The 72089-nt window shown below is 40.7% G+C and overlaps 1 protein-coding gene and 1 long non-coding RNA gene across 7 annotated transcripts; one reads left to right on the forward strand and one right to left on the reverse strand.

Annotated features, from left to right (window-relative positions):
• Positions 1-3828: 3828 nt before the first annotated feature.
• On the reverse strand, positions 3829-6576 carry LOC142826711 (uncharacterized). Its single transcript, XR_012900917.2, has 4 exons — positions 6447-6576; positions 6168-6245; positions 4573-4786; positions 3829-4375 (listed from the first exon to the last, which is right to left on the reverse strand). It is a non-coding gene; the product is annotated as an uncharacterized LOC142826711 (long non-coding RNA).
• Positions 6577-25867: 19291 nt separating this feature from the next.
• PEX2 (peroxisomal biogenesis factor 2) lies at positions 25868-41023 on the forward strand. 6 transcript variants are annotated; one of them, XM_075920491.2, is made up of 3 exons: positions 25868-25982; positions 34910-35111; positions 39935-41023. In XM_075920491.2, the coding sequence occupies exon 3, from the start codon at positions 39952-39954 to the stop codon at positions 40867-40869; it is 918 nt and encodes a 305-aa protein (XP_075776606.1). In that variant the 5' UTR covers positions 25868-25982; positions 34910-35111; positions 39935-39951; the 3' UTR covers positions 40870-41023. The 6 variants fall into 6 exon arrangements, with proteins under 6 accessions (XP_075776606.1, XP_075776605.1, XP_075776604.1 ...); XM_075920490.2 differs by lacking the exon at positions 25868-25982 and adding an exon at positions 29783-29931; XM_075920489.2 differs by lacking the exon at positions 25868-25982 and adding an exon at positions 29940-30092.
• The last annotated feature ends 31066 nt before the right edge of the window (positions 41024-72089 follow it).

Below are 72089 nucleotides of genomic sequence, written 5' to 3' on the forward strand. Positions count from 1 at the left end.
CAGTTGCAGACTAACACAGCTTCCCCTGTGAAACTATAGTGTATTTGTAACTCAGTTTCCTTCAGGATATAGATTCTGGACACTAACCAAGACAAATTTTAACTCCTGTACATTTCAAAGCCTGTTTGCAAAGCAACCATCTTTTCCACAGACATAATTCTTTCTTAATCTAATTTCTGCCAAAAATCTTAGGAACAGTGAATAAAATTAATACATTTGTTCACTAATTTAATCATAATTCATGGTGTCACCATATCATGTAATTTATATAACCCAGTCCAACTCTATGCTATTTCCTCCTTTAGTTTGCTGTCACTATCATGCATTCAAACTCTAGATTGAAAACTCTTTAGGACAGGATCCTTGTTCCTTCTGTAAGATTCCCATATACCATTGCTAAAATAAATAATGCCTGGATTTTTGTAGTTGACATATAATTATGTTATGTCATTTGTTCAAGAGCATTCCAGATTTGGCCCACAGTCTGCCTGTTGACTACCCCTATATATATCCTCAATACAACAGAAAATAAACTGAAGAATATCAAAGCTACTGAAGCTTTGAAGTTTACTGTGGACTGGCTAAATTCTTACTGAAGATAAGCAGTTGGCAACAAACTTTGAACCCCATTTTCCTCTGGTTTGCATTTGTGTATTCATTTACACCTCATAAAAAGCTATCATTCTGATATGGTGGAGTTTTAGATTCACGTAGAAAAGATATAAAGGACTATAACTAATTAGGCACTTAACGGCTGCTATAATGGAAATGGAAGATAGGTTTAATATTTGTACAGTTAAGTCATCCTCTACAGCAAAAGGGTTGCAAGAAAATCCAACTCATGTAAAGGCATAATTTGGTACTTGGCTTTTGCAGGATTAGTTCTCATGGGAACATCCCTCTTTTTTTCCCAAGTGAAGAACTATGCCTACAGTACAGAAGATAATGTCATTTTCTAAGTACTATCATTATCAACAAATTTTGTATAATAAAGAGAACAGTAAAAAGTTCTAGGTTCTCTACATTACCAAATTAGCCAGCTAGTTAAAAAAGAAACTTCCCTCCAAAAACTTGACAAATAATTGAATTCAAATTTTACTAATTATTTATGGAGGAAAAAAGGATTGAAAAATAAGGAATTAGATCAGTTGCTGAAGTCAGATCAAAACCAGGCTTTAGTCCCTCGTGCTCTAAATTTTATTTTGAGAGCCTGTTTTGCAGTCAGAAATGAAAAAGTAATGTTAGCACATATTATATTACTTCTATATAATAAACCTGCATAACCGCAAGTAGAATTAGTTATGTTTTGTTTGTTTCAATACAAATTCAGTGAGAACACACAGTGTAAGTGAAGAATGTTTTATTTTAGCCAATTTCAAATTGAAACAACTAAATGTATAAATGTAAAGCTACACACACAATGTAAAAAACAATAAATTCTCAACCATAATGTTGCATTTATTTAAACAAACATGTCAGAAAATACATGTACATAGCTTCCAAGAAATATGAAATCTTATTAATTACAGCATTCAAAGTAACGCAGTGCGATAATTTGAATAGAAAACCTGAGGAAAAAAACATACTAACTCCATTTAAGTTAATGTGCACCAATTCAGCTATGAAATACTTTTTCTTAGAGATTCATTAAGACAAAAATGGTTGTGTCAAAACTAAAACACACAAACTGATTTCTTTGGTTGCTTCACAGCAAATTCTCAGCAGCAACTTCAGTGAACTGTCATTCTCATAAATTTCACTCTGGTGCTTCCCATTTGCAGAAGGGTCAGAGGGTATGTCTACACTACAGCGCTAATTCGAACTAACTTAGTTCGAATTAGTTAATTCGAACTAAGCTAATTTGAACTAGCGCATCTAGAACTAAAAACTAGTTCGAATTAGCATTTTGCTAATTCGAACTAGCGCGTCCACACTGATTGGACGCAGGGGCGCATTTAAGGGCGGCTGGAACCGGTTCCGGCAGGGCATCAGGTCAGTAGTTGCTTTGTGTGTCTACTGTCTGAGGCTATCTGAGGCTCGTGCTTAAAGGGACCCCCCTGGACAGCCGGTTCTCAGTTTTTCCGCTTGCTTGCCTACCTCGCCGAGGGACAGCAAAGCGTTTTTCTCTGCACCCGTCTGTGTCGGTGCTTCCCTTCGGGGACACCGCCGCAGGTGGCAACATGGAGCCAGCGCTCGCCCTGCACTTTCTGGTGCAGTTTATGGACTTGCTGCTGCAAGCCTGCCAGCAATGGCTGGAGGCTGCCTGGTTCCACCTGGTGCACATCAGCCCCCTGCCTCTCCGCCTGGCCACCCTGGGGGCCATGGAGCAGCTGTGGCGGCACCCGGGCGCCGGTGTGCCCCACCGCATCTGGCGTCTGGACACCAGCAGCGACTGGTGGGACCGCATCGTCCTGGAGCGCTGGTGAGACCAACAGTGGACCCAGAACTTCAGGATGAAGAGGGACACCTTCCTGGAGCTCTGCGAGTGGCTCGCCCCTGCTCTGCGCAGAAGGGACACTCACATGAGGCCCGCCATCCCCCTCCAGAAGCGTGTGGCCATCGACCTCTAGAAGCTCTCCACACCGGACAGCTACCGATCCGTCGGGAACCAGTTCGGCATGGGGAGATCCACCGTCAGAGTGGTGCTCATGCAGGTTCGGCACTTGCCAGCCACTGGGCCGGGAGCAAGGGGGGCTGCAAGGAGGGAATGAGCCGCCCCAGGGAAAACGGGGGGTCGGGGAGGGGGGAAGGAGGCAAAAGTGCCCTGCACCGGAGGGGCCGGTCTCTCCCGGACGTACTACACGCCACCCAGGGGGGTTGCTCCTGGGAGTGGGGCGCGGGGCACTGCCAGGGCACGAGCACTCCCAGCCACCTGGGCGCCCCACTGATTCGCGCTTTGCTGTGTCTCTCCGCAGGTGGTCAAGGCCATCAACCGGGTGCTGCTCCGCAGGGTGGTCCGCCTCGCCGACCCGGACACTGTCATCCGGGGGTTCAGCGCCCTTGGCTTCCCCAACTGCGGGGGGGCCATCGACGGGACGCACATCCCCATCTGTGCCCCGGAACACCAGGCCTCCCAGTACGTGAACCGCAAGGGGTACTTCTCCATCCTCCTGCAGGCCGTGTGTGACCACTGGGGACAGTTCACAGACATTAATGTGGGCTGGTCCGGTAAGGCACACGACGCCAGGGTGTACCGGAACTCCTCCGTGTGCCAGAGGCTGCACACTGGGACCTTCTTCCCCGACCGCCACAACAGGGTCGAGGACATGGACATGCCCGTGTGCCTGATGGGGGATGCGGCCTACCCCCTACAGCCCTGGTTCATGAAGCCCTACATGGGGCACCTCAACCCCTCCCGCCAGGCCTTCAATGCAAGGCTGACCAGGGCCCACATCATCATTGAGGGGGCTTTCGGGTGGCTGAAAGCCCGATTTAGGTGCCTCCTCACCCGCCTCAACCTCGCCGAGCACAACATCCCTCCCGTGGTGGTAGCATGTTCTGTGCTGCACAATTTGTGCGAGAGGAAGGGGGAGGCTTTCCTGCCAGCCTGGATGGCTGAGGCTGACCGCATGGCTGGCCAGTACACTCAGCCCCGCACCGCTGCCATCCGGGAAGCCCAGCGGGTGGCCGTCCGGATCCGGGAAGCACTGCGGGAGAGCTTCCTGGTGGAGGAGGAGGACTGAACTCTCCCTGCATGCCCCACTGGGGCCTTCTTCTACCCTCTCCCCCTTCCCCTTTCCCCTCCCTACCCTCTCTTCCTAATGTCAAATAAAGACACCTGTTTTGGCAAAAAAACCCCTCTCTTTATTTTACATAACTGGAGTGGGGGGAGGGTGGAGTGAAGGTGGGAGAGCGGAGGGGGAAACCTGGGAGGAGGGAGCTGGAAGGGGGTGGAAGGGGAGGAAGGGAAGGGAAAGCTCAGGCTTGGGGGTCCGGCTGGCTCTCCCGTCTCACAACACTGCGGGTGCGGGGACCTCGGGGGGGAACGGGTGTGGAGGGTGGGGTAGGAGGGACGGGGGTGCGGAGGAAGTGGGAGAGGGAGCAGGGGCAGCAGAGGGAGCAGGGGCAGCAGGGGTGGGAGGAGGAGCAAGAGCTGCGGCAGCCGCAGGAGCCGGAGCAGGAGGAGGTAGGAACCAGTCCACCAGGGTCTGGAGGTGGCCTCTGAGGCCACAGCCCTGCTCCTCCAGCACATCCACACTTTGCTGGCGCAGCCGAAGGTCCTCCCGGACCCAGTGCTCCTGGTTGCGGAGCAGCTGCTCCATGAACCGGAGGTGCCGCCACTGGTAGTCCTCCTGGTTTCTGGCACGCCGGCTGGCCCAGGCGCGGGTGGCTGTTGCAGGCAGGGTGGTGCGCCCTGCAGTCCCAGGTGCTGCGGCTGTGGTGAAACAAGAGCAGCGGTCAGTTCTCCCTGGGAACAAGGTGGGTGAAACCCAGCCCCCCTCTGCAAGGCCAAGGCCCCTGCACGACACCCTGCTGCTGTTCCATGGTGGGCAAGGCCCAGGCGCACGGTCCCTGGGCTCCCTCTCCCCCCCACTCCCCCCGTACACATAAGGGAAGCATGATGGTACTCACAGGTGGAGGCCTCCCCGGCCTCGGATGACACAGGAGATGTTGTCTGTGGGATTCCTAGGGGGTCCTGGGTCCTGGGCAGGCTCCTGGCAGGCTCCTGGCTCACGGCATCCTCCGGCTCCTCCTCCTCGGTGTCCAGGACCGGTCCCTCTGCCCCGGGGTCGATGACCACCCGGGGGGCATGGATGACGTGAGCCCCCAGGATGCGGTCCAGGGCCTGAAAGTGGGGGCAGGCCTCCGGGTCAGCCCCTGGCAGGCAGGCCCGGGAGTAGGACTGCCGCAGGTCCTTTATTTTACAGCGGACCTGCTCCCGGGTCCGCTGGTGGCCTCTGGCGGCCAGGCTGTCAGCCATGCGGCCGTAGACAGCTGCGTTCCTGTGGCTAGTGCAGAGATCATGGACATTGGAGGCTTCCCCCCAAACCTCGATGAGATCCACGAACTCCGCACTAGACCAAGCGGGCGCCCGCCTCTTGCGGCCCCGGGCAGGCTCCTGGGAGCCTCCAGACTCGTCCCGGGAAGAGGGGGAGGGCTGGGTGGCATCGGGTGGCTGGCTCATGGCGTGGCAAGGGCAGGGTCTGCTGGCTGGGTGCTGGCAGCCTTGCAACTGGCACAAACTGTGTAGCCAGCCCGTGGCCCTTTAAGGGCTCCGGGGCCGGGAGGGGGGCAGACAAGTTTCCCTAGTGTTGGCCAGAGTGGCCACCACGGCAAGCTGGGAAGGGTTAGCCTCCCACTAGTTCGAATTAAGTGGCTACACAGCCCTTAATTCGAACTAGCTAATTCGAACTAGGCGTTAGTCCTCGTAGAATGAGGTTTACCTAGTTCGAATTAAGCGCTCCGCTAGTTCGAATTAAGTTCGAACTAACGGAGCGCTAGTGTAGCGCCTATCAAAGTTAATTCGAACTAACGTCTGTTAGTTCGAATTAACTTTGTAGTGTAGACATACCCAGAGAAATTAAACAGAGGTCTCATCATTTCTGCTTAGCTGCTGCTGGCTTCACACTTACTTGCCAGTAGCAAGCTGGAGAATAACTGTCAAACTTGGTCAAATGTTCATATTCACAGTACTGTGTAATCTCAAATTTATGAACCCCCAAAGTTATAAACTCATTGATCAACCACACATCTCATCTATAACCAGAAGTATGCAATCAGGCAGCATTAGAGACCAAAAAAAGGTGGTTGGGGGGGGGGGGAGGATACAGTCAAGTACTGTGTTAAATGTAAACTAAGAAAAACATGAAGGAAACAATTTAAAAAAAGATGTGACAAGTTAAGGAAACTTTCTGCACTACTTTAAATAAGATAGTTAATAGCAGCATTTGGCTTTGGCATAATAACATTTCAAAGCTGTATTAAGTCAATATTCAGCTGTAAACTTTTGAAAGAACAGTCATAAAATTTTCTTCGGAGCTGCAGCCATTGCAGAATTATGAACCATCTCCATTTGTGAATTGCTCATGATTCTCAAATTCTACTGTAAATACATTTTATTACTTGTCCAAAATAGGAACACTTTGGTCAGTAGGCTGGGGTTAAAAATATCTAAAGACCATAGATTAAATTCAACCATAGAGTAAACTAGTACCGTTACTATTTACTTCAGTAAGAAGCATGGCTCTTTATCCAGGACTGAATGTGATCCAGTAGAGTCCATGACAGGAGGATAATTTTTCTTACTGAAAATAAAGAATAGATAAATTCTAGCAGTTCCTGACCTATCCATTTATAATCTCATTTAATCTCTGGGAACTCTCAACATAAATATCTTATACTATTTTATGTTTCTCCTCATCTTTTGACCTTGCCACTAGCTATTAACAAAAAATTGACTCTAGTATCCCTAAATCAGACCCATTCTATAATCTTCTGAAACTCACACAGCTTTCTCAGTCCATGATCTTTCTCTCCAGTATCCATATTTGCTAATCCAGTCCCTCACAATCCAACTGTGAACACCTACATCCCCATCTTTTGTTTGCCAAGCCGTCAATGTTCAACATTACAAACTCATACATCCTCCCTGAATACCCAGATGGCTTTGTAAATTGTTTCTGTGACTTCACAGTTGAAAATGTCTGGAGTGTGGCAAGTGATATCCAGGGTGTGTAAATAAAATATATGTCAAGTCAACTTTATGTCAATAAATCCACCTCCATGGTATAAAAGCCTATTTCTTTTGGAAATTATAACAGAAGGTAATGGGTAGCCATCAGTGTCTCTTTCATTAAGCTGTACATGCTGCCAAGCATTTGGTTAAAAATGTTTTTAAAAACCCATGGTTGTTGTTCTTTAAAGATGCATTGCACATGTTCATTCCACTCTGTGTGTGTGTGTGTGTGTGTGTGTGTGTGTGTGTGTGTGTGTGTGTGTGTGTGTGTGTGTGTGTGTGCGTGCGCACGCGCGCGCGTGCAGGCAGGTGCCCTGAGCCCAGCTGCCAATTATTTTTTCCCTCAGTGGTACTGGTCAAGGCAGCTCAAGTGTCTTCTGGTGCGGCACACTCATAGCACTGGTATAAATCTTCCAGCCAACCTCACACCTCCTTCCAGAAACTCCAACGTCAAGGGTAGGAGAGTAGGTCATGAGAATGGACACGTGCCACACACTGTGAAGAACAACAGTTATGGAAGGTTTGTAACCTTTTTTCTTCTCTGAGTGATTACATATGTTAAGTCAGCAGGAGGGCCTGAATCTGCGATCTTAGGGGCTAAAACCATGTGCCTCTAGAGCATAAACTAAAACCCAGCTGGCTCTCAGCTAAGCCTGTAGAGCAGGCTTCACTCTCCCTTGTCAGTGGTTTCAGTGCTTCTGGTTACATACTCTTCTCACCTGAAGAAGCACATCCCAAGCTTCTAAGACCTCCCACCAGTTCAACCTGGATGAGCCTCCACATATAAAGCTGATTGACCCTGCTCATCAACAGGAGGAATTGAACCTGGAACCTTAGTAGCTAAAGCCATGTGCTGCTACTGTAATCCAGACAAGACTGCATTTGCTGCTAGGAGTCTGCATGCTCATCTGTGCAGTTAGATTGACAAAGCATCAATATAGATGCTGTGTTTGATACATCACCTACAGGAAGTATCTCACAATGCCCTCTGTGACCATTCTGCTCACTGTTTTTGAACTATACTGGCATGAGTCCCCTCCCCTTTCAAAGCCCAAAGAAATTTTGAAACTGCATCATGAAAACAGCTGTGTTTCCTATCTTTTAACCCATTACCAATCCATGAGAGGACCTTCTCTCTTATCCCATGACAGCTTATTTTGCTTAAGAGCAGTTGGTGAGTGACCTTGTCAAAGGCGTTCTGGAAAATTAAGTACAATATATCCACTGGATCCCACTTGTCCACATGCTTGTTGACCTCCTCAAAGAATTCTGATTGATTGGTCAGGTATGATTTCCCTTTACAGAAATCATGTTGACTTTTCACCAAGAAATTATGTTCAGCCATGTTCTTTACTATAGTTTCAATCAATTTGTCTGATACTGAACTTCTATAGTTTTAACCAATTTGCCAGGAACTGAAGTTTCAGGAGAAGTACAATAAAAAGTACATCATCGGTGTTCAAACTGAGATCCATTGAGCTTTGATATGACCAATTTCAGGTTCCAGAGAGGAATGGACTCTCTTACTTGAGGGTATCACCTTTCTAGGCCCTTCAGGAACTAGACAGACATGCTATGTAGAAACAAGGATGGGTTATCCACCCAGAAGTAGAAGGCTGATATTGTTGCAAAAGAAGAGAGAGCCAATAGCTAAGCCATGCTGCTTCAGGTGTGATATTGAGAATTTATTGAAAGGAGGACAGTGTGGGTAAGACCCTGAATTTGGATGTCCAGACAGAACAACACTTCCAGTTTGAAAGGTAAGAAACCCTGGAGGAGGCTGATAAACCTGCTTCAAGCAAGACCTCTCTTTGGGATTTTGCTGTGGAGCTTCCAGGTTATTAGTTAAGGGAGCTCTGGTTCATGTGGGGCAGCTAACCGTGGTAGAGATCAGGCCTGAGTGTAGTAGAAGTAGAATTGGGGTCACTACCACGAGGCGTACAGATAGTTTGGACTAGGCTTCCTATTCCGAACTGTCTAGTTCATGCTACGTGTAGCCGTGGGCACAGAGTCCGCATTAGTGGACATTTAAAAATGGCGGTGCCCGGCAACATGCAAATGAAGCCTGGGAAATTCAAATCCCGGGCTTCATTTGCAAGTTCATATGACTACATTAACCACCCTAGTTTGAACGAGGGTGGTAGTGTAGACATACCCTATGAGTCAGCAATGTGATGCTGTTGCAAAAAAAGCAAACATGATTCTGGGATGCATTAACAGGTGTGTTGTGAGCAAGACACGAGAAGTCATTCGTCCGCTCTACTCTGTGCTGGTTAGGCCTCAGCTGGAGTATTGTGTCCAGTTCTGGGCACTGCATTTCAAGAAATATGTGGAGAAATTGGAGAGGGTCTAGAGAAGAGCAACAAGAATGATTAAAGGTCTAGAGAACATGACCTATGAAGGAAGGCTGGAAGAACTGGGTTTGTTTAGTTTAGAAAAGAGAAGATTGAGGGGGGACATGATAGCAGTTTTCAGGTATCTAAAAGGGTGTCATAAGGAGGAGGGAGAAAACTTGTTCATCTTGTCCTCTGAGGATAGAACAAGAAGCAATGGGCTTAAACTGCAGCAAGGGAGGTATAGGTTGGACATTAGGAAAAAGTTCCTAACTGTCAGGGTAGTCAAACACTGGAATAAATTACCCAGGGAGGTTGTGGAATCTCCATCTGTGGAGATATTTAAGAGTAGTTTAGATAAATATCTATCAGGGATGGTCTAGACAGTATTTGGTCCTACCATGAGGGCAGGGGATTAGACTCAATGACCTCTTTAGGTCCCTTCCAGTCCTAGTATTCTATGATTCCAATAAACTATTGTTTGCACCAGAGAAAGGGTAGGTTTCTCCCCATTTATAAGAACGCCTGTGGCCTTGAATGGAGATTGGATGAGTTGAGCACTGGATGCCTTTAGATAAGAGTAGACCTGAATCCCTAACTTTCTCAGGAAGGCTGCCACTACCACCTTACAATGTAAGGGCTAGATAGGGTAAAACTAATCATTAAAGACAACTTTCAGAGGAAGGAAATTATTTAGGGAGGTTTGTGGTGAAAAACATATATCTGGGCAGCCCTAATAGACAACATATCACTCAGTAAAAATGGAAAAGGTATGTGATTGCAAAAGATTGCAGGGTTTTATGGATTTGTTTGAGCTTTGAGTGGTGTGTTATTTTTGGTTTTTTATTTGGTTGATCGGTTTGATGGAATTTTGTGGATCAGTTTTTCAATTAAACTTAAAAAAAAATGTGAAACAAATACAAAACCGTTTGATCTTGCGCATTATATGAGAAGAATCAGTATGTCTTTGCTGTCACATGTGTTGAGGTTCGTTGAAACTAAGACTTAAACTACGTGTTGTCTGTGTATCAGTGGCATTGGAGCCTGTAGAACTTAACAAATTGTCCAAAAAGTCTCATACAAATGTTGAAAAGAGACAAAGACAGGATTCTTGTGCAATTCTAATAGTGAAAATTCTTGGGAGGAGGAGGAGTTGCTCATGATAACTCTGACATCTGTATATGAAAAAATATAATGTTTTCCATAAACTGCTACTTTAGTAGTTCAGGGATTGAATGCAAGTCTATGTCACTCATGATTTGATAATGTAATAAATTGCAGCTATACCCAATTTCAGGACTGAAATTTTCCCACTCTACATTGCCACAAAGAAGACATCCATTTAACAGTACTCTCCGTGCCTTTTCCTCCTCTGAAGCATCATTTAAAGTCTTTAGGATGTGGACTCTGTCTAAAATGACGAACATCTCAGAACTTCAACTACAAAAAAGTGAGCAGAGGAAGGCAGGAGAAATGTGGAATTTCCATTGTTATTCTGTCACAACCATAATGTTCTTTTGAAGCATGTTTTCTATTAAGTTAATTCCTTTTAAAACAGTACTATATTAAAGAAGTATATTGGAAAAAGGAATAAAGCAAATCATTTATTATTTTCATTTCCACTTCTGTTTTCTCCATTTCAACAAATAGAAAGTGGTTCACAAGAATGTCAGTAGTAAAAACAAACACCAAACAACATTCTTTTTACATGATTATTTCTTTTTCTTAAATACTAGTTTCAATCCAAGTTGAATTTTTAATGGTCAAGATATAAACTTGTTAATGACAGTGCTGAAATGTGGGCATGACTACAGAAAATCCTGTCCACAGTAGAAAGGAACAAGTGGCAATATGGTAACACAACCAGTTAGTTAAATATAAGAAACACATCAAAAGCAAGGGAAAAGACAGTAAATATATGGACAGTGAACAGGAAACAATCTTAAATACTACAGCCAAGTTGATATGAGATTCCTGTGTGATACAACAGAGGCATGAATGTTTTGTAAAAGCATCTGATGACTCCAAGTTGCTGCTATGAAGGGGTGAAATTGTCCTGAGACTGGTATTCATTGCTGCCACAATTCTTGTAAAATGGGTTTTAATTTAACCCTAAAGTGACAGCCCTGAGAAACACAAAAGACAACTAGAGTATTTGAAAATATTTTTCAGTACTCTGACAGACTTAATATGTTAGTACCAAAAGGGAAAAAATGTAGGGCCTTTACAAAGATTTATTATATTCAAAGTAGAAACCAAAGACATTCTGTAAAATCCACTTTGTGAAGTATGACCTCATCAATGCTAGAAAGAAAAACCGGAAAGTCCATTAAAAACATGATTCACTGAGCCAACCTCTAAGTATACATACCATCTGACTTAATGAAGGGCAAATCACTAACTATTTCTACTAGATAGGTTTTTGTTAGGGCAATTGTGATATTGCAATGGGCCACACAATATAAAAAGGGTCATTGTGCTCTAGCAAAGACAGAGTCGAGGAGAATATTTGAATTCATTTTCTCCTTTAATACATAACACCTTTAGATCCATAATCTAAACAAAACCCCTCATTAATGTTGAGTTTCTAAAGTTATTCACACAGCCCTTCAGTACTGATGTGAAAAGTCATCTTAAGCACTTACAAAGGTGTCTCAACTTTGATCCACAAATCATATTTAAGAATACTTCAACACAAATAAATCTTATTTTGTAATCAGAAAGGTAGCGTTTGTAACCACCCTACATACCAGCTACATAGCCAGACCGAGAAATTCACATAAAATATCAAGTTTATCTAGTACATACATTATATACGTAAGATTTCCCCAGTGTCAGACTAGGGGTGTGTCTAGACTACAGGGTTGTTTTTTTTTTAAGTGGCTTTTTGAAAAAACTTTACTGCATCTAGACTACCACTGCATTCTGTCGACAGTAAATTGAAAGAACGCGGCGGTTTTATTGATGGTGGTAAACCTCATTCTATGAGGAATAATACCTTTTTTCGAAAGTCATCTTTTGAAAAAAGGTGGTATTGCATGAAAACAGGGCTTTTTCAAAAGAGAGCATCTAGACTCTTTCAAAAAAGCAAGGTGCTTTTTCAAAAAATCTTGTTGTCTAGATGTTCTTTTTTGAAAGAGGCTTGTAGTCTAGACGTACCCTAGGTGTCTAAGAAGGGCATTCCATACTCACCACCTCATGTGCACAACAACAGAACTCCTTTCCTTCAGCCTGGAGGAGGAATTTGGCTCTACTCCTCTCTCTTACTAAAGTTTGCAAGAGCCTGAAAGTCCTCTACTTCATTCCTTTGGCAGTATGCACCTGAGCTTATGCATCTGACCTAGTGAGATCATTGGCAGTTTATTTAGCAGCTCCACATATTATTTCTCTCTCAGACGCCAGAGTTTTAAAATCTAAAATGTCAGACAAGGCATTTAAAAATAAGCTAGTGTTCTTTGGCTTTTGTGATGCTATTAGAAACAATTAAGAAGAAAAATGGTAATAAAAATGATTTTACAAAGTTTGTCAAACAAAATCTACTCCTATACATTTTGACATTTAAAAAGAAGGCATTAGATGGTTATGGAAAAATGTTAGACACTGTCCATAAATATTTTAAAAGGAGCATTTTAGCTTCTCAGTGTTCTTAAATTTGCTGCACATACTGCCTCACAAATTTCCAAAATATGAAATTTTTCCCTGACAGTGGGGTAACTTGGCTATGTTCACTTTATTTTTTATGCATAAAAAAGTGGGGCTTTAAGTCCTTTGTAACAAAAACTGGGTGCAGATTTAAAAATGGAATTACTAGCAACACATAATAAGCAATAAATTCAGACCTATTTTAAGAACAATGATTTATTGACATAACTTTGATAAGCTGCTAAATACAAAAAATCATGTGTCAGAAAATGAATTAAACCTCCAAGTCCATGTCTACACCAGTTCCCTCTAAGATTTTTGAGTGGAGTGAGTTTTGTCTTGTGAAGGTGCATGACTCTGCACTCACCCACCTAGTATCACGTTGGGCTGCACAAGGCATTTCATGGACTCCATGCGGTGCTGCCACTTTGAAACGCTGCAGGGAGCATGGGACCAGTGGAGGGCGGCTTAAATCCCCTGCTGGCCCCATGCTCCCCACAGTGCTTTCGCTTTTACTGATTTAAAAATTGCCAGTGATGGAGAATCTGACATGATCCTTAGTAAATTGTTACATTGCTTACTTAACCTCATTGATAAAAATTAACACCTTATTAGTCTACATTTGTCGAGCTTCAAATTCCATTGAATCATCATCCATTACAGCTTCTCTGCTAGAACAGACTGCAGAGCACATTCTTAAATATTTGTTTCCTAAGAAGGTTTTATGGACTGTAATCAAGTCATCCCTTAAACTGCTCTTTGTTAAGCTAATCAGATGAAGCTCCCTGATTCTATCACTCTAAAGCAGGGGTGGACAATAATTTTTGACGGGGGGCCACTCCAAGATTTTAGTAAGTGGTCAAGGGCCACACTTTTCTATGAAGGATGTGATTGAGCTGGGGTTGGGGAACTGCATAAAATGTCATCCCTACCTCCCCACCAGGGCTGTGCAGTGCCTAGAAGGACCTGCTAGCCATTTGAGCAGCCTTGGGTTGCAGCAGCCAGAGAGCCTGCCTGAGGGTCTCAACAGGGCAGGCCATGGGCTGGATCAAAAGGGTTGAGGGGGGTCACATCCAGCCTATGGGCCATTTATTTCCGATCCCTGCTATAAGGTATTTTTTAATTCTTTATATATTTTCCTAGCTTTTCTTTGAACCCTCTCCAATTTACCAGCATCCTTCCTGCATTGGCACTCCAGGCCAAGACACACAATTCCACACTACAGTGGTTGATTTTTTCTAGCAATTGCTCCTCCTAACAGCTGAGATTCAGGTAAGCCAAGTGCCACGTGAGATTCAGGTAAGCCAAGTGCCATATCTGGTCAAGGCTGCAGATATCAGACAAACTCACAGCTGGTAGCCAGACCAACACACTTCTGTGTTAGAATAATTCAAAGTAGATGTTAAACATATAAGAATATGTTTAGTGTTTGCATTTTGCAAAAATCTGATAGTATATGCATGCACTGTTTTCATGTATCTGTACCCTGTTATAATGAAATAGCAAACATTAGCACTGTATTTACTCCTGTAACTAAGTAAGCCATCAAATGAGAAAGGAACCTTGTGTAACACAAATTAAGAATAGGAAAGTGCTAATTCCTGTGCATGGAAAGCAAATGATCATTGTGTTTGAGTGCAAAGATCAACGTCTCTAAGTGCATTCCTCACTCTCCACCATGAAAGAAAGGACCCACGTGGGAGCAGTCCTGTCAGATTGATTTCTGTGAGAAGCTATACATATGGAAACAAGGAAAAATCCTTCACCTCTGGCCTGTTTTAATTCTAACAGGGCAGAATAACTGAATGAGAAGGTGGAAATAGAAAGTTATTCTGGGTAGCTCTCAAAGAGTTTTGGGAAACTGGCAAATTACTACATCTTTGCTACATTTTGAAATTACAGATTGTGACTCACCTGTATGTATATTTTTACCTGCTTTAACCTTCAATAACTCTTCTTCCTTTTTTCTTAGCTAATAAAACTTTAGTTAGTTTACTATACTAATGGCTGCCAGCATTGTCTTTGGTGTAAGATCTAGGATCTAAATCAACCTGAGTGAGTGACTGGTCTCATGGGACTGATTTTTTTTTTAAATTTTTGGTGTAACTGACCATTGATCACATAGACCAGCTTGCATAGTTGGCAAGATAGACTGGAATATCTAAGGGGACTAGTTGTGACTCCCTTATAAAATTACTGTGTATATTGCTTTGGAAGTTCACAATTAGTAAATTGGTAAATTATAGTTTACCAGGTTGGTAAACTATAATTGTTGAACATACCACCAATGGGGGCCACCTTCAGCCATAAGCCATTCCATTCAGCATTGAAGTACACATAGGAAGTAACAACAGAGAAACTCTCTCTCTCACACCTGTGTTCTCCGTGTTTCCCCAGTTCCTGCTGTTCCCACAGTAATGAAAAGTAAAGGGTAGATTTTACAGGAGACACATGGTAGAGCATAAAAGAAAGGTATTCTGAAGACAATAGAGATGTATTATGTACAAGGCCAAAGTTATGCTTTTAAGCAGCCACTATGCTGCAGGTACAACTCAGAGTTCTTAGGGGAAGAGCTGGATTCGGTTTGATGGCAAGCAGGCATGGTAAGGGACAGGCATGAGCCTGCAGATGGGCGGGGGTCTGGGCGGGGCAGCAAACCGTAGGCTCATGCAATACCTTTGTGTTCTGCAACCCTCCTCCCCTAACCCCCATCGCCCTGCACCCCTATTTGCCAGGAGAATGCAAATTTCCCTTCCTGCAGGAGTGGGCAAGTGAGCAGGAGAGGCAAGGGAGTCCAGGCATGGTGACAGGACAGGATAGGGACTCAAGTCATGCTTCAGTAGGGATGAGTAAATGGAGGTTTACTGCAGAGACATCAGCTAGTGGATTCCCCTGTTTTATCTGAAAACAGTCTTCTCTGAATCACACAGAGTGATAGGGAGCAGATGCTGACTGAATTTGACCAGAAACCCGAACCTTATGCTGCAATGCATTGTGCTGCAATGACACCAAATCACTTAGGCTGTGTCTAGACTGGCAAGTTTTCCAGAAAATCATCTGCTTTTCCGGAAAAACTTGCCAGCTGTCTACACTGGGCGCTTGAATTTCCGGAAAAGCACTGACGATCTCATGTAAGATTGTCAGTGCTTTTCCGGAAATACTATGCTGCTCCTGTTCGGGCAAAAGTCTTTTTCCGAAAGACTTTTGCGCAAAAGGGCCAGTGTAGACAGCACAGTACTGTTTTCCGCAAAAAAGCCCCAATCACGAAAATGGCTATTGGGGCTTTCTTGCGGAAAACCGCGTCGAGATTGGCCACGGACGCTTTTCCACAAAAAGTGCTTTTGCGGAAAAGCATCCTGCCAATCTAGACGCGCTTTTCCAAAAATGCTTTTAACGGAAAACTTTTCCGTTAAAAGCATTTTCGGAAAATCATGCCAGTGTAGACGTAGCCTTACTGCTGGCTTGGCATGGAAAGGTATCCTACCATAGAGGGTTAAAGAATTCTTCTATGAGAGCTTAATGGAGATGTGAAGGGAGGATTCCTACTCCATTGCCAGTCACTTAATAAGATGTTCCTGGGACCCCCTCTTGTGTAGGCACAGTGGCTGCCACAAATCACATCCAATTGCTTTTATCCATTTTTAGCAAGATTAAAAAATGTGAACTCACCAGAAGTGCTCTCCCTGGGATCAGGAAACTATAAAAAGTTCTTGGCTCTCAGTGACATTGGTTTCCCTACTTACCTGCTAACCATTCTCCTAATCTTCCTCATCTACACTGTCCTCCATGCTGCTACCAGAGGCTGCCTGAGGACTGTCTTGGGAGGAATCCATGGACTGGCTAGGGAAACTGGCTGGGTACCCCCCCCCCCCCATGTAACTGCTCATAGAAGCGGCATCTTTGAGGCAATACTCCTGACCATCTATTTACCTCCTTTGTATTTTGGACTTCCTCAGCTCCATTATTTTCCTTTGGCACTGCTGCATGTCCCTCATGTATCCTTTCTCCTCCATGCCCTTTGCAATCTTGGCATAGATATCAGTGTTTCATTTTCCGGTTTGTAGTTCTGCGAGAACAGATTCCTCTCCCCGTACCGCAGTGAGGCCCAGGATATCCTGTATGCTCCATGCTGGTATTTGTCTGTGACCCTGGAAACTCATGGAACTTGGGGTCAGGCATACTGCTCAAGTGTGCTGCCTGCTCTGTCGTCTGCTTGACACAATGGCCACATAGGAAATGAAATTCATTTTGTATGAGACCAGTTAGGATACACACAGGAAGAGTGAAAAGCTTAAGAATGAAAAGTTTACAAGAAAAGGGAAAGGGACAGAAAAGGAAAAGGAAAAGGTAACTCCCCTTCCCCAAAAATCACATACATCCCCAACTATCTTTTACTTGAACAACCTTAGGTTTCAGAATGTGGAAATCACAGAATTGTTGCACCTAACATACAGGGAGTGCATCTGTTGTGCTAAGAGATACCATTTGTATATAGTTACTTTTCAGATTAAAACACATTTTATAGTGATGTAGAGAAGTGCAAAGTTGTAAAGAGATCATAAGAAGCCAAAGACATTGCATCCAGTGCACAGAATGTCAAAAGAGTTGTGCTGATCATCCATTGGGAGTTATGTACCCAATGGCTTCCACATCACCACAAACTACAATAGCAGTCCTTGACATTGATTACAATTATCTGATAGTGCCTTCATTAATTGTCACCATCTGAGACTTCACAAAAAAGAATGCATATTCTCTATACAGAGCTAGTTGAAAAGTGGGGTTTTTTGTATGACAATAATAATCATTTGGAATATAAGGGATAGAAATTGTCCCACTGTTAAGCTGTCAGTCAAAAACCTTATTATACATGGATAGAACATCACATCCATATATAACTGCCTCTCCTGTCAGTCAGAAGTGTTGTTCTATACAGATCTAACATCAATTTGATTTTTAAATTGGCAGAGGCTATAAAACATTGTTCTGATGTGATGTCAATGTGATCTAAGTTACTGTTAGTGTCAGAATACTACAGAACATCATTCTCCACCCCCAAACAGTCAAATGCAAAGATTTCCTTCCTTAACTAGCTGAAGGTAAAGATCATGCCACATTGGTTCTACAATACTGAAGTCATGATAATTTGGGTATTTTTAATATACTAATTCACCCAATGGGTAACTTCATTATGAATTCATAAGCAGCTAGGAACAATATTTATTCTCATTTATCCATCATAAACCTTGATTTAAAATGAAATTAGTCCCTTTATCTTTATTGTGATTAACACTGGTTTATGATAAAGAAGTTTATTAGCACTATTTTCCTATACAAGAATATTTTCCAATGGCATTAGCTGCAGAGTGGGAAAAATAATCCATACACTGGAGTACAAAGTTGCACTCAACTTCTACATCTGCAAAAATTGAACAAAAAAGAGAGAAAGGAGCAAGACTAGTGCCAAATGATGTTTTTCCCTCTTCACCACACAGTTTTTCATATTAAGGATTTTCTGATTACTACATCAGAGGGCACATCTACATAGTAGGGCAAAATCCGAAACAAGCTACACAACTTCAGCTACGTCAATTGCGTAGTTGGAATAGCTTAACCATCTTTTGGCACTGTCTACACAGAGGTAGAGCATTCTTCCTCCAACTTCCCTTACTCCGTGTAAAATGAGGGTTACAGGAGACGGAGTAAGAAGTCCTCCAGCTCACCATTATTTCAACATTATGACAAAATATCTGCTTATAGTATAGACATGGAGTATGTTATTTCAGAATAACTTGTTATTCCAAAATAACACTGCTGTGTAGACATACTCATAGAGAACTATCAAAATTAATTATTTTCTAGTCCAGTCAACTAATATATTACTTTGAATTTTGTTTCATTCTTGAGAAGTCAAGAAATAAAGTAAGGGAATCATAGGGTATTACAAAAAATGCTAGTTTAAAATCCTGAGCATACTACATGTATTTCTCTATCAATTTTGTTTTCAAAAAATAAAAAAATTATAAAGAAAACCATTACTACAAGCTGCATTATGACCCTACATATACTTCTGCACATGGATAACAATGTTTAAGGGCCTGATTCTGCAACCTTTCTTCATGCACAGCACTACTAAACTAAGAGTTTCAAAATTAGATTATTAATCAGAGACATGGGGAGCCACAATGTCTGGGTTTTACTCCCTGCTCTACCAATTTCCCTTAGGTTATGCCTTCTCTGATTCAGTCCAACCTTCTGTAGAATGGACCTACTATCCCCCACAAAACCTTTTTAAGCCAGCTTCCCATGAACACCAGCTCCCATGTGCTTATCCCCCACACCGAGCTGCTACCTCTGCAGAAGGCAGCACTGTGGGGGGGATGGGAAAAGGGGCAAGGCAAATGTCTCCACTGGAGCTAGCATGTGCAGGGAGACATTTTATAAGCTGGCTTTCCAGTAGGGATGTCAGCATACAGTCTTATAATTAGCTAATAGCCTAGGTTTATCGGTTAATCCAAATGACTACACACACTCCCCTCCCCTTGCTGCTTCTGTATCAGAAGCAGCGGGAGTGGGGAGGAGCCAGTGCCCAGGAAGAGCTGGCTTTTATGCCGGCTCCCCACAAGCACCAAATCCCACAGAGCTGCCTGCCCCCCTCATCTGCCACGCTGCTGCTGAAGGAGGAAGGTGGGAGCTGGTAAACGCGAAGATGGCTTTCAGACAGGGTGGGGGAAGCAGGTGGGAGCTGGTACTCGGTGGGTGCAGTTTTTAAATCAGATCCCCTTGTGGACAAACTCCCACCTGCCATCCCGTGGCACTGCCTCTGATGCAGAGGCAGCATCGCGAGGCAGCAGGGGACTCCCCAAGAGTGGGCCCAGGAGCACTCTGTCTGCCAGTCTTGCCCCTGGAACTATCAAATAATCACTAAGATTTGATGTAGTTACATGATTTAATACAACGATATCTAACAGCCCTACTCTCTGTATATACTGGCTCCTGCCTGTCCCCTATGCACTGCTGCCTCTGATACAGAGACAGCAGCAGCAGGGAGCACTTGGTTCAGTGGGAGCAGGTACACATGGGGAGCACCACACTACCCTCTGGTGGGCAGAAGGCAGAAATACAGCAGCTTTTTCTGTAGAAAAAAAAATAAAAATGTGTGCAGCTCATTAACTATGCGTATGTGCAGTGGTGCAGAATTCCCTCAGGAATAAACATAGCACATTTTATACAAGGAATTTTACAGAGAGGAACTCAGGGATAGGATGGTATTTATCAGGGATGGTTTGTACCAGGTCAGATCATGTTTTTTACTGTCCCTGGTAAAACTAGTTTGTCCCAGCTTAAGACATTTTCTATTTAAAAAATGTTGTCATTGATGCATTATATTATAACCACCTTACCTTTAGTTTTAGTCATATATTTAAATTATAATTATATAAATAATTATATAAAGCATTAATTTACAAGTAAAACTGCAGAGACTGTAATACTAATATATGTAATTATAATGCCGACTGTCAGAATGACTGTATGCATTTACACTTGGTATCTCTCAATGAAGTTATACATCAGAAGTCATTTCAGTTTTCAATATTATATAAATAAGTCAAAATATTTGATTATATAAAAACAAAATAATCCAAAATGTACACTTCAAGCATTAAGCAATGTGAAGCATGCAGAATTGCAGATATAAATCCTTGTCCACTTCTGCAACATTGTATAGCAGAAGACCAACTGTAATGTAATGGATAATTCAAACCTATTCCTCAGATCTGGGTGGATGAATCCAAAGTTTGAAAAGATTAGTTCTATACTTGTGGAACGGGCTGAACACTTGCTCAAGTCAGATGGAATATCAGCATTCTGCAAATGTTTCCACCATGTTAAAGGGGAAACTTTTTCCTTGATAGTACATGAAAATGATTTTGAATGCAGCAATTCCTCTAACTTTAAATCAAACTAAATATTAGAGAATGTCAGGATTTTGCTCTGCAGCCACTGTCTTGCAATTTGTTTTTGTTCAGATGACATTTCTTTCCTGTGTACTTTGGATGAAAGAGAATGGCCAATATCTGTACAAGAATAATTTCCTCATAAAATCTATTGTGTACTTTTCCTTTGTGTGGTACAAGATCTTCATTTATCAGCAGATCCATTCTACAACAATTGTTAATGTGTTCCTTTGACATGCATGAGCTTTCATAGAAACTGATTTCAATTGTCTGATCAAGTTATTTGCTTCTTGGTAGATTCCCTGATTACTAGTAGGGCCTACCAAATTCACAGCTGTGAAAAATGCATCACAGAGAGTAAAATCTGGTCTTTTGTGTACTTTTACCATATACTACACAGATTTTATTGAGGAGACTGGTGTTTCTCAAACTGGGGTTCCCGACTCAAAAAGGTGCTTTGAAGGGGTTACAAGATTATTGTAGAGGAGGGCTGTGGTATTGTCACTCTTACTTCTGCACTGCCTTCAAAACTGGATAGACAGGGTGTGTCTAGACTACATGGGTTTTTTTTTTTTTAATGGCCTTTTTTCGAAAAAACTTCCCCTGCATCGAGACTGCAGCCATGTTCTTTCAAAAGTAAATCGAAAGAATGTGGCAGTTTTTTTGATCGCGGTAAACCTCATTTTACAAGGAATAACTCCTTTTTTCGAAAGTACTCTTTCGAAAACAGGCACTATTGAATGCAAACTGTGCTTTTTCGAAAGAGAGCGTCTAGACTCTCTTTCAAAAAAGCAGCTCGCTTTTTCAAAAATATCTGCTTGTAGCCTAGATGGTCTCTTTCGAAAAAGGCTTTTTTGAAAGATTCTTTCAAAATAGCCTCTTTCAGAAGAGGCTTGTAGTCTAGACGTAGTCACAGAGAGCAGCAGCTCCTCACCAGGGCTGTGTCTAGACTGGCAAGTTTTTCCGCAAAATCAGCTGTTTTTGCGGAAAAACTTGCCAGTTCTCTACACTGGCCCCTTGATTTCCGCAAGAACACTGACTTCCTACTGTAAGAAATCAGTGCTTCTTGCGGAAATACTATGCTACTCCCATTCGGGCAAAAGCCCTCTTGCGCAAATCATTTGTGCAAGAGGGCCAATGTAGACAGCACAGTACTGTTTTGCACAAAAAAAACCCGATGGCTAAAATGGCGATCGGGGCTTTTTTGCGCAAAAGCCCGTCTAGATTGGCACGGACGCTTTTCCACAAAAAGTGCTTTTGCGGAAAAGCATCCATGCCAATCTAGACGCTCTTTTCTGCAAATGCTTTTAACGGAAAACTTTTCCGTTAAAAGCATTTACGGAAAATCATGAGAGTCTAGACGTAGCCCAGGTGCTTAGCTCAGCTCTGAAGGCAGCACCTTACCAACAAGAAGCACAGAAATAAGAGTGGCAATACTATACCAAGCTATCCTTATTTCTGTGCTGCTAGTGGTGGCAAGACTGCCTGCAGAGATGGGCTCCCAGCCAGCAGCCATCCTCTCCAGATGCTCAGCTTTAAAAAAAATGCTTCCTCTGGCAGCAGCACAGATGGACGAGTGGTAATACTGCAACCTCCCTACAATAATCTGATGATCACCCCCAGCATCTTTTTGGATCAAGATCTCTATAGTTACAATGCCATGAAATTTCAAATTTAAATATCTGAAACAATGAAATTTATTATTTTTTAAATCCTACGACCCTGAAGTTGATTAAAATGCTCAGTGAATTTTCAAGGCCCTAATTATTAATTACCATCTTCAAGTTTTGCCTCCTGGTTAGTGAGAATCCTGAGATAAGGAAGCTAATTTTTAAACATATGTTTCCAAGAATGTTATTTGACTATTCCATTGTGTATCAGCAGGCATTTGGGGTTTTACAGAACTTGGCATTCTTTTAACCAGACTTCAGGCTGATGACAATTACAAAAATGCTTTTGTAAATCTACATGTTTCATCCAAGCACTTGAGGTAAGATCTTGTCCAAGTAGATTTAGCCAATGTGATGCAAATTCATACATAACCAAAGTGTCGTCATCTTGTTCCAAATTACTTCTCATATTTTACATCTTTTTCTCATTGTCTATTAAGTGGCCCTTTACACAGTGGTACAGTTCAGTTGCTAATGCCGTGGCTTCTCTTGCCAGCATAACAGAGAATTTTTCAGTTTTCTTATTATTTCCAGTATCAACCACCAATACAGAAGCCACAGAACACTTATCCCTGAGTTAGTGTGCACATTACTCCCGCCATCTTGTATTAATGTAATTGTAACTGCCATGTAATTTGTTGTGTGCTTCCATCTTTAAGCCATCAGTAACCGCATTAACAGTTCATTTACTGCCTTCTTTTGATTAGGAACTTTGTAGCTTAGCTTTAGACAACTGATCAGTGCTTGAAAAAGTAGATGCTTCATAACAGAAGAGAGAATATTGCACCCATAAAAATTGGCAATTTTAAAACTACTCCTTGTTTCAGTTCTGGAGTTGTTTTTGCTACAAAGCCATTTGTGGTTGAAAAAATGTGATACTTCCTCATTCTTGACTTTGGCTGAGCTATATATGTCATCCTTTTAATGCAGCTGGCAGTGGCAATGCAGTTTTATCATTACCTTCATCCTTGGAGTCTAGTTCTAATACTCACATATGTTTAGCCAAAGTCAGTGGTTCTGGAATTTCTTTGCTCTTTTCACTGAATTTTGTGAAATGTCCCTTCATACAGTCAGCCTTTCTATTTCTGCAAGACTGCCTGCCATCTTCATAACAGTGATTAAAATAATCATGAATTGGGTCATCTCAGCTCTAGCTGAACTATTTTGTCTCAAATCACTGTACTTCCTGAAATCAGTTGCAGCAGTTGCACTGCAGCCTGCCAAAGAGAGAGACAGAGTAATGAACTGGACAGTTAGTTTAGCAGTTTATCTCCAAGGGTATGTCTACACTTACCCTCTAGTTCGGACTAGGGAGGCAAATGAAGCATACCGAAGTTGCTAATGAAGAACAGGATTTAAATATCCCACGTTTGATTAGCATATTCGCGTCCAGTCGCCATTTTAAAATGCCAGTCGCCCGAATTAACTTGCTGCGTGTAGACGCGGTAGTCCGATCCAAAACCCTTCCCTCAAATTAACTGTTACTCCTCCTGCAATGAGGAGTAACAATTAATTCAAGGGAAGGGTTTTGGATCGGACTACTGCGTCTACACATGGCAAGTTAAATTGGGTGACCAGCAATTTAAAATGGTGACCGGCCACGAATATGCTAATCAAACATGGGATATTTAAATCCCGTGCTTCATTAGCAACTTCGGTATGCTTCATTTGCCTCCCTAGTCCGAACTACGGGGCAAGTGTAGACATAGCCCAAGAGAAAATGAAACTTCTCAGTCTGGAAAAGAGAATTCCCTGATCCAGAAGTTTCAGGTTCTAGTTGAGATGGTCAAAGCAAGAACATACAGTTTTGTTTTTGTTTTATTTCCTTTAATTAAAATTACTGCAAAACTATTATCAAACTGCTAAATATTTATCAGTGATTTTCATTAGTGTATTTCAATTAAAAGCTTTCCAACTTTCCCAGTTTAAACCAGCATCATGTCCTAAACTGACAACCTGAATAAATTTATATAAGCAATTGAAGGAGGCTTCCTAGAGATTTGACAGATTATAAACTGATGTCACTGCTGTTACAGTCTCAATGGAAATTTAGTTTAATTAACGAAGAATTAGAACAACACAAAGGTAAAATAAAAAAAGATAATTCAAAGATGCTATGGAGCCTTCACTTGGCCAACATAGTTTATTCAAAATACAAAGGCTAAAACCAAGACAGGAAGAAAATTTAAAATGTGGGGAACATAACTTAATCCTGAGTTTCTTCTCCTCTAGAATTTAAATTTTAAGAATCTGATTTCTTCCAAATATATTTATGGGAAGAAGGTTGCATTTGAGTTTGTTTCCAAACTGGTGGAAATCAGTGTATGTAAAGCCATTTGGTAAAATTTTCAAAATGTACCTAAGAGACTAAGGAGCCTAGGGCACACTTGAAGTCAATGGAATGAAGGTTCCTGGTTATCTAAATCATTTTTAAAAATGGTCTGTAGCTTTCTCACTATTTAAAAACATGCTCTTAAATAGCAAGCATGTGATAAGATTTTATAATGAGATAACTAAGTGGAGCCAGGGCACTTGCAGTATTTACCAGAAATGGCTAGACAAGGTCAGCACTATACTCCCCGTCTAGAGTTGTCTTTGCCTAGTTTACTTCCCATTAAAACTAGAGTGCCTTGTCTCTGGTCTGTTTCTACAGTGTGTCAATTATCCATAGTAAAACACACACTTCTTTTTTGGTCAGTGAAGAAAAGCTTTTAGGCTAAGTCACTTAGAAGCTTTTGAAAATATTACCCAAAACGTTATTCAGAATGTTGTCAATTTTTAGAAGATCTAAACATACCTCCAGATAACTCAGAATCAGTCAATTGTGTTTAGTACTTTTGATTGGTTTGGTTTAGTCTGATCACAATATTATGTTATGCTAATCAATGAAAAAGCAAATGAATTGTTAAAAACATAATGGTCAGATACAAATGTCATAGAGGAAAGAATAACTGCAGAGACTCAGCTGTTACAATGCTGTGATATATTCACAAAACTGCAAGCTTTTCATTTTGTACATTAAAAGGAATTTTAAAAGTGAGCATGTTTACAAATAAATTGCAATGTCTGTCTTGCTTCACTATATCTTCATGGTTTTGATGAAGAGTTATTACTGGGTTTTTTTCCAAAATCATAACAATCCCATCATCTTGAAAGAAAGTAATGAAGCAAAGCTGACAGAGTTCAAGTTCTACTTTAATTAATTCAATTATTCTATTTTTATCCCAATCTAAGGCATGTGCCTCAAAATTGCATAGCTAGTAATTATTACAAAGATTTAAAGTTTCAGAAACCTTTTGTTTTCAAAAATCCTACTGAGAATCTGAATATGATATTTTATCCACACATTGAATCTCACCTGTCATTTAAAACAGCAGCTTGAGGCAGTAAAGAAAAAGCAAGCTAAAACTATGACTCATAAAAATGCTGTACATTTAGATTGTGCTTTATATTGTGGCATGGCACTGAGAGTAGGGAGTCAGGGAAAGCCCAGCTGCAGCAAATGAGGAGAGCCCAGCTGGAGGCAATAAGAACAGCTCCTAGAAGGAGGAGAGGAAGATCTACCTGCCTGCTGCTCTGGAGGGAGAGCAGTGGAGACCTGACTGCCAGGGAAGCAAGTGGCTCCCTGGAAAAGGGCAGGGCTGGGGAGGCTATGGCAGGCTGAACCCAGGCTACTTGGCCCTCGGCCCACCGCTGCAAGGAGGTAATCACAAAGGGCTGGGGCTAGCATGGAGGCAGCCCTAGAAGGCTGGGCTGCAAAAGACACAGGCATGGCTAGCATGGAGGCAGCTGTGGCAGAAAGGGGGAGCTTGAGCCAGGGAAGCCCCAGGCCGAAAGACCAGGAGGCAGTGGTGCAGGATGCAACCGGCAGGCAGAGGTGTGCCTGTGGCCAGGAAGGAGGGGCCTGGAGATACTGTGGTCTGCCTGGAGAGGCTATGAAGGGACTGGCAGTGGGTCACTGAAGCTGTGATGGTGTGGAGGAAACTGGATGTTCCTGGGGCAGAAGAATGGGGGTCCTGAGGAGTAGAGAGGACCCTGGACTAAACAACAGCAATGTGACTCTCCCCTTCCCTCCCCCCCCCTCCCTCCCCCCTGCCAGAAGAAGGTGTGGACTAAGAATGGAGTGGTCACTGCCGGAGGGCAGTGCCCTGAAGACCAACACCACACCCAAAGGGGGCATGTTGGTGGTGGAACAGCCAGCTACTTCCCCCAAAAGCCACACTGAGGGAAGAAGCTGTGAGGAAAAAGTGAACTTGCTACAATGTGTTCAAAACATTATGCAGCTATAATTTATCATAATACTGCTATGAGGAAAGTAGGTATTTTACACATGCAGAAACAGAGAAAGATGGCTAAGATCTTGTCTGAGGCCATGTTTCCAGTCTGTGGCAGAGCTGGGATTAGAGTTCCAGACCTCTTGACATACCACTCTGGACTAATGCCTCCAGACCACACTGTTGTGGTTTAGAGGGGGAGGTGAAGGTTGTTTTTATTTTTCACGAAGTACAGGTTGAATGTTACTGGATCAGAGATTCATGGACTGGCAACATCGGTGGTCCAGCATAATTTTAGCGGGCTGTCCACTTGTTATGAGTGTAGCCAAGTTTCTTGTGTCCCCATAAAGTATGTTTACAGCCATGGCTCCATGTTCTGGACTATTATTTAGCTCTATTTTATCCCTAAATGTCTTCTAAGAGCCCAGTAAGCAGTGGAAGTGTTGGTAATGCTGCTAGACAATATTGAACTCCTGTGGTGCAGCAAATGCTGTGGCTCAGTACCAATCAGGTCCTGAGGGTGCTGGAATAAAGAGGCTCATCCTGCACATGTTTTGTCACGTGTCACACACAAGCTTCAAATGTCCTATCGAGAGAGCCAAACAAGCTTACTACCAGTATTCAGTTTCTATTCTATAGACAAGGTTTGGGGAACCCCTGGCCCAGGGGCCAGAGGCTCAGTAGTGGGGAGCATGTGCTGGCACTCTGGTATTCCTACCAGCCACCTGCAGGGTTGGAGCACACAATCTACTGGGCATCCCTAGGCTCTGGTGTGCAAGAGGAATGTGGGGAGTGTCTTTCTCTTCATCAGCCAGGAGCTTTTCATTTTGCTTCTCACCCCCAACTGATTTTTTTTCTGTGGGTCACTGGCCCCAGCCCAAAAAAGGTTCCCCACCCCTGCTACAGACACTCATTAAGAAGATTAATGAGATTCTTCTCTAAAGTTTTATATACATGTACAAACAATAGCAAACACGCTTCCTTGGTATTCAAATCCTTTAGATTTTGTGTAAACTAAAACTGGTTTATTTTACATCTCCTGCTCCTTTCAATGTATATACCTTATATTTTAAAAGAACTCTAACTCCTTGACTAAAGGCAATTGATAAGTTTTAATTTTTTCAGTGTTAACACAACTTTAAAGTTGTAAAACACACAAGTAAGAAAATTCAGAATTAGGGCTCAAACTCCACCTTTTAATTTGGCCCACTGCATCTACAGAAATCAAGGAAAAGTACACATTATATATTCCAGGTAGATTGTTATCCCAAAATACAAAAGGATGATTTAATTAGTTTGCTTCCATGTGAAGAAGCAGCCCCTCAGCAATTATGAGATCCTTAGTACAACAGAACCTAACAGCACCTCTGAAAGTTTCATTTAACCTCTAGGCATACAAATTACTGCAACTAGTTTTTAAAGAAGTTACATGTGCACTGAGAGGAGACTGGCTCCACTAAAATGAACATAATGTATATCTATTAATCTTCAGGTCATCCTTAAAGTTAAATATTCTAAAAATGTTTATAAAAATACCTATTAGGGAAGTGCAGAGGCTACTTCAGCAGTGGGACAGATCTACTGGCTGTTAAATCTATAGAAAAACTTGCTTCTTAAACCAACACCAAGTGCCCAACGTAGTAGAAAAATTGTAGGGTGTATTTATCTTTTAATTTTTCTATTGTGCCCAAGAGTTAGGGGCTGAGAAGGGGAAATATGACAAGGAATGCTAGGCATGAATGAATAGCATACATCTTATTTTAATTTTTCCCTACATCCCTTACTCCCTCCTCATATTTCAATTCCTTAGTTGTGCTGCTTTTTTGTGTGTAGACTTTTTACAGCAAAGTGACTGAACTCCTGATCTCTGAAATATCCTCTTTGAACATCTCATAGATCAGTTTATTTTCTGTAAGAATACTGAAGATTACCACAGTTCAAGAACCATGGTTGGAAAAAGACATTGAGTGGAAAGTTTGAAAAACTAAAACCAAAAAATCTCACTGTATTATCCATCCACTTCTTGACCAGAATAATGTTGTAACTTAAACAATCCTCTACTTTTCAATTTCTAGGATGCAATTTTACTGTATGCAACACTGTGCCTTAAATTTTGTATAATTGTACAAGTAAATTCCAGCCACTTAATCTGGAAAACTGGTCTGATCAGGAATGGAGTTTTAGGTGCACACCTTCATACATGCTGTGTCCTGAAGTGGAGTTATATTCCTAGACAGTGGATCTACATTTTCTCATGCTACATAGTTGATTTACATACTAACATCAAGAAGGATAGCAGGAGCAATTCAGTATGTCAGGAGAAAATAGAAGTGCGACTGCATATCTAGCTGTCGAACAGCTGGGGTTTTTTTACCCAAAGACTCTGAGGCCATCAGGTTTCTGCTACTCCAGTCAGCGAGGCTCCGCTGCATCAGGTTGTTTGGGCTCAGCTTAGCTGCTCTGGGGCAGCTGGAGCTCCATGGCCAGCCATGAGCCACTGGGGCTTTTCTTCCCTGGGCCCAACATGGCCAGCACTCTGCAGCCCAGAGGCACCAGAGCAACAGGACTGCTGCTCTGAGCCAGGGCTCTCTGCTCCAGCACTGTCCATTGCCAGAACCAGAAAGTCCCACCGAGAGGTTCAAGCTGTAGCAGTTAGGTCAAGCATAATCCTCAGTCTTGGATGGAATGGACCAAAGTTTGAAAAGATTAATTCTGTGCTTGTTGGACTCTGATGCACTTACTTTCCTCAGTTTAAAGTAGGCAGGAGCTACCCGTGCTGTCTCCCAACCTCGTCCTCCCTCTGGAAATTGCCAGCCCTGGCAGCTTAATTCTGGACCCCAAAAAGACTTGATTGTACATCTGATACACTTCCCCTGTGGGATACGCTGTAACTGAGACACAGAACAAGCCCTTGGGTCGGACGAGGCTTCACTGATACGTTTCTGCAACCAGTCGCACGGCGTCGCTTGGCCGGCCAGCCACAGGCTGTGCGCGCCGGGCGGCGGGGAAGGGCCCATGTGGGCGTGCGGCGGTTGGGGTGCGAGGGGCTGCGGCCAGAATGTGACTTTGCCGAGGGCGGGGGTTGGGAGGTGCGGGAGGGACGAGTGTGTGGGGGAGGCGGGGGACCGACATACGGAACCCCGCCAGCGCTTTCAGTGCCCCCGGCCCGAGTTCACCGCGCTCTGCCCCTTACACAGCGCCGCCCCGCCTTTCGACTCGGGCATTGGCCAATCGCCGCCTTTCTCTCCTTCCTCTCATTGGGTGGAGTGACCTGTCGGTCAAATCGTCCCCACAGTCAACCCTGGGACAGCTAATCTGGCTCTCATCCCGGGAGCGTCTGGAGAGACGCCTTGCTAGCACAGTGGCTCTAGCTCGATGGTATTTCCTGTTTCGTTGGTAGCACTCTAGGCAACGGACGCCACATCGTTATACTGTACGGCCGTTCTAGGCAGTGGGCGGGGCTCTATGGTCCCGGGTGGTGAAGCGCGCCTGGTAGCGAGGCGGGCCCGCGTGCCCCACCCTCGGCACGAGCCGGCGGGGTGAGTGGGAGCCGGGTGCGCTGCCCACGGTAGCAGGCGGCCCGAGGGGAGGCCAGGTTCTCCTCTCCCCAGCGCCTGTGCAGGGGGGCGCGCGGGCCGAGGCCGCTAGGCAGCAGCCGGGACGGCAGCCGAGGTCAGTGTGGGGCCAAGGGGGGCAGGCGCTGGAGGAGCCCGGGGGCGAAGTAGGGCGGGGCGGGGCAGCGAGGTGCGGGCGGACGGGCCTCGTTCTGGTCAATGTTGGGTCCTACGTTCTCAGACCCCCCCCCCCCCCAAGGAAAGCCCCTGCCCCGCCATTCATGGCCCCGGAGCTGGCCCTGCCCGTGGGCTAGAGGCGCCCGGGCCCTGCCCCTGGCGTATGCCCAGGCGTGGCCGCATCTGCTTTCATAGGTGCCGCCTACGCCCAGAAAAGCGGAGGCGAGCAAGGAGCCAGGTGACGGGCTGGCAGCGCCTTCGGGGCAGGGGTCCCAACGTAGCGGTGACAGGAAAGCGTTCTCAGGCTCGCCCGGGCGGCCTTCGGGCTCCTGCCCGCTTCTCTTTGATGGAGGCCTAGGGAGAGAGTGCGGGGCCCAGCCTGGAATGTGCCTTGCAGCTATAGGAACCCGCAAGCCAGGTCCTGTCGTCTTTGACCACTAGACCTTTCGAGTGGCGATGGGATGTGACATGCTGGGGTTGTGGTCTTTGCTAAACTCATTACACGGTGCGGGCTTCTCTGCCGAAGATGTCTGCCCTCTGGTTTCACTTATTGTTAGAACAACATTTGACCTTCTGATGGCCAGTTGAGCGAGGTATGAGTGTTGCACAGTAAATACAGTTTTATGTCTTAACCCACCATTGTAACTTACTTTTGGCGATGGCTGAACTCTATTTTTAATTTCTAGGGTTAAAACATTTAGGACTATACATTCCCTTCAATCCATAGCAATTGCGGTGTCATTTCACTTTTGTCTCAAGTATCAATGGTTGAGGTGTGCACTGTTTGTGCAGGAAAAATGGCCTGGATGCAGTAACAATAACTAAAAATTTAAACTTGCAGGCTAACTTTTTACACTAGGTAAATGTTCACCTTTAGGACCAACATTATTTCTACCCTTTATAGAGTACATTTCCACACTTTTCTTCTTTTGAGACATCGTATAGTCTCTGTTTATAACCCTCTTCCCATCTTCCATTTTCCTTCCTATGAAACAGCTCTCAATTTTCATATGTTCATGAACTACATCACCACTGGCTCATCTAATTAAGTGACCACCAGTAAAATAATTAATGTTTATTTTTGTGTCAGCATTTCTCCCTGTAATTCATATTCCAGTTAGATTAATTGCGGAGGGGCAATTTGTACTGAATGTCCACAGATTTGCGGAATTATCACTTTGTAGTTAGGTTAACTTTATAACCATGATGTCTAGAATGTCTTTTTTTTTAATGTTCCAATAGATTCTGAATACAGGCAACCCCTGCACTTACAACCTAATTGGTTCCTGGAGAACCGTCGTAAGTCGAACCCTTATTTCCCATTGGTGCAATGTTATAAATGATGGTTCCGTTCCTGGAAACCTATTTCATACCCTAAAAATACCAAAATTGTCTATGGAAATGAAGGAAAACTAAACTAAATAGTTCAAATAATGCACAAAAATAACTAAAAAATGAAGTCCGATGTGGTGGAGACATGCACAGTTCAAGCATCAGCTGCAGACTGGTGGGTCTGATTGACTTTGTGCATTTCCTGTTTTGGGCTGATGCGTGGAGTCTGCATCATACGCCATTGTAAATGAGAGCTGCGGACATAAATTGGGAGGTTTTAGGAACTATTTCGCATGGGAAAAAATGGTTGTAAATGCAGGGGGGTTGTAAGTTGGGTGATCATGAGTCCGGGGTCGCCTGTACACATGCAGGTCATCTAAACACTTGAGGATCATTAGATCCAACATTGAGGCTGGGTGTTTGACATCTCTGACTTAACTGCAGTGCCCTTAGGCAGTGGGGAAGTCACTCCATTTCCATAATCCAGCAGTGACAGGTGATGGGAAGGCCACTCCAGCCCAGATAGACTGAAGCAGGCCCACTAGTCCCTGTTTGTTTAAACAAGATTTTACATATTTAGCTTCTCCACAATAGTTTTGTCTTCAGATCACTTAAATGTAGTGACATTTCCTTTTGTGTATGTCAGTTTGAACCAAACTATTTGAAACATATTGTCCAGTGCACAATGTTCCATCTTAGCCCTAACTCATTTTCTTATAAAAAATTTCCTTTGGATTAAGTGTACAGGCATGTTCTTCCTCTTTGAATCTAAGTCCGAGGCACCTCCCTTAAAATATTTTCTTAGCTATATGAAAAATTGTATGGATTTCACAAACATCTTTTTTTCTCCGGTGTGCTTACCAGTTTAGGCTGTATTCTTCTGAAGTGAAGTTTCTGCCATTCTATGGTCTCCACAAAAGAAACAGTAAAACCTATTTTGTCTGCAAGAGTGGGTTGTGTCCACACAAGCTCATGTTACCATCTACGTTTTTTGGTTAGTTTCTGAGGTGCTGCAGAACTATTGTGTTTGGTTGTTGTGTTTTGTTTTGTTTTTTTTAACTAGCAGTTGATTAGTACTAAAATGAAACTAAGTTGGAACTAAGCATTAGTATGATGTAGTGGCAGATGCATAACTTGGTAAGGTACTTGGAAGGAAGGCCATGCAATTAAGATGGAAATTTGAGAGGCCACTAGAATAGTTTCTGGTCCTGCACAGACCTCTGAGACTCCTTTACCACACAATCCTGTTCCCTCAAGCTAGTGTAGAAAATGGTAACACAAAAAAGCACTGTCTAGAAACCATTCTGCTTATGTCCTTCAGTGCACAAGTGTAACTACATTTATGTGTACTGAGGGCTGTGCCCCCTCTCGCTACTCTTACTAACTCCTAAGCTCTGGGAAGGGGGGAGACTGTTCAGCTGAGGGCAGAGGGGGTGGTGGGATGCAGAGGGACGTGATGACACAGGAAAATGTTTATTTTTATATATATATATTTATATATATATATAGACAGAGAGAGAGAGAGAGATCTGCTGAAGAAGTCGTCATATTGTTTATTTAGCTTATGATTCCAATAGATAAATTATTTTGTGTGACTATTAAACAATTATAAGCTAAGTGGAACAAATATTAACAGAGAACTATTTGATTAATCAAAGAAGAAAGATGCATCTTTTTCATGGAGTTCATGGATTTCCCTTTCATATGGCTAAATTTAGTGACTTGCACAGTGACAAGTATAAGATGCATAGCCATGGTATATTTAGACAGAATTTTACATCCCTTATCAGGAGAGTAACAAACTTGGGTACTACTTGGTTCATCAAGAGAAAGTTGCCCCAGGATATTGATGTTCTCCTTCCATTCTTTAAAAGGTGACATAGGATTTTTAATTTCCATTAGATGTTAACTGAGAAGACTGATGAATTGTTTGCAATAGAGCAGCACATCCAACTGCCCTTCATTACTGTAATACCAATCATGGCTACTATACATCTTTTCTGATTGTGGAACTTAAAATGCTGAAGTTCTGATTCTGATGAGTAGAGTTATTTTATGGAATATAAATATAGTCAGCTGTCTCTAAATTTCTCTGTGGTCCCTAATTTATTGTGTGCTGTTTTACTATAACTTGGCTTAATGAATTAAATTTGGGAATGGTACTTTGGATTTCATTTGTCTTGAGTTTGTTGATCTAGCACTAAATAGGACTGATAAATAGGAAATAGTAAGGTCAAATCTGAATCATTTGATCAGTTTTCCGTTCATTCTGGAGAAGAAATAACAGAAAAAACAATTTGGCTATAAGCAAAGATGGGAATGAGCAGATGTCTGAGAATCCTGTGATCTCAAATTTTAAACTTAGTTCTAGCAGTGACTCTCTGTGTAATAAGTTACTTAGCACCTCTAAACTAGTTTCTCCATTTGTAAAATGCAAGTAATACTACTCTGAATCACAGGATGTTTAGGAGAAATAATGAGATATTTTCAGTGATTCCATATGCCTTATGTAAGGGTGAAGTATTATGGTTAGAGAAGGTAAGTATGTATTTTTTGAATGATAGCAAGTAATTCATTGAAGTGTAAAACATTTAGAAGGTCGTGGAAAATTAATTTTAAGGTTATATGAGCTAATGACATAAATTTTACAGTGGCTAAGAGATAATGCAATCATGTTCCGAGTGTTGCTTTGAACTGGGTACATTTCTGTCCTCACTTGATGGGATTGTAGAGAACAAAAACAAATGTTAAGGTATAAGATTTATTTTCATTATTCTTTCAGGGATTGTGTTTCTAAGGCTTTATGCAGAGGAAGCCTTGGTGGCTAAGGCCAGATCTACTCTAGGAAGTTTTGTCAGCATAACTATATCAGTCACACGTGAAAAAAACACACCCTCTAGCCAACTTAGCTGTGCCCATATAACTGCCACTGTAGATGCAGTTATGTCAGCAGAAGATTGCTTCTGTCAGAATAGTTAATGTTGTTTGATGAGGTGGTATTAATATGTCAAAAGCAACTCCTGTCAGCATACTGAGTGTATGCTAAGGGCTTGCAAACCATCATAGTCTTGCATCACCTGTCCTACAACTGAGGCCCCTCCCACACTACGAACAGCTTCCCCTCTTTCCCCCCCAGCCCTTCCATAACATGAATTTTGTTTGATGTGCCAATATCACCTCCATAGTGGTGCATTAGAGGGAACAACACTGCTGGGCCTCCCATGGTGCCATTTCCCTCACAGAATGGCTCCATTGAATCTCATTAATGAGGCACTTCCCTGTGTCCTCTGCAGAAAAAACAAGTTGGAGTTGCTGATTATCTAGTCCAGGTGAGTCCTAAAGGACTGGAGAGAAGATGATGTGACTCTTCCTCACCATATCCAGTTCCTACCTCATTCCTGTGTATGATGCCCAGTCTCATCTATAGGCCTGTGTAGCAGCCAGGAGGGTGGACAGTGTTGAAGAGAAGTCTGTCCCCTTTCCATGCAAGAGGGGGTAAGTCTCTTCTGATTTTATTGGGTACTATGTGGGGCTGATAGTTCTAGCTGATTGCCCATTTTATGAACTGCATTCCTTTGTGATTTAATCATTAAGATATTAAAATGTAAATGTTTGGACACTTGGCATTGTTTTTATATTTTGCTATCTTGGACTCCTGTATATCAATGCATACTAATTAAGTCTTAATGGGTATAGAATAGTGAAAGTTTTATGAACTTTTCTAGTGACGCAATTTGCAATTTTTTTTTTGTACAGGTGCCCTCCCAAATTCCATCAGGATGCTATTGTTTTATTCCCTATATGTTTTTATGATATGAAGACTATAACTCTGTTGTAGAAGAGGGATTATTTCAAAGGGCTCAATCCATTTATGTCAACAGGAGTGATCCTACTAATTTAAAGCAGGCACATTCCAAATGCAGATTTTAATTACTGCAGTTATAAACAGAACATATTTCAGAATAATATGTTTTCCATTAGAATGTATTTTAAAACTGCTCAGTATTTTAAAATCTTGAAGTTTGTGCATAGAAATAATATTAAAATGCAATATTACTGTAGATTGTGCTAGAAAAGTGCAAGTAAGATGACAGTGCTATCGGAACAGTGGAAATTAGTTTATTACAATGAAATTGCTGGTGGAGGGAGAGGAAATGACACCCTAGAGATTACTTGGATTTGTGCATTTCTGCTGACAAAGTTTATAGGCCTGTAAATTTAAACGTAGAATTTTTGTAGGCAGAATGCATTGACAAATATGCCTAATGGTAATACATCTAGTACTGAGTGTCTCAGAACAGGTCAATAATAATGCTTATATTGATAGCAGCAGTGTAGGAGATGTTACTTGGTATTATAGCTAAAATCCATGTTATCCCCTTAATCATAATTACATTAATATTGACAGGCCCTTGACAATACTCGCATTACTATTGATAGATTTCTGTCAATAATATGTTTCTAAATAAAATATATTCATTCATAATTTGTACAATGCTCAATAACAGCACTAAAATCTACCTGGAGAAATTCCTATTTTCTTTGTGATATATAATAATTTGTTTTGGAATGCACTGTACAAAAGTGATTCTCATTTTTTTAACTAAAAAAAGGCAAAAGCATTGGTTCATTTAAGGAAAGCAATTATTGCAAAACTGATTATTTTCAGACTTTTTTCTGTGAAACAAAAGCAGTTGGATGTGTGGGGATAAAATGTCAGCAGAAGATCTTAAATAAGTTTTGCCTTACATAAATATGTTTAACAACATAATCATACTGATTTTAGTAGAATATATTATACTGTTTATCTATTCTTGATTTTTGACTTACCATTCCCTTCACATATCCCTAGCCTGACATACTTAAACGAAACACTGATGTTTGTGTGTGTTTGTTATTGTGTATATAATTCTGGTCCCTTTACTAGTTTAAAATGATCTAAAGCAAGGTTATGAATAGAAAATAACAAGCACCGGGGACAAGGGGAAATGGAAGCTAATTAGATGGTGTGGAGAAAAATAAGATTCTTGGTGAGATCTGTGTAAAACAGAAGAATACGAAATGAAGAACTGCAGTGAAAAAATATAAGCTGAAAGATGCTTGTAGGCTGTGCATTTATTTATTTATTTATTGGGATAGACAACAGGATGCATACTTTTTTCCAATGGTAGAGCCAGTATCTGTGAAAACAATACAAAGTGCAAGCATAACAAAGCATTGAAATAACTGTTGTTGGGGAAGTAATCAAAGGAGACCCTTTTTTGTTTGTTTTTGTTTTTTGTGTTTTTGTTAGCACTGTGTACAAATAAAAGTAGATAAAAACAGAATAAAATAAGAAACCACCATTGCAACAAAATAGGAAGTCAGTGAAGTGGAGGCTTGTTATTTTAATAAAAGTTAGCCACTAAACCATTGTGATTGTCATGCATATTTATCATTCACATGTGAATAGGAATTTCAAATTCTAGACTTTAATGTTCACACATTGGTAACATTGAAATCAATGTGATCAACTTCAGAATCTTGTCTTTTTATATACATTCTGAATGTCCAAACAACATGTGCAGGCTTCTTCAACAGGCTTCTTCAACACCACAGTGGGCAAAAGGCATCTAGCAGTACAGATCCAGCCAGTCAAGCTTCTAGATCTGGCCCACAGCCACCTCAACGGCACCCTTGCTACAGAGTAGTTCATGCTGTTTTAAACCGTTGTTTGCTATTTGCTCTGCAGGATGAGGAAGGACAGAAGAATTCACATTCTGTCCCCGTCCCCAGCAAAATCCTTCAGCTACCATTGGCCAGTTTCTGGCCAGTAGGAGCTGAGAGATTTTGCTGGAGGCAGGGACATAGTGAAGCCTCCTTCCTCCTCTCCATTACTGGAGCAGAGCCACATGGAGCAGACAGGCATGGACCCTGTGTCAGGTTTCTACTGGGCTGCTGGCTGGGAGCCACTTAGGTAAGTGTCTCCTAGCCAGAGCTAGCCTTTGGCATACCATTTACATTTCCCCCTCCCTCAACATCCTGCTTCAAACCTTTTCTATCCCCTATGACTATGCAGCACTTTAGTTTCAGCAAGACCAGACTAACATGGCTCTATCTCTATTACTATTCTATTTTTAGTGTGCTAGTTTGATCAGCGCTAATACAGGAATGTCTCCTTTTGAGGATTAGCAATATTTGTAGGCACCAAGAAAAGCTTTGCATACCAACATCTTGATTTTTTTTTTATGGTCTCCTTTAATATTGTTTATCTCAAGCACACATGGAAAAACTAACTGCATCTACTGCAAGACTTCTCTGCAGCGTGTTCCTTGCAATAGGACCAATACTAAGTCTACACTGCCACTTTACCGTGCTGCAACTTTCTGGCTCAGGCCTGTGAAAAACACACCTCCTCCCCAAGCACAGCAAGTTAGAACTTTGTCTCATAGAGGTGGTTTACCTAAAGTTCTGGGAAAGCTCTTTGCCAATGCTGTAGCTGTGACTACACTGCTACTTTGAAGTATAGACAAAGCATCTGTGCTTCCGGGAAGATTGATGCTCTGGAGGGAAGATTGATGCCTTCCGATTTAGCAGGTCTAGTAAGGACCCACTAGATCGAATGCTGAGGGCACTCCCATAGACCACAGAACTCCTTGCAGTTTCAAGAGTAAGGAAGGTTGACAGGTGAGTTTCTCACATCAACCTCCCTCTGTGGGGCCACCCCAGAAAATCGATTGAATGATACATCAAAGCCAGTTATGCAATTCATGTAGCTGGAGTTGCGTATCTTGCATCAGTTTTCTCTGCCAGTGTAGACCTGGCCTTATTCTCCTAGTCAGTACAGGAAAGAATACTGCTCTACACTTTTATAATTTGGACATTAAATTGCAAATGTAGTTCACTTTTAAAGATTTTGAAACTTCTATTTTTGCTAATATTTCTCCCACCACCACCAGTGCCAGCAACTCCTTTCCCCCTTCCTCCACCTCCTCTTTCCCCTCCCTCCGCCCACATACACCTGGGCTATGTGGTTATTTGAGCCCAAGGAGAATTCATTCACCTCTTTACATTCTCTGTTATGGTAACTTTCTCTCTTAACAAATAAGGACTGGAAACAGCTTCCTCTTGAATTGGTAAATTCCATTTCAGGCTCTGGAGAGACTCACTCTATTACTATCCCACTTTTCTAAATCAGTTCAACATGCTACCTCCACAGTGCGATTAAATTCTAATGGTGTGTTTTGTGAGCAATCCAGCTTAAAATGCCAGATCTGTGGCAGCAACCTGTACGCTTACTAGATCACTACTCCTCCTAGCAGTTCATTTTTATTTGTTGTAGTGATTCTCTTAACTAAGAGACATCAGGTACCCAACAATGAAATCCTGCATTACTAAGACCATGTTATACCATGACTTTTATTCACGATTCCTTTGATGCCCTTGCATTGTATACTACTGTATTCCCCCTCCACAGAATTGTTAATATCACATATGCACCAATTATTTTAAAGATAACTTTATTTTTCATTCTAGTACTCAGGCAGGAAGAGAGTACACATTAGTTGATGTTACCAGCATACATTAATCATCTTGCCAGAAAAATTGCTATACAGCTGGTAGCAAAACCCTGCACCTGTCAAAAGAGATTAGAAAATACATGCAGGCATCACTGATGTATTGTAAGATAATTTATGTGGGAGTGCTGAATATTTATTTGATCTTTTTAGCATTTTAAAACATATCTCTGTCTTTGTTTTAAATGCTTTATCATCCAACTTGTTTATATTCCATATTTCTTTTGTGCATAATTCTGAGCTCTGCTAATATCTTCTATGTTACATGGTTTATCTGCAATTTATGATGATTTGATATGGCAAGGTTTATCTTTACTCTTTTCTCCCAAGATTTTAATTACTATACATACTTGTCACATTAAGTTCCATAAACCAGCATACTCTTTTACAATTACTGTGTTGCTAATCTTCCTCTTCTTTTTAGTATTTGACCACTCTTCCAGCATCAGGCAATGCATTAAATCTTAGAGTGAAGCTCTTAATGTGTGATTAGTAACACACAACTCAAGAAAGATACAGCTGTATTAATGTGAAGGGAAAATAGTGAAGTTTAAGTATATAATAGTGAAGAGGAAAGTTGTTAATATACTTCCCAGGTGCTGCTGATTGCAGTGTGTAATATTGTGTTACTATTGCCTAAAGAGATGTGTTTGTTGCTTAATCAGTTTTAGTATTCACAACTTTATATAAGATGTATTGAAAGACATACAAACAATGCAGAATGTTAAATTATACTATAAGCTTATCTGTATTTATTCCTAGAAAGTTGTAATGAAGACATGGCTTCCAATGGCAGTAATGCAGAGAGAGTGAACCCTGTGCTCAGAATAAGTCAGCTGGATGCTCTTGAACTAAACAAAGCCTTGGAGCAGCTAGTTTGGTCCCAGTTTTCCAGCTGTTTTCATGGATTTAAACCAGGACTATTGGCTCACATTGAGCCAGAAGTAAAGGCATTTTTATGGATTTTCTTGTGGAGATTCACCATCTATTCTAAGAATGCAACGGTGGGGCAGACTATTCTGAATATTCAGTACAAGAATGACTTATCTCACACACAGAAATATCAGCCATTGAGCAAACACCAGAAGTTATGGTATCTTATCTGCACTGTTGGAGGAAGGTGGTTGGAAGAAAGATGCTATGATTTATTCAGCAGTTTTCAACTAGAGTCATTCTACAGAACCAAGCATTTCATTAATTTTGTAGCTGGACTCTTAAAACTTTGTGGACTACTGAACTTTCTTATCTTCCTTCAAAAGGGAAAATTTGCAACACTAACAGAACGTATTTTAGGAATTAGATCTGTCTTTTGTAGGCCTCAAAATCTTCGTCAAATAGGATTTGAATACATTAACAGGGAACTCTTATGGCATGGCTTTGCTGAATTTCTAATCTATCTTCTACCACTTATTAACATGCAAAAGCTCAAACTTAAAATTTCCTCTTGGTCTCTACCTATTGCTGTTTTTTCCAAAAGTGAAAACTGTTTAGCAGTGCATTGCAAAGAATGTTCTGTATGTGGGGAGTGGCCAACTATGCCTCATACCATAGGCTGCTCACATGTTTTCTGCTATTATTGTATTAAAAGCAACTGCTTATTTGACATGTATTTTACCTGTCCTAAGTGTGGTACAGAGGTACACAATCTTCAGCCACTGAAATACAAGATTGAAATGACAGAAGTTCACACCCTCTAAAACTTGCAGAGCACTTGAAGCACATACTTTAGATCCATGTGTGGCTAGTTCTCTATAGCAGTAGTTGCTATAGTGTTTCAGAACTTGTGAACACCACGGCTTTAGAGCAAACTGTATAATACTCAAACCACTATTAAATTCTTTGTTTATAGCAGTTTGATCTTTCCCTGTCTTATGTCTGATACAATAAATCTGTATTAATATTAGTTTCCGTATACTAACACAAAATTATAACCAAGGATTCGTGGGACTATACTGTTGGTAGTTATTCACATATTTCTGCCTTTTATAAACACCACAGGAGACATACCCTGTAAACTACTTTTGAGATAAGTGCTTCATTAGCATCTATAATCAAGTGGTGAAACCACCTAAAGAAAATTCAGTGCTGCATGGTAGACTATATCAGCAAAAACAAATTCACTTTCGCTACTGGGAATAGGCTTTAAAGTACCATGTTACCATTTGTAGCTGTTTTTGCAACATCACACCATTAATCCAGCATTAAGTTGCTTTACATGCATTGCAGTGAATCTGTTACCTGATGACTGTCCAAAACAAATGTATCTACCATTTTAGGGTACTAAAGTGGATATCATCCTAATCTAAGTCATAAGATACTTTGCATTTATATACCACAGGCATGAGCGTGGGTCTCTTTGTTTAGTTAATTCCATCATTCTACCAGACATTTACTGGTTATAATCAATTAGCAGTGCAGCTCTGTATTAACAGGGCACCAAACTCTGAAGTTCTCACAAATAACAGGTGTCTTATGTGGGTGTGTTTTTTTTCCTGTAGCAATACTAGGTTTTATTTACTTTTTACTTTGTAGTTAGGTGAAATCTTTGCTGTGTTGGAGTCAGTACAGCCATTGAGGCACCGAGAGTCCCTGTTTAAAAGTCATTTGCCATTGGTTTAATATTTTTAAGGGAGGAAATTTTGGGACTAAAACTTTAGTGTTTGGCAGCTTCTCTTTTAAAACTTTAATTTCTTATGTTTCAAACAGGATCAAAACTGCTGCTGCATTTTATGACAACACAAAATGTATGTCTTGCCTACAGATATGATCCAAAAATTCAGCTGATTTGTGATCTATACAACTATACTTGCCTTTGTTATGTTTAAAGAAACAAGTAGCCCTATAGCACTTTAGCCCTGGTCTGCATGTGGAAGTTTTTTGAAATAACCAGACCCTTATTTTGAAATAAGCAGAAAGTCCACGCTACCAAGCCCGTTATTTCAAAATAAGGGGTGGGTTATTTTGAAATAATTACTCTTGCTTTTCATGAGGAGTAACACTTATTTTAAAATAGCAGCAGTGGAGTATCCACACTACTGCTGTTTTGAAATAACTACTCAGTCATTCAAAGTAATTACTCCCTAGTGCTTCCTGGTGCTGTAAGCTGAGGTAGATCATCCACATTAATGGAGCTTGCCTTGTACTAATTTTGAGGCTTTCCCTTAATGTGGACTTGCTATGTAAAAATTACTATTTTGGGAGTTATTTCAAATTAACTTATTTTGAAATAATTTCCTAGTGTAGACATGGTCTGAGTTTTGCAGGGCTACTTATTCTTTCTTTAAAGTTACAGACTAACAAGGCTACCCCTCTGAGATTTTATGGTTATTCACTTATTGTATGGATCAAATCAGTGAGTATTCTACTCTAAAAGCTGATTATAATAATTTTTAAAATAAATTATCTGCTGATACTTTCTATTACAACTTTCTCTGAATCCCTTATTTTTAGCATCAGTTTTTTGTTTTTATCTCTACCTTTTTGGGTAGATTTGTTTAACTGCAGTTAGAACAGTTATGTTGCCAGAGTCAGCCATGCAGCTATGGAATGAACTAATCTCTAAAACTTACACCAATTACAAGTACCTAGTAACTTCTAACAAAGCTCAGAAGAGTTCTGCTATCAGTTTTTATTACTAAATACAGCTTAGCTAGTTGGTACTCCTCATTGCAGGTCAGCAAGTCTTAATGCATTTCATTATATCAATGGGTTTGAAGACATACCTTCATTTTCAGACTCAAAGTGAAGAATGGTGATCTTGAGCTCAGGGGCCTCGCCCAAACCTCTATCAGCATAACAGTGCCTATATAGTTATTTTTAGTAGACTAGCTCAAACCCTGCTAAACAGAAATCTGTCTACCCAGGCTGACGCACTCATTCTCAACTGCAGTGTATACATTCTTCACCTGTTACAGCTCTGGTCATGGTCACCCTGCTAAAGGCTCACCAGACCCCTGTGTTTGAATCCCAACATCAAACTCATGTGTTTCAAGAATTTTTTTGGTAAGTGTAAGCTCCAATTTTTATTTGACTTCCAGGCTCACTTTGGGCATAGATTCTGTATGATAATCTTTGCAACAAACACAGTCTCGGTAGTCTAACATTCTGACTCGTGAACAGTAGACAACCACAAGCCTCTAGGCCTAAGGTTGGGGGGGGGAGAGGAGAAGCTGCCACCCAGGAGTGAGGTTAATAGAAGAAGCACCTAGACCCATCCACTCCATTGGGTCCCAGCCCAGGGTCCTAACAGTGGCAGGAGACCCTCACCACTGGGCCAGTGGGGATTCCACCAAAACTAATGAATCTGCTAGTCCTATGACCAGACTAAAATGTATTTCCCCTAGGCTATTTCTTATCCTGTCTTCTAATATAGCAGTCCATGGATCCTCTCAGTCTAGAGTTGTCTGCTGGTGAAGTCCACAGCCACTCAGTCCCTTCCCACTCTGACAAAGTTTATCGTGAGTGTTAAGTAGCACTAACTTCTGCTAACCTTCCCCTTAGTTCACTGGTTCTTACAAATCCCATATACAGGTTGCTGAAGACTCATATCTCTAGCAGTTACTATCCAAAGTGCCAAGAGAGAAAGCTTCCACAATTACTGAACACCAGGTACATAGTGCTCTTTTCCTACTCACACTCCTTACAGAAACAAATTCTGTAAACACCTATGCTGTTTCTTCACCCCCCATCACTTGTGCATCACTCGCAGCAGGGTTCTGCTGCCTTTAGAGCCAATTTCCTTACTCCTTGAAATAATTTCTTTCCCATTCCCTGCTAACCTGGGTAAAAAAAATTTATTTCTTTGCAGAATTGCCATGCTAACTGTTAAACCACTATACCAACCTTAATCATACTCAGTTTTTAAGCCACATATTTTGACAGCATTATGACATTCATCGAACTATTTATAAATACAGTTTTAAGAGACTCTGACATAGTAGCAATAAATGTCAAACAAGTAGAGATGCCAGGCCAAAAGGGAAGAGATGTAAAGAACACAGTACTTGAAGGTTTCAATCCAGATAGCAATTAGCATGTTTGATATAAGGAAATTGATGCAGGGCTTCCTTTCTAAAAAGTGCAAAATGTATTCATAGTTAGGCAAAAAGGTATAACTGTTAGTGTGACGCATGATGCAATTCAGGCAGGTAAACTCTGGAGTTAGTCACTTAAGTCTCTTTGCATGGTACCACTGTGATCCATGAAACTCCTGCTTGGCTGCTACCTATCCCTGTGGACCCCTAAACTCACTCAGCATCTAACATTCTGCGTTCTGGGTGGTTATGTTTTAGACACTGGGACAAGTACGCTGCTATCTTGGACTATTTGCCCAGCTGCTTTAACCCCCGGAACAACTCTTGAACTAAGCAATGATAACCATTTGGATTTGATCACAATCACCTAAGTTGCATGCAGAGCCTGATCCAATAGGTGGCCACTGAGCACATCTGCTAGATGGAGGCCCATCCATATCTAGCTAGAGGAGGAGTCAATGGCCACTTTTTAATCTTTAGCCCAGTGCTTAAAAAACTTGTTTGGGATGTAAGAGATGCTGGTTCAAATCCCCCTTTTCTTCCAGAGGAGTAAAAAAGATTTGAACAGGATTCCTTCATCTTCTGTTTCTCAAGCAAGGACCCACTGAGCTATGGCATATTCTGAGGTGAGGGTCTCTCAGTTTGATCTGTTGAACCAGTTCCATTTTGGATAAATAGTTTAAAAGTGATTGGAACTGGGGGACTAAATCCAAGGTCTCCTATCTCCCCTATCTGCATCCTACTGTTCTGTGGGAATAAGTATTTAAATAGCCATTGGACCAGAGAGAGAAAGAGAACGATCCTGTAAGATAGTGATTAGAGCACAATAGAACATCTTCAACAGGAGAGATTGGGGGCTTTCTTCCACTCCGAATATCCCATAGCTCAGCAGCTAGGGTACATCTATAAGAGAAGATCGTCTCTCCAGAGGTCAGTCTTCTAGCATTTGATTTAGCAGATCTAGTATCGATCCCTAAATCAAATACTGAGGGCAGCCCCTGCCAGCATCTGATACTCCTGTGAGGAGTAAGGGAAGCTGATGAGAGCATGTATGCCCATCAGCTTCTTGCTACGTGAGCACTGCCATGGCTCAGCTTAAAGTAAGCCAACTACAGCTACACATTTTGCCTCATTTCAAATCCTGGCTTCTCCCTGTAGCAGAAGTTGAACCCAGCTCGCCCACATCCAACACAGAGGCTACATCTGTATTGGCAAGATTTTGCGCAAATACTCTTTAATGCAAGAGTTTTTGCGTTAGAGTATTTGAGTAAGAGAGCATCTACACTGGCATGTGCCTTTGCACAAAAGATGTGCTTTTGCACAAGAGCATCCATGCCAGTGTAGACACTCTCTTGGGCCAGAAAACTCTGATGGCCATTTTAAACATCGGGCTTTCTTGCACAAAAATTGATGTTTCCTGTCTACACTGGCCTCTTGCGCAAGAACAGTTGCGCAAGAGGGCTTATCCCTGAGCGGGAACATCAGAGCATATGCGCAAGAAGCACTGATTTTATACATTAGAATGTCAGTGTTCTTGCGTAAGTACTCGTGGCCAGTGTAGACAGGTGGCAAGATTTTGCACAAAAGCGATTGCTTTTGTGCAAAATCTTACCAATATAGATGTGGCCAGAAAGTTTAGCCAGTAGCAGCAGCAGCAACTTTTCCTCTAAGTGGGAGATGCAAGAGCATATGTCATTCCTGAAATAAGTGGTTTAGATGCATAGGACACCTCAGTCCAGGCACCCAGTTCTCATTTTTGGATCACAAGTAGTACGTGCTTCCCTACAGCCTGAGTTTAGGAGCCTATCTCCATGATAGGCACCAGGTTTAGTACATCTCTCATCGGCATTTCCTATAGTCCAAGTAAGATGCATTTGTGCCTAGTGTGCTGGATTCATGGATCAGACTCTAAGGCTACGTTTACACTGCCCTCTCTTGCTCAAGAAAATATGCAAATGAGGCAAAGCAGTGAATATCACCATGCCTCATTTGCATACTTAATGAGTCACCATTTTGTGCAAGGGGCTTTTGCACAAAAAGGAGCCATCTAAACGTCTCCTTTTTGCACAAAAACCTCCTCTTCCACAAGAGCCGTTCTGTTGCTTTTTTTCAGGAAGAACAGTTCTTGCGCAAGAGGGGTGTTTTGCGCAAAAAGGAGCCCCTTTCACAAAAATGGCAGCTCATTAAGTATGTAAATGAGGCATGGTGATATTCAGCGCTTTGCCTCATTTGCATATTTATTGCGCAAGAGAGGGCACTGTAGAGGGCCTATGGGTGCATCTACACAGTACCCTACACTCGAAATAAGATTCACAATTTGTGTTATGCAAATTGCTTATCTTATTTTGAAGCTATTTCAAAATAGCTTATTTTAAATTTGGTACGTCTGCACCGTGCCAAATTTCAAAATAACGTGCTATTTCAAGCCATCCCTTATCCCTTATGCAACGTGGTTTACTGGGATGGCGAAACAGTGTGCCTGTCATTTCAAAAAATATTTTGAAATAATGGGCGGCTTGTATATGTGGAGTAGCTATTTTGGGATACCACTGGTATCCTGAAATAATCATGCAGTGTAGACATACCCGAAGATACTTATTTCTTCCCATTTATAAAAAGTAGCCTACTTGTCTAACTCAGCTTTGTGTGTCATGAATTCCATAGGATTTTCTAGGCACTTAGACATTGCAATGTTATAATAGCACCTAAGTCCCTTTGTGGATCTAAGCTTTAGTGTTTTTTTCCTGATTACTGCCAATAAGTCTTCCTGGGAATATTTGGTGAGGTCCTTTGGGAAAAGGCAGTTTGTAATTCCAAAAGCTGCAGTCTTTCATTGAAACATTCCTTGGGAGTGGTATTTTATTAAATTTTGTTTTTAAAAATAGGTATTAACCATAACCCAAACTCCAAAATTATACTCTAAAATAATTCTTTCAAGCAGCTTCTCAAAATTAGCAAGACAGTCTCACAATTTTATTTCCACCCCAAAATTACCATAGGAGTTTTCACAATACAGCTACTACTACCAGCACTGTTTACAAATGAGGGCTCATATTGAAGTATTCACAACCTACATTGTAAGGCACAGACTACTACTGCTTTTGAATATATTTGAGGTTACTAATTGTTTCCAACTTTTAGTTTCAAAAAGTTAATTTGATCACTTAATAGTATATCTCTCTCCCCCCCTCCCTAACTCCCGGCCACAAATCTAAGTAAAAATATTAATTTCAGCTTTCACTCAAATTGTGTAGCCTTCAAAAGAAATGAAGTTATTTTCTTTAACCATCTATAGAACAATTAAATTAATCTAAGAAAGCAAGAGTCTCAATACATCCTTTACACACACATACAACCAACTAATATGTGATGGTGAGGCGTACATAAAGATTTACTTGTCCTTAGATGCCTGGTATTATAAAGAGCTATTGCCTTCCATTTGTATTTTTTTAATCACGTAGGAGTATATATTTTTCCAACAGTATATGTTAGCCCTATTTCTTGGAATAGAAAACTATTTGGGGTTCAAAAAACCAATATGAAAGAATGTCATATTTTAAGGTATACTTTTGCCATATTGTAAGTGGCTTTGTCAAATGTTGACTGTGTCCTTATTAATACTTTTTCTCTTACAAGAACAGAAGAGGCTGGATGAAAAATTTTAATTCCATTATAGAAGTAATAGCAATAGCGCTGTTTTGGTGTTTTGTAAGCAGACGCTATTCTACTAGTGACTATCTTTGCAGTAATGCATTATTCTGAATTCTATTATTTTACATCAGCAGCAGCTTAAAGTGTATTTTTTATAAACAGCAAACTTCACCTCATAAAAATGCATTACATAAGGGCATAAACAAGTACTTTTCCTTCCAGTCATTGGCAGTAAGTGATTCATCAGTTTTCCACAAAAAAACCAATTTCATTGCAGATGTTCTGTAATTTCCAATCTCCCTGAACTGTAGAATCATATCACCCAATCCCAGTGCAAGGAATGTAAGGATTTTTTAAAAAGGGTAAGAGGGGGAGCTGTGCTTAGTCTTTGTAATAGGATTGCATATCATTTGCTGTCTCATCAGTTTTACAAAATAACCATAAAGTAATCAGCCTGCCATTCTTTACTTTCGTACACAGGCTATCAACATACCCATCATGCTGATTCCATATGCTAGTGAATAACTAGTTGGAAAGAAAAAGTCCATTAGGATCCTTTGGCTACCCAAAAAATAACATGTTTGCATAGTTCTTCAGTCTTACAGTAAGGAGTTTATAATGCCACCAGTAAATTATTACAAAGGTTTCAAAATAAAGCCATTTCCAATTATTGCCTACTCATTTTCATTCTTTAAGAGGCTGATATTCATTGATTCATTTTAATAAAAAATAAATACTACTGACAAAATTCAATTTCCCCCCAGTGAGACAAAAGACTAAAAAGTCAAGTACCCAAAAGCTATACAATGTAACTCTATTTGTATAGTCTCTTTCTTATAGAATATATCGTAAAACACTTCATTATATCAAGTGAAGCAGTCACAGAGTTCAGATCTGATAACACAAGAAGATAGAAATTAATGGGGATAGGCAAGGGAAATGATAATTTCAGGTGAGATTGGTAGGGGAAGTTGATGCAGATATGAGAAAGATGTTCAGGATGGTAGGCTGCAAAGAAGAAAAATCTAGCCGTCGTAGGAAGACCAAACTTCTTGGATTAACATTACTTGGGTCTGCAAACATCAGAGCTAAATTTTGTACTCAAGAGAAGAAGCAAATAGTAGAGGAATACATAAATAAGTCAGCAAAAGAATTTCTATGGAGGTTGTTATATTTATTTATTATTATAAGAGATAAGCAGGTAATTTTTAACTGGTTTGTTCTTTTCGATCAGGGACTGTCTTTTTGTTCTGGCTCTCCAGCATCTCCAGCATAATTAGGTCCTTGTTCAAGACTTTACTAGAGCTCCTAGATGCTACAATAACCAATAATAACAATTGGATCCAGTAATGAAAGTGGAGTCCTTTGTTTCAGCTGCCACCTCCAATTCATTGACTAAATTGTTCAATATTTTTGCAGCTCTATACAAAATGCTATGTTAAAATGTTACGGTTGCAACAGGAATCACTGAAATGCCTAATTTTCTTCTGCCTTCTGAACTACTAAGGGTAACCTTTGTTATGACCACTACAGAAAAGCTACTAAAATTCTTAATACACATACGCGAAAGCATAGAGAACAGATTTAGACAACAGGGTTTAAGAGTCTCAGGGATCCCTGATGACAGATGGATCTAGATAGCTAGTGCTTTCAATTTTAAAAGCTATGTTAGGTCTAAATTAAAAGTCATTTGATAGAAGTGATCACAGCAATGGCAGACCTAAATATAGTTTCAGTCACAAGCCATGCATAATCATATAAAGCATATTGTGCTTTATGAGCTTAAGATATGGATATATTATTATAGAGTGTTACAGAATACCCCACAATTCTAAGGCTATGTCTTTAGCGCTCGCATTTGCATATCTTCTACCAATCCTTTTTGCAGAAGAGGTTTTGCTGCTAAAAAACCCATGTAGATGGGGCCATTTATCAGAAAAAAAAACCCCTTTTTACAAGATCTTGTCAACTTAATTTTTTGAGGAATAAGGGATCTTGCAAAGAAGGATTTTTTCCAGACAAATGGCCCTGTCTACACAGGGCTTTTTAGTGGCAAAACCTTTTAGACAAAAAGGATCGGCAGAAGATATGCAAATGAAATCACGATTTGCATATCTTCTGCCGAAAAAACCCAGCAGTGTAGACATAGCCTAAGTGATTATAAATGAGCAGCCCCTTTTATTTGGTTCTGCCAGCAAGTCCCATTCTCATTTTCAAGAATTTGAAAAAATGCTTTAAAATTTAGTGAGTATTTCCCCACTGTGGCTGCCACTCTGAATACATGGTCATGGAAGAACAATTCCCTAAACTTGCTGAGAGTAGGGGAACAAAATGAAGGTTCTAGTACTGCATCTGAGTACTCTTAACTCACATACATCATTACAGTGGCGCCAAGTTCAGCAAACGATGTCCTGAAATATAAAAGATTTCACTACCTACTGAAAGGTAAGATTTATAATATCTGGGGAGAGGGGGAAGAATTATAGGATAAAATGTGTACATAACCCTAACCTTGCACATAAGGAAGAGTTAATTTAATAATGCTAAAGTTAGGCGCATATGTAAAACAGCATTTAATGTAAACATTATATACAACTTGTTCACAAAAACACAAATATAGATCTTGAACGAGTTACATATTATAAGATAGGTAACGGAAGAAATCCCGACACCTCTGAAGTCAAGAGAAGTTTTGTTGTCTTTTCAGTGCTGCCAAGATTTCATCCCAAATCCATATTAACTAATATATATTCTCATTTCTATGCTCAGATTTGATCTATTTAATATGGTACAGAATTTGCAATATACTATATTTATAACCACAGGTTTTTCAGTGCAATTGAAATGGACAGAGTAACTAAATAGAATGTAAAATGGTTTGATTTAATAGGGTGATACAGCAAATTAGGTAATGTAACATTACTTGACTCTGGGAGAGCTTTTTTGTTATTTTCAAAATCACTTCATACTTATTCATGTGTTGATCACTCTTTAATTTCTAAGGGCTACCTTATACACCACCATGGAAATATTTGCAGAAAGTGACAATAGAACTTGGAAACATCATTGGGTGTTAAATCCCAGTTCTAGTGAAGTCAATGGGAGTTTGCCGTTAACTTCAGTTGGACCAGCATTTCTGTCAAGTCTTCTCTTCAGCAGAAGAAGTTAGCCCATTAGTTAGCCCACCTCCAGGATCTTTAGATTCTGCATTGAAGAGAACTGCACTTTTTCATTGCTTCTTATCTGAATCCTCTCTTTCCTGAATCAGTGCTCCCTGGAGTCATTAGTAGCAGCAAAAGAGACAATCCAGCGTAAGTCAATACTGTTTCAAGCAGCATTGACTCCTGATCAAATTTCCATGCAGAGATCTATATTGTCAACAGCTATAATGCTGGAGAGGACAGCTGGCTCCTACTGTCCTGGTTCCATTCCAAAGCTTTATAGAGCTTAGGCAAAGGGGCTTCCACCCGATTGCAGAGGAGGGGAGAGGGAAAAATGCTGTGCATGTCTAATTTGGGGTGGCCTTTCCTTCTGCCTCAACCTAGACTGGGCCCCAAGAGGGAGATTGGGAAAATAGCAGAGGAGTACCTTAGTTCATGGATCACAGTGCGGCTTAGATAGGAGATGGATATCTAGAGTGAGGTAACTTGTCCATATGTGGAAAGTTAGAGTCCTAGAGCCAAATGTAAGTGCCAGATTAGTTTAGACATTACAGAATTAGGTTGACAGCTGAACGGGGGTTTTGTGGCTTACAGTGGTGCCTAAAATTGGGACTTAGGTACACAAGTACCTTTATGGATCTAAGCCTAAATCATTAAATATACACACGAATCAAAGGGGTTGTAACACCTATTGCAGGGGTGGGAAACCTCAGGTTTGGAGGCCGGATGTAGCCCCCAGCTTGCCTGGAGCCAGCCTCTGAAGCTTAGCATTGGGGAGCCCGGGCTGGTGCTCCAGCCCCCCAGCCATCCACCCACAGTGCTAGAGCACTCAAAATCTATTAGTCTGGGTCCCCTAGTTTCTGGTGTGCAAGAAGAATGTTTGCAGTGTCTTTCTCCTTCTCAGTCAGGAGCTTCTCACGTGTGTGGCCCCCAACTGATTTTTCTGTGGGTCAGTGGCCCCTGAGCCAAAAAAGGTTCCCCACCCCTATTGAATTATGCATTGGTTATTCTGGGGATTTTCATTACTGTTTGATAATATACACAGCGAAAGTTTATGAACTATTCTTTAAATATATTGATGTAGCACCATAAACATGAATGTTGCTCAGTTTTTAATCAGTGTGGTTCTATGGAGTGTCACAGTCTCAGTGTGCATCAGATTGCAGGATCAGAGAGCAGTGGTGTTGAGGAATCACTCAGGCGCAAACTGTTTGAAAGGATCCTGTTTATTCAGCCATGCAGTTCCAATTGCCTCTGTATAACAGATCTCGGGCTTCTTCAGCACCACTCATCCAGAATGTCCTATCTTGGAACCTAAACCACTTTTGCAGTTCCCTGCACCGCAAAAACCATAAACGATGCTGCCAGACCAAAAGACCTGACACAGTTTTGATGAGTCAAACACACACAAGATAAAATACAGGGCTATGGTCCTGGAGAAGAAGATTCTATGGCTTATTAAACAGCAATGAAAGGAAGGAGGGAGTAATTCAAGAGAAGTTTTAAGGAGGGGCTTGAAGAAAGAAAGGGCACATGGCAAATGAGAACAGGGAAACTTCCAGGTACAGCATGATGGAATGAGGGAGGTTAGCGAGATAGAAGGCATAAAGTATAATTAATAAGTAATAAAATATCCTGGATTTAATTTACACTTAAAAAGTAAGTTAGAATAATTTATGTAAATGAAAATTCAGTAAGCTGAAAATGAATTTTTTTTGAATGCCTTGAAGACTGGAGCCTGAGGAACTGAATATAAATCGTGAAAAGGAAACTCAGGATTCAAGCCAGGAAAAACTCTAGAGAAGGAATTAAAGAAACTAGTACAGAAACACAAATGGATAATGTCTGTCTAATGAAATATACAGTAAGATCTTTCAGAAAAAATCTAACCCAATAAATTCTGATTAATGGACAAACAAAATATATATATATATATATTATGCTAAGCAATTTTAGTATTAGTAGTATAACAAAGCTAATATAACAACATAAAATTAAAGCAGCAAAGGAATAAAAGAATTGTAATTCTGAGTTTTCAGAGACACAAGGGGAAAGTTAAAAGAAACTGGATATGAATTCTCTAATTTTTATCAAACACTCCTCAGCTGGAAAAAAAAAATGGAAAGGAAATGTAACTGTATTGCAAACCTTAAACCTCAATATGCTCATTGAGGATTACAATGACATACTTCCTGCCCCTATTACAACCCCAGAAATAATACAGTCAATAAAACATATGGCCAAGTCAATACTGACTACTACTGCAATTTTTAGGTCTCATTCTTTTCTTCCATTTGTTTTACACTGGTGTTACTCAATTTAATTCACTGGAATTACTCTGATTCACCTCACTGAATATGCAAGGAGAATCAGGCCCAAATGTGTAGAAAATACATAGCTGACACTGTGATAACACCCATAAAATATGGATCTTAAAATTAACAATGTTATGCATGTCAATGGAATGTAGGTCTAAGCTCTGATACAGCAAACAGAAGCATTTTCACGCCTCACCAGAGTTCTCAGATTGAAAAACAACCAACCTGTTAATTGCAGACACTTGTAGAATTTGTGGAAATAGAACTTCTCCTTTTCCTTTTAATGATCTTTAATGAGTAAAGCATTTGATAGAATCTCACATGACCTTCTTCTCAACAAACTAGGGAAATACAACATAGATGGGGGTTACTATAAGGAGGGTGCATAACTGGCTGGATAACAGTTCTCAGAGAGTAGTTATTAATGGTTCACAATTATGCTAGAAGGGCATAACAAGTGGGGTTCTTCAGGGGTCTGTTTTGGGACCGGTTCTGTTCAATATCTTCATCAACGATTTAGATGATGGTATAAAGAGTACACTTATTAAATTTGCAGATGATGCCACGCTGGAAGGGGTTGAACGTGCTCTGGAGGATAGGGTCATAATTCAAAATGATCTGGACAAACTAGAGAAATGGTCTGAGGTAAATAGGATGAAGTTTAATAAGGACAAAAGCAAAGTACTCTACAGGAACAATTGATTGCACACATACAGAATGGGAAGAGACTGTCTGGAAGGAGTACTGCAGACAGGGATCTAGGGGTCATAGTGGACCACAAGCTATATATGAGTCAACAGTGTAACACTGTTGCAAAAAAATAAGCAAACATGATTCTGGGATGCATTAACAGGAGTGTTGTGAGCAAGACACAAGAAATAATTCTTCCACTCTACTCTGCACTGATTAGGCCTCAGCTGGAGTATTGTGTCCAGTTCTGGGCACTGCGTTTTAAGAAAGATGTGAAAAAATTGGAGAAGGTTTAGAGAAGAGCAACAAAAATGGTTAAAGGTCTAGAAAAATATGACCTATCAGGGAAGACTGAAAGAATTGGGCTTGTTTCGTTTAGAAAAGACTGATACGGGACATGATAGCAGTTTTGAAAAGGGTGTCACAAGGAGGAGGGAGGAAAATTGTTCTCCTTGGCCTTTGATGATGGGACAAGAAGCAATGGGCTTAAACTGCAGCAAGGGAGATTTAGGTTGGACATTAAGAAAAACTTCCTAACTGTCAGGGTGGATAAACACTGGAATAAATTGCCTACGAAGGTTGTGGAATCTCCATCACTGGAGATATTTAAGAGTAGGTTGGATAGACATCTGGGATGATCTAGATAGTGCTTGATGAGTGCAGGTGACTTGACTTGATCTCTCGAGATCCCTTCCAATTCTAGTATTCTATTATCTAGTTTGTTTACATATGAAATGAAGGTTTAATGTTATATTCTATCATTAGTGTATTGAACGAAAGATATCAGTCCCCTAATTCAAAAATTAAAGTTATACCATATAGGGAAAAGGTTTAAACTATCCAGATAAAATTATCCAGTTTTAGCTATCTACAGCTTTCTGGACATAGACTTGTGACAAGGGCCAGTTCAAGAAAGTTGCTAGGAGACCATAATCATGAGTCACAGGATAATGCATTTTTATTTTAAATAGGAAATGTTGATTAATGAATGTTCTATGTTGCATCAAAGTCTAAATGAAAAATTTAACACATCTTGAAAAGACAATGAAAATTGAACGTCTTCAAGGTAAAACCAACCAAGGTAAATCTCTAAAACACTTGTTAATTGTTCAAATAGAAAAGCTAACAGGCACACAGATGAGAAAAAAAGAAGATTCCAGACTCTAAGTCAAATACAAATTTGTCTGTGATTCAGATACTGAAGACTCATTCAGGTAGTTTGTTCTACATTCTTATCTAAGCTATGAACAGATGAATAGAGTGACTTTGTTATTTTGCAATGCAACTTATTAAAAAGGATTAAATAATCAAGAGTGATTCTTTATAAATAGCAGGTCATTTCAAGATGCACATGTCTGTAAAACAATAAAGTTATTGATAGAGAAACTACAAACTGAGAAGAAACACGAATAGCAAAGGTAGCCAACAGTCACATAACCCTGAAGAGAAGCTTTGCCAAAATTGCAGAGAACAGAACCTGTCAAGTGGCTGCTTAAATTACAGAAATTTTGAGATGCTCTTCTGGCATAAAATGTTATCAAACATTGAAGACCTAGCCCTGAAAGCATAAGCAAGCTGATTTGCATTTGAAAGTCTACAGAGCTTGAGTTTTGGGAGGTAACCCTACAGGAATGTTGTGCAATTATAAATATGAAACTATACGACATTTGGCCTCTTTTTTCATGTGCTATGTGTGACAAGTTTCCCCCCTCTGCTTCATGGGATTGATTTATTAATATTAATATGCATAACAAAGATACTTTGGACAAAATACCTCATGTGACCCATCAATTTTAATGTTACATTCTGCTGGATCTGCATATCTTATTTGGGTGCATGTATCATTTTTGTATGCATTACTATGTACAGTTAGAAATATGAGGTATGAGGTTTTAAATGTGCAAATGAGAGCCATCAGTGGTGCTCTGGAAGGCTTGACTTGGTGATCAACTCAGTGGCTTTGTTTGTTCTTTAAGTGTAAGCAGTGGTTGGTCCTGAGAAGACGTGTGATCATACCACCTGGGACCAGGATAGCAGCTTGACCAGGTAATTTTCCAGGGGAGGGGGGGATAGAGAACAAAAGATTCCCACCCAGGGAAAGTCTACAAAAAAAATGGGAAGCTATCACTCCCTTTGTCTTTGGCTGGCATGACACACCCAAATGGAAAGTTGGAGACCTAAGTCAGAGAAAAAGACCACCTTTGACTTGAAAGTGTGCCTGAAATGAGAACAGGTTTTAGAGTAAGTTTGTAATAAGTTTTAGTTATGAGAACTAGTTATGCTTCTTTTTTCTTTTTCTTTTTTTTAATTCTGTAAGTTACTTTGATCTGTTTTCATTTGCACCCACTTGAATTGTATGGTTTCTACTTTCTAAACACACTTTTGTTTACTATCACACCCAGTGTAAATAATTATTCCCTCCGGGGGGAATCAATGTGCATATTCTCTCTTTCATTGATAAACGGGCAAACATCCCTATCAGCTTTCCTTTTGGGGGTTGGTTTTCTGGATGCTGTGCCCTAAAACTGCATACTTTCAGACCTGAAGTGGTTCAGTGTCTGGTATTGCTCTTCAGGGGGACAGTTACCCAACTCTGTATGTTGCTGGGAGGACCAGAGAATCTGGCCTGGCAGAACAGGGTGATAGGGAGCCCCAGAGAGCAAACAGGCGAATATCAGTGGCATAATCAGCACACCAGGGCACAGCCCTACGAGGTCTTCTGTGACTATACCCTGTCACATTATGAAGAGATGATGCACAAAATACAATTCATATTCTGGTAATTCACATTCTGTGTATGAAGTTGGAATTGTTTCACTGGTCCACATCAGCATTTTGAAAAGAGAACCAAGGAACAGATTGTGCATCAAAATTGAATACGAGAAGTTTAGGGCTTCTAACACGTTGCTTCCTATAAGCTGAAACAAGACAGGAAATGAGGTACTCATGCAGCGACTGGCCACTAAAAATGCTTCCTGCATGTTACAAAAGGCTGTTTATCCTAAAAAAAAAAAAAAAAAAAACCCCACTGAAATACCAGAACAGACTGTATAGTAACACCATGAATTAACACTACTTTGAACTGGATTGAACTTCTACTTCTCAATGGATCAGACACGTAAATTGAACCAAGCATTAATCTACACACTTTTTTAATTGGATGAGTAATAATACATTCCCTTTCAACTAGAATTTGAATGCCTGTAAACAATTTAAGTGTATAATTGCATTTCATAAGGCCTGAATTAGAGTACTGTGTCCAGTTCAGGACAGCACACTTTGGGGAAGATATGGACAAACTTGGAGAAAGGCCAGAGCAGGGCAAAAGAAATGGTTAAAACTCCAGAAAACATGATGAGAAAATACTGAAAAAATGAGGGTTGTTTAGTCTGGAGAAAAGAACACGGGGGGGGGAATACAGTCTTCAAGTATGTAAAAGACTGTTCTAAGAGGAGGGTGATAAATTGTTCTCTGTAACCACTGACAACAAAACAAGAAGTAAGGGGCTTAAATTGCAGCAAAGGATGTTTAGGATAAACTTTAGGGTAGATAAGCAGATTGCTAAAATAATTGATTGATTGATTGATAAAATATCCACTCCCCAGATATCAAAAGGCCGATATTTGATCGGTCACTATCTTTTCTTCATAAGCCCATCCAAATATAACAATATACATACGCTTACCTCATTCAATTTTGCCCCTGCCTCTCTTGAACTGAGACAGAATCCCAGTTTAAAGCAGTTATCTAATAGCTAAATATAAGTTCCATAGGCTGTGTAGCCTCTAGGGATAACAAATGTTTCCCTCTCAGCACTCCATAGAAGTCCATTAAAACAGTTACTAAGCTTGGCTATTAACTTGGCTTGTAACTAACACAGCCAGTGGCAGATTAGCCATTGGGACAATGAGACCCATGCCCAGGGTGCCCATATACCCTAAATGGAACTTCTGCTGGGAAGATTGGTCAGAGCACAGGGGCTTGACCTGCTCTCCCTCTACCCCCCACCCGCTTGGTGCTCCTGTGGAAAATTGATGTACTGGATGGGGGAAAACCCCCTATGTCCCTGTCAGTCCCCGCAATACACGAAGTTCGAAGGGATGCCGGAAAGAATGAGACCACAACTGGGGGTTTAAAAAATAAAAACTGATTTTATTTTGATGAGGACTCTAGTGCCTAATGACTAAATTTAGTCACATGCGTGGTCGCCAGACAATCATCAGAATGAAAAACAAACAAATCATCAAACAATATAAAACAATTCCCTGAGGCTTTTCTAAATCATAATAATTCCCAATAACTGCCCAGGGGTTAGAAACAGTTGAATTCACCCTGGTGTTGTTCATAAGTCTAACTATTACACTATATTACACAAAGAACAGTTAAAACCCTTAACAACCACTATTAAAAGAACTAACACAATAACTTTTAAACTACTGTTACTTGATAAGCAATGAGGGCAACTCAAAAATCAATTGGGATAGGGATAATCGTAGGGAAGAGGGGTTATACCGATTCTGAAGACAGCAGGAACACGAGTACCAGCTACATGCTCCTATAACTGTCTCCACTCAGGTCGACCAACTCGAAGTACGCTCAAACAGACTCGAGAGCGGGGGGTGCAAGGCAACTGGGTGATCAGGCCAGGTGTTGACACAATGCAATCCCCAGTGTGAGAGGGTTCAGCTGCCTGTTTTATTGCCTGTGGACTTATCACCCCATAGGTTGGTTTTTGCCGCAGTGGGTGGAGAGAGCAGGCCTGACCACAAGTCAGCTCATTGGCTGATCTTTCACTGCAGTGGGTGGAGCAAGCAGGGGAAGATCAGTAATTTACATGCCCTTATATGGGAAGCGCTCCGCCTCACAGACAGAGCCCCCTATACCAGCCCTAGATGTATGACAGACTATGGCTCTCCTGCAACGGGCAGCCATTGTTGTAGTTCTGACTCGGACAGTCCCAATCCCACTCATAGGCAGATGTTCCAGAAGGGGTAAGCCCCTGCTCCCTGACCCCATTTCCCCAGCAGGAACACTGGGGAGAATGTAGGCAGAAGGAATGAAGAAGGGGGCTCACTTGTTGTGGCCTCAATCCCCTAATCTGCCTCAAGCATCTCCCTACTTTTGGATATTTTTGGCCCTTCTCAATGAGTTGTACTGCCTTGCATAATGCGGGACTGCAAAGTCCCAAAATATTCAAAACAAAATCCATGTCTGCTCCCAATTTTTAATTCCTCTTTCTGTGGACTTAAATAAATAGAAATCTCATGCTGCAGTGTAAAGATCAGGAAATATATTTTATCTGGTCTCACCACACCTAAAAAAATTATATGCACGAATTAGGCCTCATTCTGCCTCCTTTAAATTTATACTAAGTTACTCTATGCATAGTCTAATTGATTGACTGCCATAGTTTCTCGGAAAACATTATGATAATTACAATGTAACACATGCAGGCCCAGATCCTCAAAAAGTATTTAGATGCCTAATTCCCACTGATTTATGGGAGCTAAACACCTAAATACATTTGAAGATTAGAGCCAAAGTGATTAAATAATGTTAATTAATCAATTAAACATACTATGGTTCTCCTGACACCCACTGACAAAAGACAAAGACTGAGAACACAATTGTGACCCCACATGGCTCACTGTTCAGTTAGAAACAAACAACAAATGGCCTGGTAGCACTTTATAGACTTACAAAACATGTAGATGTATCATGAGCTTTCATGGGCACAGCCCACTTCTTTTGCCATTGGCTGAGGCTGGAAGGTAATCACGGGAAGCTATATAACAACATATATGCTTCTATGTGGCTGCAGTGCCATGGAGCTGCTGAGGTGAAATCCACTTTGGAGCAATCCCTACATGGATACAATTTGTTATATTCATAATATACTTTAATATATGGAATAGAGCCTGAGGAGTAACCCTCCATACCATGGATGAATTTCACCTTAAGTGAGTTGTTAGTGCTCTTGGAAAGTTCATAAGCAATAATCCTGTGGTCCTTTTTGTTCTTTAATCCACAGAAAAGGAACAGCAGAAGCTGTCACTCTTGTAAGATTCCTCAGCATACCATACCACAGCTCTGTTCTGGAGTGACTGCCACTAAATCAGAAGGGTACTTCTGTTTTAATGCCCATTTAATTCTTTGCCTCTTTAACACTTGGCTGCTGCAAACTTTGGTGATGGTCTTTGTGATATGGACTCCTAAGGGCTGGCGTGTGAACACCAAGGAATTTAGTAAAGATTGTTAGATCAGGCCTCAACTGGTTTCATACTGGCAAACGAACAGCTGCCAATCGCTAATAACTTCCATTAGCAGTCTCCTGGGACAAGATTTGAACTGGTGACCTAGCAGTCAAATGTTCACATCTAAGTAATTCAAGATCTCCTTATATTCAAAGTTATGGTGTCTTATCTATACAAATGTCTTTGTCTAATCCCTTTAACTTCCCTGCAGCTTCACAACAATGATGAACTGTGCATACTGTTTCTGATGTCAGGTAAAATATTTGTTACAGTTTTCACAGACTCAGTAGTTCAAATCCTCTCAGAGGGGTATTTTCAAAGAAGTCAAGTAGGGATCAAATAGAGCAGCATTTGCCTTATTTTCAGCTAATCTACTTGATTTGATTGTAAGTATCCTTGGTATTGTGACGTTTAAAATTTCCCATTCATTTTCATGATTTAACAACCCTTCTTTTTTTCCAGTAACATCATACTTATCCCTTAAAACATGAAACTTCAGTCAAATATCATTTTATTACACACAAGAATATGTTGGTCATATTAAATACTAGCAGAAATACCCTGCATCGCCTGGGGAAAATATAGTAAAAGGTATGATGAATGAACTACATCAATGACATTAACATAGCATATTTTATTGGAAATACTTTTCTCTTAAAGAAATTAACATAGCTAGTACTTTTTCTGTTATCATAGGGAAAGGATCTCATAGTTGCAGTTTAGGTGACATGCTTAACAGAAAAGTCCAGCAAATGCCTATGATCAGGCACTACTAAAAGCTAATTAGTGGCACAATTGTGGTTCTGGGGGCCCAACTGGGGCTCCGGGGAAACCGATTTCGAGATATAACCAATCCATTGATTGAAGTTAGGAAATCAGGAGTACCCATGCAAAATGTTGTGTTTCTATGATCAGGCGCTACTAAAAACTAATTATCAGTGGTCCCAAATGAGGTTCTGGGGGATCCAGGGGAACCGATTTCAAGATATAACCAAACCAGTTATTGAAGTTAGGAAATTAGTAGTATCCATGCAAAATCTGGTGTTTCTAGCTCTTACCATTTCGGAGATCTTTCGGAATTATCAGTGGGCCCAATTGGGGCTCTGGGGGAACTGATTTTTATATATAACCAATCCAGTTATTTAAGTTAGGAAATCAATAGTATCCATGAACAATTTGGTGTTTCTAGCTCTTACCGTTTTAGAGATCTTTCAGGACAAACAAACAAACTTTCAGAAATATTTATAAGACGATTTACAAATACTGCCCAAAATTAATTTAAGGGCCTGCTTCTGCTCTCAACTGCTTGGCTCCCAATCATTGGCAAAAATCCAATTAACTTCAATAGGAGGAAGAATAGGTCCTGCATTCAACTCTATTTGCTTGATCTTCTCATATTCTCCTACAATTTTGTCAAGGTATTTACTAGGGATGTACATAGAAAATTGTATAATAGGCAATAGCTGTCTTCAGAATTAATAAAAAACCCTATATGTTATAGTGTGAAACAAAAAACATAAAAACCAAAAAGTGCACTCTAGAATTTGGAAAAAAAAAAGGGAGGAAAAAGGTTGCAGTGCCTTGAGTCTTTACTTCAACTTGATTTTAAAAAAACTCAGCAAAATGTATCTACAGGCTCATAGACACTCTTCAGAAATATCTGCCTCAAACTCATTCTGCAACAGAATTATTTCTACTAAAAATAAAAATGAGAGTGTATTTGTCTCCCTCTTCAAGGATAGATCATCAGCACAGACTGGATCTCTCTTCATAAGTGGAAAGGAGTACTGTATCAATGCTCCTTGTAGTCCATGTGGAAGCAGAGCAATAGTCCTGCTACCATGGGGAATTTCCTGACTCCTATACTAAACCAGTGGAACTGGATAGCAAAAGGATCTGAGGCCCTGCCCTAACTCCCTTTACCTGGATGCTTGCCTGACCTCAAGGGCTCCCTTTCCTCTTCCCTATGTGGCAGAGTCCTTGTTCCCATAATAAGATTGGGCTCAGGATTCCCAGTTTCACCGAGGATAACACAGGATGGGGCCAGGGTGTCCTCACTCCACTCCAAGGTGCTTACCTCCCCAGTGATCACTACATTGAGTTTAAGCCTTACACAATTTATTAAAAAGCAACAGTAAAAAAAATAATGAAAAATGTGAAAAGGTTAAAGGAACAAGAAACCCCACACTGTGAGCACAGAGAACACCATTCCCTGGGATGCGAGAAAATTCACAGCCTATTCCTTACATATCCCCAGCATCTTCTCCAGAAGTTGGGTGTGCCCCAGTTATACCGCAGGTGAGGCATGTGATCTGGTGGGTCACCAAGCTCTAGATAATGAAATCTCTCTCCCTAGTATTAGCCCTCCCATTAGCTTTGTATCTCCTCTCTAAGATGAGCCTTCAAAGCCCCCTTTTCTGATATCTTTCCCTTCTGGGCCCCCTCTGATCAGGAGCCTCACCCCATTCTCCCTAGCTGCTCACCACTTCAGTTTGCTTGCCGCTGAGCTGGCTTTCCACTGTTCTGGTCGTGAAGTTCTGCACTGTAGCTTGCTCCAGCTTTCCTGCTCTGAGCTGCTGCTCTCCCTAGCCATGGGCTCTCAAGACTCACCTTGGCCTGCCCGCCCTATCAGTCCAGCCTTGGGGACCTTTTGGCCTTGGGGACCTTTCAGTCTCAGGATCCTCACTCCTCTTTGGTCCTTCTCCTTTCTTCTGGAGAAGCTCAACTAAAACCTTCCCGAAACTTTGTGGGGTTATGTCTACACTACAGTTAACTCCCCTGGCTGCCCATGTCAGCTCACTCGGGCTAAGGAACAGTTTAGTTGCCATGTAGGTAAACCTGGGACTCTCCCATCTTGCAGAAACCCAGAACCCAGGCTACAGCCCATGTCTAAATGTCTGCATTACAATTAGCCTCTTAGCCCGAACCTACATCAGCTGATATGGGCAGTCCTGGATGTTTAATTGCCATATAGATATATTCTAAGCCAGGGCCAACAACCCCTTTACACAGCTTCCCAAAAGCTGTAATTAGCATGGCTGCCATCGCGAACTATATTTCCCAATCTCCTGGTTTTCAGAAAGAAAACCTTGATCTGTCACCACAGAAGGGAGAGAGGTGTTCAGATCTACCTACTCACGGTATTCAGAGTTTGGTCCCTAAAGCTTATGGCCGCCACTACTGGCTTACTTATATACCCTAGACTGCTTCCCCAAGACCATTTCCTCCCCTTCACCAACATTGCCTCGTGTCCTATGAGCATTTGGAAAAGTCAATCATTCTTAAACACATGCTCAAAGCCAAGCTGGAACTGAATTGGAACAAAAAAAATGAGAGTTCTTATTGTTAGCCTCAAATGTACAACCTATTACAGGTACACAGTTTAACATTAAAAAGAAAACTACTAAGGTACTTGAACCAGAATTACAACCCACTTCTTTAAAAAACATAGAAGTTAAGTCCCTCTCTTTTAATATATCTAATTAAAAACATCTGGTCAAGATTTTAAAAAATGATTAGTGACTTTTGGATGCCTTAGTTGTGACACTTACCAGGGGTCTTTTTTTCAAAAGCACCTAGCACGTATGCTCTCAAAATAAGAACCCTTCAAACCTGAGCACCCAAAATCACTAACAATTTTGAAAATCTTGACAACTTAATTTTAAGGGCATTTTCTGTGCTTATTTACAAAATAACGCAAACTAATCCCTTTACTGAACTGCAGTAATCCAATGAATTTATGTCATCAGGTATAAAAATGTATGCTGCTCTGATTTCACAAGTCTTTAATTAGTCATCTCTACCTACAGAAATCATCAGTGAGTGATATATGTATTTTTAAAAATATAGCAGGGAAAGAAAAACAGCATGTCAAGTTCTTCAAAAATTGAATATTTTGGTGACTCAGAACAATGAGTAGAAATATAAAGAGATTACTAAAATTAGGGATCCGTATTCATTCCCTGGTGCAGTTGGTCGAGTTTAAATGCTGAACTGCCCTAAGCCCCTCCAGTTTTAAGTGTTACATTGTAGTTTTTATCCATTTGCTCCTTTAATTATTCAGAATTTATTCATTTATTTATTTATTTGGTTAAATGCTATCCATTGCAAATCAGGCATTAGCTAAATTTCATTATTATTTTCTCCTGATTACTATAATGTTTTCCCCCGAATACTAACAACGTTCAATCTTAAACTTTGTCTTAATTCAGAAATCTTTCATAGAAATTTAGTACCATTTGGGGAAAAAACCCTAAAACTCATTGTAAAAATCAGCGAAGCAAGGTAATTAATGCAAAGTAAAAATGTACCTTCTGTTTCAAAAATTTTTAAATACAATTTGGCCGCAATCCTGCTAACACTTTGCACATGAACAGGTTCATTGAACTCACATGCAGTCAAATTTCATTCTGAAATTATTGATTTCTGTCGTATCTTTAACAATTTAATTGCTAGGCATTGTAATTTCCCGAAATATTATCTACTGTATGTTATTTGTTTATATGGTTAAATTAGGCTATATAAATATTTGTTAATTTTTAAACCTTTTTTTTATAAATTTTACAAAAGTGAGAGTACTAATGCCCCCATTATGGTCATACCTGAGTGTACCCCAAATATTTAAATTAAATCTAGATATAAATCTCTATCTTCCTATCCAGCAAGCAGGAGTAATAGCTCGATTAAAAGTAACAAGGATTTTTATTTTCTTGTGTGTGTGTGTGTATTGTATCAAAAGAATTTACTGAATATTAGTTATGGTTAAGAAATGAGTTTTGTGAGGTCTGTGACCATTCTTGTATTTTCTGGGTGTCAACTCGACAAAGTTCTGACTCCTGCACTTAAGAACCACCTTTGCTCGTTGTTCTGGTGAAATATTGATATCCAGGATGGTTATGTAGGGAGCAGTGGTCTCTGAGGTACAGGCCAGTCCTATGGAATGCCTTAAATATCACAACAAAAACTTTAAATACATAGAGAATGGTGCATTGAGGTGATGACAGTAATCTACATTGCTAAACTCGGAGACTATTTTTTTTTCTGAGTATGTGGCTTTAGTTCATGAAGCTAAACAATTTCTTCTGTCCTTGACACAGGAGGTTCCCCTTTTCCTGCAGAAACTATTGAAACACTCACTTGTCCATTACTCTCCCCTGGACCTACCTCCAATTTGTCTAGGCCACTCTAGGTCACACCTTATCCCTACCTTTCAACATAGCTACCTCTTCCCCACCCCAGCTTAGTATCATCCTCAAACTTGCTGAGAATGAAATTCATCCCATTATCCAGATCATTAATGAAGATGTTGAACACAACCAGCCCCAGGACTGACCCCTAAGGCACTTCACTTGATACCAGCTTCTAACTAGACATTGAGCTGTTGATTAATATCTATAAAGGCCAATGATCTACCTAGCTTTTTGTTCACCGTACAGTCCATTCATCCAAGCCATACTTCTTTAACATGCTGGCAAAAATACTGTGGGAGACCATATCAACAGCTTTGCTAAATAAAAGGTTTGTCACATCCTCTGATTTCCCCATATCCACAGAGCCAGTTATCTCATCATGGAAGGCAATTAAGGTTGTTGAGGCATAACTTGCCGTTGGTGAATCCATGTTGACTATTCCTGATCACCTTCCTCTTCCTCAAATACTTAAAAATGGACTGTAGTTCTCCTTCCCTTTTTAAAATATGGGCACTATATTTGCCTTTTTCCAATCATTTGGGACTTCTCCCAATCACTATGAGTTTTCAAAGATAATGGTCAATGGCTCTGCAATCACATCAGCCAACATCCTCAGCACCCTAGGATGCATTAGATCCAGCCCCATTGACTTGTGCATGTCCAGCTTTTCTAAATAGTCCTTAATCTGTTCTTTCACCAATGATGGCTGCTCACCTCTTCCCTATATAATGCTACCCCATGCAGCAGTCTTAGACATGACCTTGTCTGTGAACACTGAGGTGGGTGGGGAGAATAAGTACTTCAGCTTTTTCCACATCGTCTGTCACAAGGTTGACATCTCCATTCAGTAAGGACCCCACATATTCCTTGACCTTCCTCTATTCGCTAACATACCTGTGGAAACCCTTCTTGTTATCCTTCACATTCCTTTCTAGCTGCAACTCCTATTGTGCTTTTGCCTTCTTGAATACACCCTAGCATGCTCTAGCAATATTTTTATACTCCTTCCTAGTCCTCTGTCCAAGTTTTCACTTCTTGTAAGCTTCCTTTTTGTGTTTAAATTCACTGTTAAGTCAAGTTGGTCACCTGCCAATATTTGCTGTTTTTTCTGCACACTGGAATGATTTGTTCCTGTGCCTTCAATAAGTCTTCTTTAAAATACAGCCAGCTCTCCAGAGCTTCTCTCCTCCCCATATTAGCTTCCCAGGGTATCCTTCCCATCAGTTCCCCCGAGGAAGTCAAAGTCTGATTTTTGGAGTCCAGGGTCAGTATTCTGCTGCTTTCCTTTCTTTTGTCAGAATCCTGACCTTGGCCATCTCATGGTCACTGGCTTCCTTGCTTTTCAGAGTCAGTTCAAGGTTTCCTCAGATATCTTGTCCCAAGCTCCCTGTGGTGTATATGCCTAGCTTTTGCATTAATTTGTTTAGGAAACAGAAGTAAAAGGTTCATTTGTGAACTGAATACCACTGAGCAATAGTTTATTTAGAACAGGACAGACTGTTGGGTGATAGTTTCCTGTCACCAGAAGAGCATCCTGCTTTGCAGTGGTAGTCTCAGCTGTGCTTAACTGTCTTACCATTCAGGGAAGGCAGGAGTCAAATAGGTGGCACTGACTGTCCTGACATACTTATGTAAATGAGCCACATTCTTTATTGTCTAACTTGTCGATCTGGTAATTCAACGCATGTGTCAAGGTTAAAATTCCTGAGCTCATCCACTGAATGAGTAAATGAAATTTGAGCTGTTGGGATCAAGGGAATGAAATTCTCCCCAGATGATGAAGGGCAGGTGTGCTGGTTTGCCACCACTACTCAACTGCTGTATGCTGTGTTCTTGTGTGTGTGTGGAAGGAGAGGAAGGGGGAGGAGCTGCCAGTGGAGCCACCTATTGCAGCTTCACAAACCTGGGCAGTATTTCTACCCTCCACGAAGAGAGAAAATGTCAGACTAGTAGTCCATTTGCACCCATTTTATGAATTTGACAGTAGTCAGTATCTGATACTTTAGAGAATTTTTCACATAGTGAATTAAAAGACTTTTATGACTTGAAAATACTGAAGTGTAAATGCTTAGACAAATGTTTATTTTGTGAACTTGGTCACTGGAATTTCAATAAAACCTCCTCTGAACATTAGCTATTTCAACAAATATCTGAGATTGCTGGCTTCCATGTTTCTGTTCCATGTTCTATTTTTAAAACATATTTTCATGAAAATGTATATTAAAAACAAAAATCCTCAGACTGAAGATATTTTATGCTCTGGGGTTTACTCTGCTATCAGTGCATAAGAGATTTACCCAGATCTCTCCTATTAACACAAGTGGGAGTTGTAAACCAATCCCCTATGCATCACTTGGAGAACATACCTCAAAGCTTTGCCCTGAGCAAATCTTTATGATTGCTACCCACCCCTGGGAATAGGGATTTATAATGGCAACACTGACAAAGACCCTAATCTACAGTTTAGTGATGAGAATAACAGCACTGATATCCATTTTCAGTTATTATTGTGCTGCTCAACTTGAACTCCAAATTGTTTCCTCCTTGAAGAAATAACTATCATAGTACTAAGAAGTTTCTGAAACCTTTTTTTAATACTATCTCAATTTTCAACCATTTTTCCTCATTTTGTAAATATGGCTCCTCATATACTATGATTTGCATTGTGTGCAGAATTTGCATCAAAACTTTTCATACTGCAATTAACAAACATCAAGCATAGCTGCTCACACACCATATATTGTAAATCTTATTTCTGATTTACGTACATTTAATTTATTACTAGCAATTTTTCTCACTATTCTTTAGACACATGATCTATTATTTAGGTAATTATTTCCATTTTTAAAACCTGCAAAAAAAGGGAGATCAACAGAAGCAAGGACTAAGTGAAATAGCATGAGTAATTCTTTGGAAATTATCTTGTCTATAGTGCAGCCCGATATTTTTTTTTAAAGTGGGTAAAAGCATATATATTATATTGATGTTAAAGGAGCTTTTTGGATCTAATAAGCCTTGTTAAAATACTGATATGAAAATTTACAATGTTTGAGACTAAGTTATTTTTACAATAATTTTATGTTAAAAGATGTTCTCTGATGTGTTATATGTTGTTAAATGTGGATATTATAACATATGTATCTTAAGGTTTTCTAGAATGCACCCCCAGGAAGTAAGCAAGTACTACATGGGTAAATCAGATTAGCAGTGGAAGGAACAAAGTGGACTTCCAAGAGTATCTTTTTCTTTTCTTCACAATTTTATAAAATGTTTTTCCTGGAGAACATTTTTCATGCTGTATTTTTTGCTGTTTTTCATCATTTTTCAGTTATGTGAGAAAACTTCATCAAAAAGGTGGGTATCTTTATGTTCTAAAGATAATCAGATTTTGAGCTAGTTTAATTTCCTCTGAAAGATCACAAGATAGCAGAGCCCTTTCCAGTGAAAACCGTTTGTCTTTGGTCTTTACTCATGTCATTTTTGACATTTGACCTTCATTGTCCTATCAGAGTGCAACTATTTGGGGACCATGGCTCAATGTGCCATCATTGATATAGATGATTCCTGACTCTCTGATGGTTTCCAACATCAGACTCAGTGCCTTGATTTGGCAACAAGAGCAGATTGGGAATTTATGAAGGATGAAAAGCATAGCGATGATGTGCTCACAACAGACTAATCTCTTGAGACAGTAGACCCACATGTGACTGAAGATAAAAGCATCTGCTTTGCTTACCTCTTCAGTTCCAAATTCAGGAATCCAGTGTTGAGGTGTCATATGGCTGGATCACTGTGCATCACAATTTTCTCAGAAGAGGTCCTTGAAAATTGAAGGTATAAAAAGGCTTGGTTTTCCCTGATGGTTCTATCTGGACAACTGACAGAAATCCAGCAAAAACCAAGGCTTCATACCATAGTGATGAAATAAGGAACAGCCTTTGATGGGAGGGAGGTCAGGATTCCACCAAGTTCCTTCAGAGTGTTTCCCCTTCCCAACCAGTGTCATTTTAGTCTTGAGTGGGTTTGGCTTAAGCCATCTGCTCTTTACCCAGATGCTGATCTCCTTGTAGGCACTGTGACATTCCAGTGAAGACATGCTGAAACAGAAATATGCAGGTAGGTGTCATTTATCCTTGGCAGTGGTGGAACCAGTGACATCTCACCACCTCTTCAAAAGGTCTTACATATAAAAAATTAAAGGCTGGGGAGTAGATCCTTGTGGGACTTCACAGATGAATGTTGAGAGAGAAAAATAAGTGTCTATTACCACTATGTAGGTTCCTCTGGGAAGAGTAAATAAACAAATGGTGGCACATGAGAATTGACATATTAGATTAGACCAGTGGTTCATCTAGTCCAGTGTCCTACTTCTTATGACAGTCAGGAATAATACCTGATGCTTTAGGAAAAAGTTCAACAAAGTCATAGTGGTAATTTAAGAAATAACTTGCTTATAGGGCAGTTTGTTTCAAGCCTTTCAGTTAGAGGTTCAATTAGGCCTTGAAACATGAGAGTTTCTGTTTTGTTTTAAAAGAGTAAATATACAAAAACCATGCACACAATGAAAAGAAATCCCTTTTCTACTGTCTAATGCAGCTGCGTAGATTCTTATTACCCATATAAATGTGTCATCCTTTTGACATGCTTTCTGAATTTGACTAATCTCTTTGTCTCAATAATACCTGTGACAATGAGTTCCACCAGTTAATTATATATTGTTCAGAAAACGATTACTTCTTGTCAATTTAATTTTTTTCTTTTCAATCTCAGTGAATGTCTTTTGTTCCTGTATGATGATGATGGCATGATAATTCTCAACGGAGAATTAAAATATTAAACATTAAGGTTTTCTTGTTAAAGCTATATTATACTTATTGCTCTAGTCCTTAACTGAAATTAGCTTTATTTTCTTCAATCATTGTTTTGAGGTGGGGCTGAGGATGAGGGGTTCAGTATGCAGGCTGCCCCAGTGAGAGAGGACAACTCCAGCCTTCTCTCACTGCAGCAGCTTGGGGCTAGGTGAGAAGCACCTGTCCATAGCTGCTGCCACTGCAGTGGGCACATCAAGGGGAGGGATGCATGTCCCCTGAGAGGGGGATAGACAGACATACAGAAAAGCAAACACAAATAGAAACACACAAATAGAAATAGAAACTCTGAAAGGGTATGTCTACACTACCCCGCTAGTTCGAACTAGTGGGGTAATGCAGGCATACCGCACTTGCAAATGAAGACCGGGATTTGAATTTCCCGGGCTTCATTTGCATAAACTGGGCGCCGCCATTTTTAAATCCCTGCTCGTTCGAACCCCGTGCCGCACGGCTACACGCGGCACGAACTAGGTAGTTCGGACTAGGCTTCCTAGTCCGAACTACCGTTACTCCTCATTCCACGAGGAGTAACGGTAGTTCAGACTAGGAAGCCTAGTCCGAACTACCTAGTTCGTGCCGCGTGTGGCCGTGCGGCACGGGGTTCGAACGAGCAGGGATTTAAAAATGGCGGCGCACAGTTTATGCAAATGAAGCCCGGAAAATTCAAATCCCGGGCTTCATTTGCAAGTGCGGTATGCCTACATTACCCTCCTAGTTCGAACTAGGAGGGTAGTGTAGACATACCCAAATAGATCATTGATAGCTGTTTCTTTGTTCACCTCTTCCTCCTGCTGGCCCAATGGGGTTATAGCTCTCCTAGTTCCCATCTCTGGCCCCTTGCTGCCCCGCTGTGGTCACTCTACAGTATAACTATCCCTCCTACCAGATCATCCCTTTCCGTTTTATGACAAACAATCAAATTCCAGGCACACCCCATTCTCCCGGCACAACCAAATCCTGAGTTTGCTTTAAGTTATGATAAGAGGAAGCTGCATACCAAATTTGTCCTAGATCTTATAATTCAAGAGGAGTTCTTGAACAAATGGACTCACAGACAGATAGACAGACACACAGATGCACATTTCTAAAACATATAGTAAGACTTGGATTGAAATAGTATGTCACATTAAGCTCCTATATGGCAAATATCAGAAATGACACTTTAGCAAGATAGTTGCCACAAGTATTAAGTGTACAAATGTGAAATAAAAGCTAAAATTTAAGTTTCTAGTCAGTTTGTTTGGATTGTGAGTTGATTTTTCTTTTTTGAGCTTTAAAATTATTATGATGAACAAAATGGACCAGATTTTAAAAAGACAGGAAATAGGACTGGGTGACTCATCATTCTTAAATGGACATCTGTCAAAGTTCAGAATTATGGGGTAGGGTAACATGCTGTGCTCATTGAAATGCTATTTTATTAGACAAAACGTCAGGGTTGCTGTGTTTGCATTTAGGATCATGCCATTTTAGTTCTTTTTAGGACAATTTTTTTTTGCGGGGAGGGGAGAAGGGGAATAATATCTACTCAGCCACTGCTCAGAAACTGTCCTTCTTAACTGAATCATTTTAAAATAAATCTTTTCATTCCTGACCTTTCCTGTCCTTGTTTCAAACTTCAGGGAAAAAATCCAATCCTCCTAGTGCATGTTCTGATAGCTTTGAAAGCTAATGGAGATGAATATGAGTAAATACAAGTATTTAGGTAATAAAATTGCTGGTTTGTTTCCCCACCACAATCAAAAAATAA

The sequence above is a fragment of the Pelodiscus sinensis genome, chromosome 2 (assembly GCF_052426305.1).
Source record: "Pelodiscus sinensis isolate ZL-2025 chromosome 2, ASM5242630v1, whole genome shotgun sequence".
NCBI classification, from domain to species: Eukaryota; Metazoa; Chordata; order Testudines; family Trionychidae; genus Pelodiscus; species Pelodiscus sinensis.

Coding starts and splice junctions, on each gene's coding strand:
- PEX2 (XM_075920491.2), top strand. CDS start 39,952: ATGGCTTCCAATGGCAGTAATGCAGAGAGAGTGAACCCTGTGCTCAGA.